Source organism: Citrus clementina, unplaced genomic scaffold, assembly GCF_000493195.1.
Source record: "Citrus clementina cultivar Clemenules unplaced genomic scaffold, Citrus_clementina_v1.0 scaffold_6, whole genome shotgun sequence".
Classification (NCBI taxonomy): Eukaryota; Viridiplantae; Streptophyta; class Magnoliopsida; order Sapindales; family Rutaceae; genus Citrus; species Citrus x clementina.
Window position 1 is genome coordinate 24,077,630 of NW_006262139.1, and position 68,170 is coordinate 24,145,799.

Here is a 68,170-nt window from a genome sequence, read left to right on the forward strand (position 1 = left end):
TTCAATGCTGCTCCTGCAATCTTTTAATAAAAAAGGCTGGTGTAATAGCAAGCCACTTGTTGGAATGCTGTGTCCCTTTGCTTGCTTGCTGTCACTTCACCTTGTTTAAATGTCAAATTTTTATGAGTTCATGAATTCTTTCTAAGCACTGCAAAGGAGATTTGGACACTTGGAGAACAAGTACGGCTCCGTTTACCAATGTCATGTCTTTAATCTTAATGAAGTAATTAATTAGATTAATCTACTGTTAACAAGATGATACTGATGATTGCGTCTATAAACTTTTGTGGGTCTAGGATTTGTGTCAATCCTGTACGGATTTTGATCCTTTGAGTTATGGGGATTCCAAGTTTCATCTGGATGATTAAAAGTGCTTTTTGGGTAATTAAACGAGATTGTAACATTTTGATGTATAATTTTCAATTTTATGATATGGGCCTGACAATTTTAGTTATTTTCATTGTGGTCCGCAAATTAAATGCATCGTCATCCTGTGGCCTCTGCAAATTATGTTTCTTTTCAGTATGACCCACCAACTTCCCAAGTCTGCTCTGCCCCCAAGCCCATTGACCACAAAATTCTTGGAGGCAATGCTAGGCAGCCGAAGCTCAACTCGGGTCCATATTACTGTAGCCCAGCACCAGTAATTGTCATTTACTCGGAACACCCTATGTATAATTTCTTCACGTCATGATCATACAGCAGTTTCTTGCGTTTGCTCATGGACAAGCAAGTAATACTTCTCTAACACCGGCCATGTTCATCTTTGGTGAGACTATGATTAACAGTGAAAACAACAACTACATAATGACCATTGCACGAGCAAACTATAAGCATCCTTATGGGATTGATTTTGGCTATCCTACTGACCGCTTCTGCAACGGTATCAGTGCTGCTGATTGTGCAGGTACTTACAAGAAATATACACATCATTTTCATTTAGCAAGGACGTTACTGCTTTATATAGTAAGAAAGTTCTTTACATTTTGCAGCTCGTTACCTTGGTTTGCCATTTATTCCACCTTGACTATGTCCGCTGTCTGAAGGTAAAAACATCATGAAGGGACTAATTACGCATCTGCTGCGACTGGGATTCCTGACGAGAACGGGCGACATTATGTCAATTCCATATTTTCAGTTCATTGTATGTTACTTGGTTTAACTATTTTATAAAGTTGCACTAGAAATACTTCTCTTCCATTTTAGCTCAGTGTTTACCACAATTTAACTCCTTACTCATGAGGCCAGCAAATTGTTCAGTACCCTTGTTGACAAAATTTTGAACGTATGTAGAAAAATAATCACATCAGTGCACAGTAAGTTTAGTATAGCATATGAAGCAAGTAAATTACGTGCAGAAAAAGACTAGGCTAGTGACTGGACACACCTTCTAATCTCAGTTCTATATACCTCTAAAGTGCAGAAAAAGACAAGGCCAATGACCCAAACACCTTATCTCAGTTTCTATAGACCTCCTAAACTAACTTGTCCCCTTCATTTCATAAATAACTGATCTCAATATTTGAAAACTATGTTACTAAAAGATTTGACTCAAAGTATTACTATTTTCTGGGAGCAAGGATAACATGTTAAGGATAGATCACTCTATTTAAGACCACAATCATGTACAACCAATTTTCCAAAAACCAACCGATCTAACCCAGTACATTGCCAAATCACTATTCCTTATTAGTATAGGCAGCAATGACTATATAAACAATTATCTCCAGCCAAGCACGTATGCCAGCAGTCAAATCTATAGCGGAGAAGGTTTTGCAGTTCTCATAATAAATAATTTCTCAGAGCAATTATCAGTATGTCCTTATCATAAGCCTTGAGGGAGTGTGTGTGTTTGTATGTAAGTTTATCTTGTATCGTATTTTGTCATATAAAATGTTTATATTATTCTAGGAAGATGGTTTGAGAAGGCAATATATCAATCATGAAATTAGGAAAGGAATGGAATGTACATCTTCCCAGAAAATGGCTTCACATCTTCCTAGAAAATGACTTCAGCTCCACCTAATCTCATACATTCTCTCAAGATAATACAATAACAACCAATATCAGGTACACTTACAGAGATATTATAGATTCCCAAAAGGACATGGATGGAGTGCAGACCAAACCATACCTGATTTGAATATAATCAGAAGTAGCTTATATAAGTAAACCAGACAAAGTGGCATAAAAGTGATGCCTGAACTACGGGACTAAGTGGTTATCATCTTGGCTCCACCGGATTAAATTCTCTCAACTGCCCAGTAGTCATCTTTGTAACACCTGTATCACAAAGAACCCGAGAATTCTGTAGACCCAACGTTTATTAACAAAGAATATATTGCGTGGTTCATGCAAATATATATCTACCTGCAAGAATTTCTCCATTATTTTGCTCTTTTCTTTTTCCGAGGTTACATGTATGCTGAAATGCCCAAAGTAGAAAGCTTTATCCGAGCAAGAATTAAAAAAACTAGGTTATGTAACCTAAAAAAACGTAGCCCGGATACATTTCACAATAAAATGTAACAAAAATACAAGTGGATTGTGACAGAACTTGTGCGTGCTAAATATTTACAAGCAGCTTAAGAAAAATCCTCCATTTCTAACTCAATGTGTAACTGCTTAGGAAAAAGCTGAATACTAACCTGAAAAATGATAATAAAATAATAACCATAAATGATATTTTCTTGTATCTCTAGAAATTGTACATCTTGGGAGTGCGGAAAACGGTGTGTGCTAGACTTGGACCACTTGGTTGCATACCCAGCAAATATCTTTGGCAAGCAGCAACAACAGCTGTAATTGAGCAGGTCAACAACTTGGTTACAATATTCAACAGCATCTCATTCAGCTCACCTTTTGTCTTCTTTCAATTCATCAATACTGAAATTTTTCAAGACTCAGCATCAGTGTTGCAAGTTCTTCAGCCTCTCTATCATTCAAATTTCTTTTAAAATTGGACCTCCAATTCCAATTATTCTGGAAACAATTGAAACGTTCCTAGAAAGGCATAATATGTACAAATGGGGGAATTTCTCACAACAAAAAAACACCCCTCTATTTATCCTCCCAAAAACGATTGTACTTCCCATTTCCCACTTCTAAGGCAACATGATTAAGAAAATTAGGGTAGTCCTTAGATATAGCTTTCCGAGGGTTTCTATTGAATATTTCAAATACTATTCAATCTAAATATAACTTTTTCACAACCAAAAAAAAAAAAAAAATCGACATCAACCCTTCTTTTAATTTTCTGACCCTTTTTGCATTTCCAAATGAAAAATTTATCTAAATAGTACAATGGCACCAATTTCCAAGGTTTCTCGTCACAAACAAAGCTTGTTGTGGAAACGTGAGATATGGAGGGCATCTTACCTGCCTTCCCCTGCAGCAACCATGGGCTAACAGAAATCAATACATCTTCTGGGATCCTTTCATCCAAAGGAAACTGCCAATGCAATTGTAGTTGATAAAAGTAACAAACACTTGCTTTTCAATAAGCATTGACCACCTGGCAGAACTATAGAGGATATAAGAGAGAAGAAAAGTCCAGTGTAACAGCCTTCATTTCTATTACTCAACAGTATGGCGGCCTTTATTTCTATTACTACTCTAGTTTTCATGTAGATGATGCAAGAGAGCAACAAAATACATGGCATTGCCATACTATCTAAAAAAGCTTCAGTAAACCAAATCTGTAGAACATTTTCATTCTTCCTTGATTAAGGTGACTGTTAGTCTTACCATGAAGCTGATGGCCCAATCAAAAGAGGACATCATTATCTCCAAAACATCTAGACTTGTTTTAAAACAAGGCTACCAAGCTAGTAGAGAAACTAAAGCAGCCAAAAAGAGTACAGATTAATTCTCTGTGAAAAGCATTTCGTAAGAATTAGAAACGATCAAACTGAATAACTCCAGCCATGATGCACCCTATCCCACAAGAGACTCTTCTTGCTGCTGGACATGAAGAAACACTCACTCTTCTTGCTGCTGGACATGAAGAAACACTCATACCGGATTACTTGAGAAAGAATTATGGTGAAAATTGCAGTTTGTCCAACAAAATTGCTGTACAAATCAACAAAGGAGTACTCTTATCCAACAATTGTGAAATCTCCACGTAACTCCATGCAAAATATGACAAAAACTCAGGGAAAAGATCGGTTGACACCCCCTACTTGGCTAGATATTCGACAGATTACAGATGGGACATGGAAAGAATGATTAAAACCCCTACGATTTCACCTGAGCATGGGAATAAAATTAAAATTTTGTGACAAATCAATTAGTGATGTACATTTGAGTACCCCTTTAACCATCATAAATAATTTCAAGTAACTTTTGAAGTTCTAACCATATTTACTTGAGAAGCAGTGATAATACAAATTACACCATGCTATCCTTGACTAAAAATCTAAAAGGGTTCGTTATATATCTTTTAGCTACTTATGTCAATTTCAGAAGAAGGGAAAAAGGACAATAGTTCTAAATTTGAGCAAAAGAAGCAGCACAAAAAAAAACCAGCTAACTTAAGCAACAAAGGCTCGAGATATATGAACAAGAGTCAACACTAGACGATTGTATAAATGAACCAACATGAATAAATAATAAGAAAGTAACAAAATTTCAATATAAGATACTTGCAAGTGCTAAACAATTTCAAAAAGTGTACAAAAACTTTAAAGGTAAAAAGAAGGAAAAATTCTTCTTACAATTGTGCCTAGGCATTAGCATACATTTAAGTACATTCTATATTTAGCCCAGCTCTATTCCAGTTATAAATTACAACAGGGCGCCCATTCCATATGCACAGAGCCCAGACCAGACGATGCCAAGGAATGCTTTCTAGAAAATTCAGTGACAAAACCTGCTTGGCTGCTTCCAAGCGTAATTACTCTATTCACCATAATGGTGTGACGTAAGCACATGCTCCACCCTTCATACTGATGCAACATGCAAAACTCAATGAATTTGGATCATAAATCAGCCAGAAAAGGTCAGAGAACTTTGGGAGGATCCGTCAGACAATCAGAAGCGGAATTAGTAAAAGAGGAGGTTAAAAGTGAAGATTATACCCTCATAAACCTCTCAATAGAAAATAAAATGTTAAGCCCCGAAGCTAAAAATTTCCAGCTCAATAGATGGAAGCATCAAATCTTGGCTCATAAAAGCAGACCTGGCTATTATACGACTGAAGAGCACATCCAGCAATCCAAGACCAAGCTTTCTTATCCACATCGTAAAGAAGGCCCTTCCCTTGGTTCCATGATGTAAAACAGATTAAATTATCCTGTCCAAAGCACTCAAATCTTTCAGCTGATAGCCTTAATAAAGCTCGAAAATACTTTGGCGGCATCCTACTCATCTCCACCCACATAATCTTTGAATGATCCAATTCCCAAATTCTCATGCTCTGGAGGGTACTATAGAGACCAATCCTTCCAACAAGAAACAGACGCTTCTGTGTACCAGCAACCAAATACCCGTCTAACAAGGAACGGGGGAACTTCGCCGGGATGTGTTCCCAGTAACCTGTGTCTAGCCTGTACATCATCAAACCCAGTGGCGAAAGAGTTTCCAAATACAACCGGGAGTCACAATACGCCATCTTTGAAGAGCAAAGATTAACTGCAGGCATTATCTGGTGGACAGCCCATCTGTCAAGTTTTGAATCATACACTTCAGTGGGCAATGACTTGTCACCATATATATCACTAGTCGCAATCACTTTGAATGAACGGTCCACCCGGTCAACAACCATTATCAACTGTCTTTGCTGATTATAATGCATGCTCGGCAATGTCCTCCATGATTGGGTAAGCGGATTGCACACGAGTGTTCTGAAAGTTAGCCCATCAAGCCCAGAAAAACAAACAAGACCACCTGAAGAACCAACCAACCAGAATGCCCACAGAGGCAAAAAATTAAATGGAATCCTATACCATGTTTTCAGCGGCAAGCTAAAAACTGAGCATTGCAGTGTCTGAGAGTTCTTCCAAAATGTAAGAAGACAAGGCCCATGAGATGGCACTTGTGAATGAAATTTAAGAAAACTACTATCCTGAAGTATAGAATTCCACCGTCTACAAACAGAACGAAGCCGAAAGATCATAAAAGGAGGAACCCTGGCTAAAATCTCATTCAACAAGTCTTCAGGCAACATCGCCCAGATGTTATCTTCCATTTGGACATCTGGATGGATTGCTTTACCAAATGTAGCTGCCGTTTCCTCATCTAAACCACGAGGTTTTGTCTTAATCACCTTTTGCCTAGAAGGGCTAGTATTTCTCGATCCGACACGACCCATAGGGCTTGTGTTTCTTGAACCACCACCCCTAATAGGTGACACTTGCTTAGGACACCTCTCTTGTGAACTAGATACTGTAGCTTCCCCGGACCTAGAATCAGAAGCTTGACCAATGCCTTCCATGTTAACAATCCCTAAAGACTCAATTAACCAAAGATAAGCTCTTATATACACCAAATGTATACTCTATTCCAAGTTTTACACACCAAAAACATCCAAACTTTCAAGCTCAAGGGCATTCAGTCACAACCCAATAAGAAATTCTGATCGGAAACACCAAATGTAAGCTCCCAATTCACTTTCCAGATAACAAAAATTCAAACTTTCAAGCTCAAATATTGATTTCAAGCCTCAAACAACAATACCCATAATCCCAAACAATCAAATAACAACTGTCCTTCAAAAGCCCTAACATTTAGCCAGATCCCCAAATGACCCACTTTCAATAAATGGTAAAATTAAATCAACAACTATATATTAAATGAGCTACAGAGCGAAGATCAACTAACAATAATTCAAAGATCGAAACTTTGAGGGTTATTTAGCAGGTGGGTTACCTTTGAATTCAAGAATCATGAAACTCACTTTTGGCTTTTAGTGGGATAAAGCTTCCTCAGAGAACTCAAAAGAAGAAAACTTGGGCATTGAAATGAGAGAAGAAAGAAGCCAACCCAAAAGACTTTTTTTTTTTTCCTAACATTGCTTCTGATTTGTTTTGTCATTTATTTGGTGTAATTAGTGAAAAAAAATTGATTTTTGGAGATACTTTATGCTGTGCCATCTGTTGATCCTGATTATGATGCTTGTCCAATCAATGCTTGCCATTTCAGCAAACTTTCAAAATTCGTTAGTCAATACGCCATGACAATGCGATTTCATTTCAATTAGTTAATATGGACAGTCAATTTATTAATGAAATTAGGTTTTTATTGATTTGTTTCTTTTTAGTTTTTGTTTTTCCTTACCTATCCAATAATAATAATAATAATAATAAAAAGCTGGAGTGTTACGTATTTTGACAAATACTTTAAAATAACCCTCTTATTAAAATGTATAAAATCAATGGAGTCTATATTAAATTATATTTTAACATATGAAAAATAAATTTATAAAATTTCCTTTAAAATGAAGACTAGAAATCCTCAAGAGTTTAAATATACATATACAGAGATAAATAAAAGTTAACAATGGAGATTATTAGAATGGACGGTGAGGATCGATGGGCAATTATGAGAAGAGAAATGTTTGTGACGGAGAATATTTTTGTTTCGTTTAAAAGAATTATAAAATACAAGTTAATCGGGTCCACTAAATGCTGTTGATCTTTCATCGTTGGGCTCCACTAACGCATCAAGCGGTTGTTGATATCTTTGATTAAAAAACAGTTGTTCGTTCAACTGACGCTCCGAGTGGGGCCTACCTGATAGCGCGCCCCTTCAATTTAAGCATGACCAAAAAATATTTAATTAAAAAATTGTGGAAAATAATTGTTGTCACAAAAAATTTGAGGCCCCTTCAATTTAAGTTTTGGAGTTGTTTTTTAAAACTTAAAAAACAAGGAATACTGAAAATTGTAAGAAAATGTGTTTGCCAAATCTTATCTAATATATATATATATATATATATATGGATATTATTCTAGCTTTTAGTTCAAAATTTGAAAACAATTTAAAATTTGTTTTTCCGTGTTTTCATTCAACAGTTTCCAAATCAAATATTATATTAAACACATTTTTAAAATACTCAAAATGGTAAGAGTTCAAATCAAGTTTTTGAATTACGGATTTAAATGAAGAAGTATTTAGTGTTAAATTTAAAATGCATTTTCAATTTTAAGAACGATGATGATTTTATTAAGGAAACAAAAAGAATAAATAATCTTATATTTAAAAGTAATTTATTTTATCATAGGCGTTGCTCGACTAAACATGAATGTTTCTTGTGTTCGCAATCATCTAAAGAGAAATTTTAAAATACATCATAGGTATCATATTAGTCGTACAATAAAAAAATCATGTTATGTATTTACTATGAAAAAATATCATGCAAGTAGTTGTTATATTAAATTTAAATACATATATCATACATGTATTAGTTAGTTGTATTATCTTGACAACAAAGAACAAAGTTATAATTCTTAAATCTAAATACACAGGGAGAGACATTTGTTGATTAGGTGATATCGAAGTTTCCTCACCTGCAAATTTTTTTTTTAAAAATTCAATAAAATGTATGGAGGCAATTGTAGTCAATTATAAATTTATAAATTCATATTCTTATTACACCAACTATAATTATCTAAGTAGAGTCTTGACAAAATTTTATTGTAAATATCATTAATCTGCATTCAAATATTTTTTAAAAAAAAAGCAGAATTAAAAATCATTTTATTTTTGGGTTATCGTCAATTAGCGATTTGAATTTTGAAGCATCATGCCACTCTGGCAATGAATCGAGGCATGGACAATTCAAGCCACAACCAGAGCCCCATAAATATTGTGTTACGTGAGGCCACCACCTTTCAAATAACACCACTACTAACCCATAATTGAATTATTATTTTTTTTTGGTTATAAGATGAACACCCCATCATTGAATTTTGAGACGATAAATCTTATCAAAGCAAGGCTTACATGAAAAGAGGGCCCAAATAGATAAAATAAAGTATACATATATATATATATATTAAGCAAAAAAATGGAGAAAATATACAATAATTAAATTAATGGGAAATTTTAATAGACAGACATTTTATGGTACATTCGACAGTGTTCTTCACTGTCTAGTTTATTACAATATAGGATGTAACCACCGCAAAAATTCATAAGATCTATGATTGAGCATGGTCTACTATATTTAAATAACACGGAGAAATGCGCAGTTTCTCTCTAATTATTTTAATTTACCGCCAAAGTTAGGAATAAGTTTTTAAAAGCTCCATTTGACAAAATTATTATTTTGTCAACGATTTAGTATTGATATCATAGTAAATTAGTTGAAATAAAATTTTATATTTTACGAAGAACATAGTGACATCAACAATTTCCTTATCGAATTAGATAAAAAATGAACCACAAGCATCTTTTGTGACAACAATGCCCTTGTGCCTTTTTTTTATTCATGATGTAACAGTGAGTATTGATAAAATTACAAAACTTAAAGAGTCTGCCACTGGATGATAATACCATCCATCTAATCGAAATCAAAGAATTATAAAGACAGTGCTACTTTTGTATGAATTAAAATCTCTTAATTTATTATGTGATCAAGACTTGTCTAATATATTCGCCACTAATTTAGTATCTTGTGTTAGATATATATATATATATGGAATGAAAAACAAGACATTTTTTTTTTTGTTTTGGGATATAGTAGATAGAAAAACACACTATAGACGATTTTTAATCGTGGATACATATGCACTTTTATTATACTAAAACAACTCTCATTTTTAGTATTAAACCAATACCAATTCATGCAAATTAAATATTTTAATCGAGAATTGGCCCAAGTAAAGATTTTTAATTTAATAACAGGGAAAAGAGAAGTAAAAAAATAATCAAAATTAAAACTGTAAAAAAAAATTCCAAAACATTAAACATTTACAACTGCTTCTTGCGTTCTAGCCGGAGGGCTCTCACTCTACTGGGCGAGCATTTCTTGCCAAATCATTCAGAGAAGTTGGTAATTGACGCAAAGCACTAACTTAATATACCTTCTTTTCGGTAGTGCGAAGTTAAATAAACTTAAAAAATATTCAAATAAGAATTCGTCCCCACGTGCAAACATTAATTTATCATCCGGATGGAACTGAAAAAATTGAACAAACTCTTATCTATATTTCAAAACCATTTGGACGTCTGCGCCTGAGCGCCATTAATTCTTCAAATAAGTTCAACCCTTCAACACCTGCGGTGACTTCAGGTGGTTCAAAAAATTGAAAAAACTTTCCTTTGCCTTCTCTATCAAAACTGTCCTGGATACCAATGAATCACCGTCCTAAAAACACTACCACCAGCAGCAAGCAAAATTTAGATTGTTAATTTAAGCTAGTAATAGTATATATAAAACAATAGAGAACGACGAGACTTATCTCAATGACGATCGATCTTACTACAAATAATATAGCTCTCAAATAGACGTTACCCGATAGCTTCCCTGAGAACAAGATTAGCTTCATCAATCAAGCGATAAGTCTATTCCAAGACAGAATCCTTGAAGTCTGGATTGGGGCCACAGGTGAATTCAAGCTTGAGTTCCTCAGAATCATTAATCCTACGCCACTTAATGTCTGTTAGATACTTGACCATGGCGATACCAAATAAAAAATTAAATAAAAATAAAAAACTTAATACTCAAGTAACTTACTTCTGGATGAAGCAAATGGTAATATCTCATTGCAATGAGCCAGAAAATTAATCCAAGTACTTTTCTCTCTGCATTGTGAGTTTATGTACATAAACAATCAAATATAATTCCACGAGGAATTTGCCACTATAATATTTTAAGGAGTTTCATAATTCCTATTTTGATATGCAAAGGGTGTCTTTGTTAGCCTTATCCTCTTCCTAGACCATTGCACCATAATTTGGGGCCCCTTGGACTTCATTAACACCGCTAATAATATCACATCCCTGCAAGAACACTACAACCAACTGTTAGTAATTAAAAAAAAAAAAAAAATCTTCTTCAAAAGCATTATCGCTTTTATATATCAAGCCTATATAGCATTCAAAAGAAAATACTTTGATTTATTAAAAAAAAAAATGATAATATCACCGCTGATAATATTTGTACGGTTAGTGTACTAATAAGATGTTTTTATCATTTGATTTGCAAGTTTCCAATTTTTGAAGTAGAATGATGTTCGTTTGTTACAATCTTAATCTTAACGTTACACCTACTGAGATTTTTTATGGTTTGACGAACTTTCTTAAAGAGTTTAGAGAAGAATTCAAAAGAAAACGGAGGAAAAAAAAGAAAGAGATAGATAAAAAAGAAAAAAATAATGACAATATGTCTGTCGGTTAATTTTAGAATTTTAACTAGTTTAAAAATGATGTGTTTAGAATTTTAATTAGTGTAGACAGTGAGTTCTTATATTTATTAAGGTAAATTAAGAATAGATCTAATCCTATTTATAAAGTTATTTAATTACTATATATTAAAATTTCTTAAAAAAATTAAATTATGAGAGGATCCAAATCCCTCGTAATAATGCCTACAGAATTGCACCTTTAAAAATTCACGATGTATGTTCAATCATACAAAGCTTGAAACATGTCACTAGATAATATAAATTGTCCGTCCAATCAAGCTCAACGAATGTCAAACCATACAAAACTACTTTTGTAAGAATGAAATCTCAGAAAGTGGAAACCCCACAAAATTTAAGAGCAAAAAATCATGCCCAAATTTGAAAAGAAAATTGATGCAATAATGTCATGTACAAATGCTATGGCCCATGAAAGCTAACAATTTGAAAAGAAAGATAAGTAGAAGATGACTATCAAGTCCTTGTATTCTTGAATGATTGATAAGTGGAGCCTTTTGTGAATTGAAATTCTTTAAATTTGTCACTAAATGTCAAAATATATTGAGACATTCATTTGCAATTATGAGACAAGTGCTTCAATTTTCTCTCCCCCCCCCCCCCCCCCTTTGTGACCCGAACCCCATCTCGCATTTTTTCTAATTTGTCCTGACCCCACCTTGTGACTATGTGACTGCAAGTGTACAACCATGTGTGATGGTTTGAATTTTATTTTAAACGTATCATTTGTGCAAAATTCAATTTGATTGAAGAATTATAGGTGTTCGTCATCAAATTTGCCTCATCTGTCTTTATAATTCTACGGATGTTTAAGTAAAAATTAGTTGGTTTGTGGTATGAATAGATATGAATATTTTGTTTATGAAAAATAAAGAATTAAAAAAGTCATTATGTATATATACACATTACAAACACAACATTTTTTACAAGTATAATCTTGAAAACAAGTTCAAAGGAACATAAAAGCGATGGCATAGATTATATTTTATTTTAAATCCATTTGAATATTTCAAATTGTTTGGCATGAAAGAGTTGAGAGGTTGGAATATATATAATTCCATTTTATATTTTTCCTTTTGGCATTTACCAGCGCGTGTGTTTGTTCTTAAAAAATAAACAAATTCTCCAATAATTCATTATTCATTCAAATGGAACCTACTTTGCTTTTTATACAAAACTTGTATCGTCTAATATCTATTGTATTTGTTATATCCTCTCTATCTCTAAATGATTTTCATTTTTTTAATTTCATAGGTTGTGTGGCTTTTTATTTCCTACATTTGACTGACAACTAAGTTTAATGCCCCTAAAAAAAAATATAAGTTAAAAATTATATCTAAGCTTTGTCCACCTCTAATTTTAAAATTGTAAAAGAAAAAAAATACAAAATGTAATAAAACCTTGTGACTAAACAAAATAACATTATTTTAGGTAGCGTTTATTTTTTATAGGTTTGAATTTTCCTAAAGTGTGAATGAGTTTGAATACAAATGTTCGAATGATTTTTTTTTCCTATTATATGAATATAAGTGGCATCTAATTTATTTTTATAATTTAAAAATATTTTAAAGCTAGTCATTTGACATTTATGTTATTGTTAATTTATATAATAATTATATTTATTAGAGATGTTTTAGAATATAATATAAACTTCATATTTAGACATTTTTCCATCCAAATGAAAGTCACAAAAATTTAAATTTTTGTTTCAGATGTAAATGTTTAAAAATTATACATAAGTTATAAAAAGTAAATAAACAAATTTTTAAAAAGGTATGAAATTAATAAAATTCCAAACTTTATATGTTTAATTAGTAAATTAGATTATTTAAAGGTAATTTTTCACTAAATACTTTCAAATTTACATTAAAAAATTATTTTGTTTTTGAGAAAATAATTTCGCAAAAAATGCATCCAGGTGAAACTCAGACGATTATGCAAAAATGTCGGCTCCCTTATCCCAAAGCAAAAGTCAAAAAAATGATGCGGAGAGGAGATTCACTTGTGCACATTAATTAATGGCTGCCCATATGATTACTTAAATTTATTTATCATTATTTGCTGGCTGTGTGATCTTATGCATATAATTTAGCAAAAGGATGCATGTTTCAATATTATTATGTATAAAAAAAAAGTTCGAAGCTTGCAAAGGCGAGGCTATTATTGATTCTATGAGTATCATTTTGATTAATTTATTGTTTTCGCGTGCAAACCCATAGATCTTATCTTAAAACAATTTAGTTTTTAGTATTAAAAAAGATAAAAATGTTACGATCTTTTTATTATTTGATTAATCAAGTGAATAATGAATAATAATTAATTCAAATGATGGCAATAAAGTGTTCATAGATATTACTAATAAATGTGATACTTAAGGATCAATATTAGTATTTTAAAAAAAGGAAAAACACAAACTTCCCAATTTAATAACGTCACATAATATGATGTAAGAATTTTAGATCAGATATGAGTTGTGTTGAAATTTTAAAGACCCAACATATGGGCAAAACAATGTTAGTTTTTGATATTGTATATTAAGATGAATTTACAAAAACAATCCAACTCAAAGTTTCTTTTTTTTTAAAAAAAAAAAACTATATAAGAGTGTTTTTGAAAGTATCAAAATGATATTATCAATTTTTTTTTAATAGTTAAACCTTACCGAATAAACCAACTGTTTTTAATCATTTATTGTGACAACAAAAACTTTAAATACAACATCATTCAAGAATCTTTAATTACAAAGTGTATGTATGTACGTATAATCCTTTTCTCACATTTTTTTTTTCATATGAACATACTATTAAATTATATAATTTAATAGAGTCATTATTTAATTAATTATAAAAATGTATGAATTAATATTATGTTGCATTAAAAAAATACACGTACTTATATATATTTGAGTGAGAGCATTGTCATTTTAATAAAATAAGAATATTATTAATAGATAAATTTTTGATATATTAATAACTAAAAAAATAATTTTTAACATATTAAAATTTATATTTTACTGAAATTATCATTTTGTTAACGTAAAGAAAAAGGACTTTCTGGAGAGCGAAAAAGGCAAGCCGTGAGTGAGTGCCTAATAAGGCCACAAAACAACTGAGCAATAAAAAACAAGAATCCTAAAATCACCGCCTGGTGACGGACCTGTCCATACACGTCTTTTTCCAGCTAGCCGTTACAAATCTCACCGTAGACTACATTAATCCGACGGCCACAAAAACAATAAATTAAAGAAAATGTCATAATAACAATAAACTCCCTGATCTTTTACATATTTATGACTAACTATGGATGACATGGCATTTTGATTCATATTGTTGTGTTTGTGTATTTTTTATTTTATTTTATTTTTTTGAAACTGAAGATAATACAAACTAAACTAATTTATTAAGGGTGGGGCTATTTGAACCCACCAATTTACTCAATAAACCTATTTACTAAATAAACCCATCTTTAAATTTAAAAATTTTAAATTTTACTCAGTAAACCCACTAAAATACCTAATATGCCCTTTCTAAACCCAGTTTTTATAATAATAGTGATTTTACTCATTAAACCCATAATATTCATTTATAAACCCATTAGATTGGAAATTGATTATTAATTGAAAACTTAATAATCAATTTTGAGTGAATGGCCCTCGTTCAAGGACAAATGAATCAAAACATTCTAAATGGAGAAAATAGTTGTCATCATGAAATTATTTTTTTGAGTTATATTATAGTGGTGAGAAAAATCTTGTATGATGGTATGAAAATCTAATATGAGGAATTTGAGAAAAAATAATTTTTTCAGAATTTGGGAAAAAACAATAATTGATTATTAATTGAAAATTTAATCATCAATATTAATTAAACAATTTTGAGTGAGGGGTCATTCCCAAACGAATCATAACAATTAAACAATTAATCCTACATAAAATCAATATCCATCAAATCAATAACAATTAATTTTGTTACTTTGAATCAACTCACATGTGCCTATTTAACAATATATATGGCTTGAGAGAAGAATCCCACCTCTTGATTGATTAGGGTTTAATGAAAATTTGATTAGGGTTCTATAAAACTATGTTGAATATAAAGATGGGTTTAAAGAGTAAAAATTTTGTTTTTTTTTTAATTATATTCTAGTGTCCATAACTGTAATTTAATTTAGGGGTATTTTAATGATTAAAAATTATTTTTAAAAGTGGGTTTATTGAGTAAATTAGTGGGTTCAAAAAGCCCCACCCATTTATTAATTGTGTAAAAAACTTAAAATACTAGTTGAACATAATTATCAGAATTATTCAAAAGTGTTTTGCTCATTTATTATATTTTCAATTTAATTTTTTTTAAATTTTTGTTGTTGTAATATCTATATTAGATACCATTATTATTCAAGGATATTTATATTATATCACACAACACTAGGAGGACATTCCATACAAATTGAAAAAGTATGTCCTTTTTCAAGAAAATAGAAAATCTGAGGGACCCGGCATAGTTACCCTAATTAAAAAATAGAAAAGGCTGGAGAAAATCCAAAATTCAGCTGGCATCTTATGACAAGAATACACACCATCCGATCTTCTATTGTTTAGTTTCTCACTCCACATCTAACCACATCCAACGACTGATGCTGCAGTCTGTAGCTTACAGATTCTGTAAGCTAGTCAAGTCCAACAAATAAATGCTTCATTTGCCCTACTTCGACACGTGTCATAGTATCACGTAACTTTACCCTTTTCAATCAAAACATCACCATCACCAGATAATTTCCCAGAGCTTTAATTATAAATGACACGTGCTTCTTTCCTATCTTTCGCCGGAATATCCTCCACTTTCCCACTGGAAAAAAAGAAATTTACACTTTTTTTCGCTTTCCCTCACTTTCTCGCCGTCCAAACACTCCGAAGCTCCTCCTAATAATCTTTTTTAGCTCATTTCTCTCCTACCCACTTCAGTTCAAAACATATTCTCCTTAGATTTGACCATGTTTTGACCAAACGACTTCGAAAAAGGATTAAAGTTTTAATTTTTGATTTTTTAAGTTTTCATAAAGGATGGGGGCGGTCACGTCGACGATGGCGGCGAAGTTCGCGTTTTTTCCGCCGAGTCCGCCAGCGTACGAGCTGGAGGAGGTGGTGAAAGGGAAGCTGGGTATGTCGGGAGTGGCGGCGAGGGAAACCGTCGACGTTTTGAGACTTGATACTAAGAGAGGGAATCAAGTGGTGGCGGTGTACATTAAGAATCCTACTGCTAAGTTGACTTTGCTTTACTCTCACGGTAACGCCGCTGATCTGGGTCACATGTACGAGTTGTTTTATGAACTCAGTGCTCATCTTCGAGTTAACTTGATGGGGTCAGTACAGATTTAATTTTTCGAATTATCTCAATTTGCATGCTTTTAAAATGAAGATAAAATTACTAGTCAAGTTTGCAAATTCAGTACAGTGGATCACGGTAGTCATATTTTAGGATATGTTTGGAATAGAAGTGAATGAGGCTCTTAATTTGCTGTTGCTGTGGAATAGAATCTGGATAGTTGTAATTGGTAAACATTAGCTATCTAAGGAAAATTGTTTATAACACGTTAGTTGTGCTTTCAAGGTTTGGACAACAATTGGTACATACCCTTGACTCCAAAGTTAGTGGTGATTAAGAGTATGCTTGTAACGGTTGTACTTCTACTTAATTTTGAAAGCAGAGATACACACATAATAGTTCTCGACTAATAATGATTTTATTCCACAGTAGCTATGAATTAAAAGCCACACACATCAAATTCCAAACATCCCTTAAATACATTGACCAAGTAAGTTATGATGTGTATGTCTGTGTGTGTGCACAGGGTGCTTTGATGTGTACACTTTATTACTGTTACGAATAAAGTCACTGAATTTGTGGAGGGTTTATGCAGGTATGATTATTCTGGGTATGGGCAGTCTACTGGGAAGGTATGGTTTTTGGATTTTCTTGTGTTTGGTTGCTGAGAAAAATGAGGAAACAAGAATTTTGAATTTCAGTTTTTTTTCTGTTAGTAATTGTTTTTTTAGTTGAGAAAATGGAGGATAAGAAAGGCAACCATATGATTTTGGAGTTTTGATCCTGTTTTATGCTCGGTTAAGTGTTCATAGTGGAAACTAAAACAGTGTTTTAGCATACCACTGTTTTTCTGCTACCAAGATTAATTGATTTTTGAATCTCTGTTTATGATTGCTGAAATATAGCTTTCATACTCTTTGACCAGCCAAGTGAGCAGAACACTTATTATGACATAGAAGCTGTATATAGATGCCTTGAAGAAAAATATGGGGTGGAGGAGGAAGATGTTATCTTGTATGGGCAATCAGTGGGGAGTGGACCCACTCTAGATTTGGCAACCCGGCTACCAAGATTGAGGGCTGTAATTCTCCACAGTCCAATCTTGTCTGGTATTCGAGTCATGTATCCGGTGAAACGAACATACTGGTTTGACATTTACAAGGTTTTTTCTCTATAGATTTTGAAATTTCAGAAACTTTGATGCATTGCCTTTTAGTAAAATAACTATATTTTATTGATTGTTTCTATTTATGGTGCAGAACATTGATAAAATACCATTGGTCGGTTGTCCAGTCCTGGTGATTCATGTACGTACTTTTCCACTTATGAGGCGTTAGTTAACGCTACTGCTCTTAGATAATGTGGTGTTTAGGTGTGTGCTATTTTCTGAACATTTGCCATCTGAGCCCTTGCTTCACATACTCCCTCCTCGGATTCTTTCTGTTTCTTTCTAAGCCCCTATAAACTTTATTCACCAGGAAACTCAACTGTCTTTCAAAATTCTTATGGGCTCATTTCCAGTTGGCCTTTTCCATATCAACTGAGAAAGACTATAAGATAATCACAAAATCTGTCAACTTTAACCATCGTATGTGAATATACCATACTCTGGAATGGCCATTGGATTTGAAGGTCTAAATGCATGCACTTTTTATTGTCAAGATTTGAAATGGTACCCCATCTTGATATAAATTTGCATAACTTGAACATATCAGCCATTATTCAATGTTTCTGTTCATGAAGTGATATCAATCTTGCACTATTTGGTTTCATGCAATGTGGAGTGGTTTTGGGGAAGCAAGCTCATGAGTGAACTTCTTGCTTTGTGGTTCCTTGTGCCTCTTGCAGGGAACTGCCGATGATGTTGTGGATTGGTCCCATGGTAAGCAGCTGTGGGAACTCTGCAAAGAGAAGTATGAACCATTATGGATCAAAGGGGGCAACCATTGTGACTTGGAGCTTTATCCCCAATACATCAAGCATCTAAAAAAGTTCATATCAGCCATTGAGAAATCACATTCGAGAAACGGATCTGCGCTGACTATGGATCAACCAGGGAATCACCGAAAGAGCACAGATTTTAGAGACACATCCACACCAATTATAGATCAGAGGGAGAAGTACAGGCTGAGTACCGACCAAGGAGATAAACCGAGACAAAGCACTGACCGAAGAGAGAAATCAAGAACCAGCGTTGATGGGAAAGAGAAATCAAGAACCAGCATTGATAGGAGAGAAAAATCAAGAAAAAGCGTGGATCACCCCGAGAAATCAATTAACGGCACAGACCCACCGGAGAAAGCGAGAAACAGCATTGACCGGTAAGTAATTTTTTAACTACATGAGAATTTTTATCCATTTAGCTTTTCTGAACCAGTTGTGCCCATATGGTGGCACAAGTTTGTACAAGTCTAGTTGAAACTGAATTGCCCGTGGCAGGTTAGGTGGCATGATGAGATCAGTCAAACTATGCAATATTGATTGTTTCAAGCCTACAGCAACAAGTATGTAGGAAGAAGAAAGGTCAGTCCGTGGATAGCAGTTGTATTTTGCTTCGCTTTTATTTATTTAATTGGTTAGTGGAGCTGTTTGGGTGATAGAAAAAATGTGTTATTGTTTATTATCCAATCTTTTGAGTTAACATAGGAAATTAATTTATCAGCAAAATTATGTATTACGGTTTATTTGTCTTTACGGGCTAATAAATCTCACTTGCGACCTCTCTATCTTTACATGTATTTGCATTCATGTTCTGGTTTATTCAGACTCTTATTGCAGATTGATTGTACTTTGGGTGTGTCGCTCCTGAAAAGTGTTCATATTGACAGGCCATTTTGCCAGCAGCAGTGTTCCAATAAAATTGAAAAAATAATGCACTTTTTTTCATGCCAGCATTTTGGGTGTACACGGATCAAATTTTATGGATTGTACATTAATTTATATTTTATTCATGATTTTACGGATTATAAATTTTTAATTCAATTCAATTTGCGGATCGATAAATTCAATTTAAATTCAATTCATATGTATGCAGATCGAATACGGATTTGATTCAATTCATATTTGATTCACTATTTTATAAAATGATTTATAGATTAATTTTTTTATTTTGTTCAATTCATAAATTAATTAAATATAAAATCTAATATAAAATAATTTTATTTAAATTGAATTTTTTTATTTTTGAAAATTTTAAAATAAATACTAAAAATACTTTAATGCTATATTGTACGATTATTAACAAAAATGAGATAATTACATTTTCATTAAAAACAGAAATATGTGCAAAATAAGTGATGTGAAATACATTTTTTATTTTTTTTAATACTGATTACATATTACACACAAATTTTTTAGTACATACCTCGCAGATATGTATAATATTTAATTGAGTGAATTTGAGTTTAAAAGGATTCCTAACTCTTATCCTTTTAATTCTACTTAACTGTGAAGGTCCCAAAGACCGGTTGGCCGCATTTTTCACTTTTTTATTTTTCATAACGAGACAAAATGAGAGTTCAAAAACCGGTGCCAAAATGCACCCTAAATAATTCAAAATTGATGATAAACCCCCATGCTTTTGTCATTTCAGTTATCAAGCCAGCAAGTGCTAAAACTCAACGGACAAAATATCGAAGAATGTAGAATTAGATAATCCAAAAGAAGGTTTAAGGAGGGTTTAAAGGCGGCTACTTCTCACTGAAACTCTCTTTTCAATTCTCTATGAATTCATTTCCTTCCACAAAATCCTTCACAGTCCTATTCCATTTCACTACACGGCCATTCCAATTCCACTTAGATTCCATCATTTCCGTTTCTCAAATTCTCCCATCATTTGATGTCCAATAACAAAACCCCAATATTCTTCTCCGCGAATAAATTCGATCACTTGCCTGTTTGTTATTATAATCATAACAATTATAATAACAATAAACCTACAATTCGTTTTCCTAGCCCAGAAAAGATTTCCTCAGTTATGTGGAGGAACGTTGCCAAACAAGCCATTTCACTACATTTGAAGAAACCCTTTTCACGTGCTTACAGTTTTTTAGGCATTTCTCAGGATTCAATTCTTCGTGAGAAGGTTAAATTTGGGTGTTTAGATATGGTTCCTAGGGGTATTCATGAAGTGGGTTCCGGTCGGATTGGTGAAATATTGAATCATGAGGATTATATGGGGAGGACAAGTTTTGGTGTTTTGAAAAATGATAATTTTTGGTGTCCTAGAGGGTATGCAACTGTAGCTGAGGCTGTGTCTTCAACTGACGTTGAAGAGGATGTGTCAATTGTTGAAGAAATTCAAGAGCTGTTGCAAGAAATGAAGAAGGAAGAACAAAGAGAGGGTGAGAATGGGGGTGGAAGAAACAGGCGAAGAGTTGCAAGGGGAATGGGATCTGGGAAGTATCGAATGTTGAAGATGAGGCAAGTGAAGATTGAGACCGAGGCATGGGAACAAGCAGCAAATGAGTATAGGGAGCTTTTAATGGATATGTGTGAACAAAAACTTGCACCGAATTTGCCTTATATGAAGTCATTGTTTCTTGGATGGTTTGAACCTTTGAGGGATGCTATTGCTAAGGAGCAAGAGAGATGTAGAATGGCAAAGCATAAGGTGGCATATGCTCCATATTTTGATCAGTTGCCGGCTGATATGATGGCAGTTATTACAATGCATAAGTTGATGGGGCTGTTGATGACGGGAGGTGAACATGGACGAGCTCGAGTTGTACAGGCTGCATGCATAATTGGTGATGCCATTGAGCAAGAGGTGGGTGAGATTGGATGTTGTTTTGGTTGTTTTTATTCGCTGTTTGATTAATCAAGTGATGTTATATTGTTCTAGTATGATTGAGCTTTTCAGTTGAAGTTTTCTTTTCTCTCTAGCTAGGCCTAGGTAATGATAAGTAATTTCAGTTTAATTTACTATAATAGTGAGAAAGTAGAACCATGGATATTTTTTAACCTTTGAGAATGAGGATCTGAGGAAACAAATTTTAAGCTTCACTTCGTCCAACCTTCCCCTTCTCTTTTCTTTTGAATTGAGCATTAATCTATTGCTATTGCTGTAATTGTTCAGGTCAGAATCCACAAGTTTTTGGAGAAAACGAAAAAGAAAAATGAAACTAAAAACAAGGAAGATGAAGAAGGAGATGAATCTAATACTGTAACTACAGAACAAGAAAAGCTGAGAAAAAAGGTCACCGATTTAATTAAGAAGCAAAAGCTGCCAGCTGTGAGGCGGATTGTGAAAGGCCAGGATGATTTCAAACCTTGGGGTCAGGATGCTAGAGCAAAGGTTTACACGATCTCTTGTCATCATTAGTAAAACTTTGCTTCCTCTTTGATTATATGCTTCATAAATTTTTTATCTCCATTCTTGTACTCTCCAGGTTGGAAGCCGTGTTATTGAATTGTTGACTCAGACTGCTTATATACAGTCACCGGCTGATCAGTTAGTTGATGCTCCACCCGACATTTTTCCTGCATTTACACACACGTTAAGAACTGTGTCAAAAGAAACTAAGTAAGTAGTCAGTCCTTGCTGTTGCTATTACAGGTTTATGTTTCCTTAGGATCATCTCTAACATGTGCTTTGGGCTTTTCTTTGAACAGAGGTGGTTCCAAAAAATATGGTGTCATTGAATGTAACCCACTGGTTCTGAAAGGACTAGAGAGAACTGTGAGTGAATCCTGTTATTGTTCCATTTCTTTATACTTAAGATATTGAAGTTCCATGTTTTCAAACTTTTTAAGTTGTGAATTTTCTTTCTTCCACTTTCCTTATATAAGGAATCATAAGAGTTGTTTCTTAAGCAGGCAAGACACATGGTGATTCCTTATATGCCAATGTTGGTGCCTCCAGTCAAGTGGACAGGGTATCTTCCGATTTCATGTCATTAGTGTTTCTGCCTTTTCTATTACTTGTGCATATGATCATTTTGACTTCAAGCCTTGGACAAAGAAGTACTTATGTTTACACAAGACAGTTTGTTGTTGGGGGACGTTCCGTGTTTTTTCTTCAAACGTTTAGCAAACCATTGTCAGCCATGTTAATGCAATTGGCACTCCTAGCTTGAGCTACTTTTACGAGTTTCTAGTGTCAGCGAGTTTCCCTTGCTGAAGGATTGGTATTCCTCTTACATAAAATCATGATGGAGAAGTTGGCAATCGAGCACCAAAAGAATTAGTACATGTGCATTTGAAGACAGAAATTCTCATAACTTAACAATCCAACATTGCTTATTAATGGGGCGACATAGATTTGTGGAAGTTCAACATGCTTTTTGTGTCAGAATAGCTTGCCAGATCATTTACTTCAGGGTGCATTGTTAATTCTTTATAAACTGTGGCAGTTATTTTTTTCTTTTTGTCCTTTGCAGTTATGACAAAGGAGCACACTTTTTCTTACCTTCCTATGTCATGCGCACGCATGGAGCTAAACAACAACGAGACACAGTTAAGAGGACTCCGAAGAAGCAACTAGAACCAGTTTTTGAGGTATGAAGGATATTTGTATTTGCTGTATTATTATTGTTGTTGTTTCTGTAATATTTGCTGTTTAATCTGACACTTGGCCATGGGATTGGATGCCAGCTGTATATGCTGGTGTTCAGATATGGTTAGTTCATCTGCCAAATTCTGCTTTAGAAAGAATGCTGTAATTATTTGCCTAAATTAACTGGGCAGGCATTGGATACACTTGGAAATACCAAATGGAGGGTAAATAATAGGGTACTTAGTGTCCTTGATAGAATATGGAGTTGTGGTGGCCGTCTTGCTGATTTGGTGGACCGTAATGATGTGAGTTACTCTCTTGATCTGTCATTATTTTTGTTTTTTGCTCTGAAGCAATCACTTTTCGCTGTTTAATATATTCTAGCTGAGATAAGTTTGATTTGGTGACAAGCTAGAAACTTCCACATTGCAGGTTCCTTTACCAGAGAAGCCAGAAACTGAAGATGAAGCACAGCTTAGGAAATGGCAGTGGAAAGTCAGAAATGTGAAAAAGGAAAACAGAGAGAGGCATTCACAGCGTTGTGACATAGAACTTAAGCTTTCTGTAAGATCACCTTCTGTCGTGTACTGCAAATAATCACATTGTATTTCCTAATAGGATTTTATGCTGGTAGGTAGCACGGAAAATGAAAGATGAAGAAGGTTTCTATTACCCACACAATGTTGACTTTCGAGGGCGTGCATACCCCATGCATCCTTACTTAAATCATCTCGGTTCAGATCTCTGTCGGGGAATCTTGGAGTTTGCTGAGGGACGCACTCTTGGGAAGTCTGGTTTACACTGGTTGAAAATACACCTGGCAAATCTGTATGCTGGTGGTGTGGACAAATTATCTCATGAAGGTCGATTGGCTTTCACTGAGAACCATTTGGATGATATATTTGATTCCGCAGATAAGCCACTTGAAGGTAGACGGTGGTGGTTAAAGGCGGAAGATCCATTCCAGTGCCTGGCTGTGTGCATTAATCTTACTGAAGCTTTGAGAAGCTCCTCTCCAGAGACATTTATATCACATATTCCTGTTCATCAGGTACCCACTTTGTTATTTCATATTATCCTGCCCATGTCGTATCTTTGTATTAAAATCATTTGCCTTGATTGAATCCTTATTATTCTCTGAGCAAAGGATAATAAGTTTAAGTTGCGGATATCTCATGGCTATGTTTTCTTTTATGGACATATTCTTTACTGCATCAAGAAAAGCTGTAATGAGAAATAGGTAGATTATGTGTTTGTGCCAAAAGCTCCCACAACTCTTTTTCTAGCATTGCTTTTGTGTGTGTTACTTTTTCTTTGGGTTGTAATAGCTAAACTTGATTGGATTTGTTTCTTATGTCTTATTTTTCGGTAGAAACAATCTAAAAGCTAAAGTTACTTGTATATGTTGACAACTGCTTAGGTACTGGAATTGTTCTTTTGGTTATAATATCATAAGACTGCTCCATATTCTGATGGGAGACTATCAAATTATAATCTCTTAAATTTCTTTTCCTATATGAAACAAGTACCTGAGCTTGTTCATATCTTTCTAACACATTCTAGTAGGTACAATGTATCTTAAGATTCTTCATTCTAGTGCTGAATGGTTTCTCTCCTCTTGTTTTTCTCTAGGATGGTTCCTGCAATGGACTACAACACTATGCTGCACTTGGAAGAGACACGGTAGGGGCCTCTTTTTCTTTGAGCAGTTGGAGATAAGCTGCTTTTCCACTTTTTTTATTTTCTCACAGAAATTTTTTTGGCAGTTGGGAGCAGCTGCTGTCAATTTGGTTGCACGAGAGAAGCCTGCAGACGTTTACTCAGGAATAGCTGCTAGGTAAGTTCATTTGTCTCTTTGTGAAATTAGGATCTTTTCAGGTCACAATTTTCGTTATTTTCGATTAAAATGGTAAGATTCAAGAATGTATTTTAATTTCTTATACTTGTTTCTGCTACTCTGTTTCCCCTAGTCATGAAGGAAGAAAAGAGGTAGTTTATTGTAGGATAAATGTGTTTATTGAGCAAAGCACCCGTTGTGATCAGTTCTATCAAACTCAAAAGTTTTATTATATTTTAGTAACATAAATAATTTTCTGTTTAAAAAAAATTTCCTGAGCTCTAACTTTTCATCTGATATGATATGAGAAAAATGAAGTTTTTGTTTTCTAGATTTATTCATGGATGTATGTATGGTAGGATGATGCATGCAAATTTCTTTACATGTGCTTGCATAAGGACACGTGCAAGTATTGTCAGACAAAGTAGTCCTGTAAAGCTTAATGGGTGGTGGGGAAAGGCTTTCAGAAACCCAATTTGACATTAGAATTTCTGTTCTTAATGAGCTGGCTTTTGTAGTTGGTGCTAAAATATTGGTTATGCAATACCTGAGAATTAGAAAGAGGCACAATTTACTGTGTGTGTTCTTTTATTTTTTGATTTTATATTCTTAAACATGAGTCATTTATATGAATATTTCTTCATGAGGTCAGTTTGAGGGAAGCAATATGGTGATAAGGGGTCATATTTTCTTTTCAGAGTTCTTGTCATCATTCGGAGAGATGCGCAGAGGGATCCTGCAGTATTTCCAGATGCTTTGCGTGCAAAGTTGTTGCTGAGTCAGGTTTTTGCCCAAATGTTTCACATTTTGATTATGGGAAATTAGAAATTAGACTAGTTATCCCATTATGTTATTCAGAAGGTATGATGAAGGCATATATAAGGGATCCTTGTGAATTCAACTGACACTTAGTTATCAGGGGAATATAGATTGTCATTAACCCTGGTGGGTTAGTGCTTGTATCTTGTAATATGATAGTTGATTCTGATATGTGGGCATCATCTAGGTGGATAGGAAACTGGTAAAGCAAACAGTAATGACATCAGTTTATGGTGTTACCTATATTGGTGCTCGTGATCAAATCAAGAGGAGGCTGAAGGAACGTGGTGCACCCATGGAGGAGGCAGAACTTTTTGGTGCGTCTTGTTATGCTGCAAAGGTAAGAAAGGATTCATTTTAAGCTATGATCGCTTAATCCAGTAATACGAGACCATATGTCTATAAAAGAATCTATTTTATTGGAAAGATGACATTTTTTTGGTTGAATAGGTAACTTTAACTGCCTTAGGAGAAATGTTTCAGGCTGCTCGTGGTATCATGAGCTGGCTTGGTGAGTGTGCAAAGGTGTGTTTCTTTTCTTTATTTCGCTTTTGGCACACTTGTTTAAACTATCTTCAATAATAATTGGATTAATTTTGACTGTAAACGCTTACAATTTACAGATCATTGCATCTGAAAATCAGCCAGTAAGATGGACAACTCCACTTGGACTTCCTGTTGTGCAACCTTATCGGAAATTAGGGAGGCATACTGTAAGTGGTGTATTCTTAATAACTTTATGGAAACTTGAATGCCTATCAAGTCAATTTCATTTGTTTTGATCGATCGAATTTCAGGTCAAAACTTCCCTTCAGATTTTAACTTTACAGCGTGAAACAGAAAAGGTACTCTGCCGTCTGTTGACCTTATTTTTTACCTCCTAACAATGGAACAAATTTGTTTTGCGATTTTTTTTTCTTCCCCATATTGCTTTTGTTGTTGAGAAGTGGGCCTTTCCCATGCCAGGCTTATTAGAAAGTGAGGTTCTGTGATCACCTTCTTTTGTTAGTACAAGGTTTGTTCTAGGATTATATCATCTTACTGCAAAGAATGGTCAATAGGTCTAATCAGTATCCATATTTTTTCATGAGATCATTGTTAAATTCATTTTTTCATAACTTTCTGGCCAAAACTTAAATGTTATGGTCTTCCTTTCTTTATAGGTCATGGTAAAAAGGCAAAGGACGGCTTTCCCACCAAATTTTGTCCACTCCCTTGACGGTTCTCATATGATGATGACAGCAGTTGCTTGCAGAAAGGCAGGTTTAACGTTTGCAGGTGCTTTGTTTTTTCTTTCTTTCTTTTTCCTTTTATTTCTACTTATTCCTTTACTTCAACTTCCTGTTACTGTATTTATTTGTGTATGATAACAGGCGTTCATGATTCATATTGGACACATGCATGTGACGTGGATGAAATGAACAGAATTCTTAGAGAAAAGTTCGTTGAACTTTATGAAATGCCAATACTTGAGAATGTAAGTAATCTTCACCCCCAAATACCTCATTTCGAATTAGATAAATAAAATACTGTTTTTGCATATCATCGTACTTGTTTCTTGTTTTGGTAACAATTCGGAATTATTGTTATAAATTGCCTCCAAACTCTGTATTTCAATTTTGTCAACTACTTGGTAAAACACTATCTTCAACTTCTTAAAGTTCATTTTTGGATCACAATTTTCAAAGCAGGTAGAGGATAGTACAAGATATGATAATTGTGTCAGTGAAGAAAATATGGAATAGAAATTTATATTAAATACCATTTTGAAATTGAAGATGAATATGCCACCTAGGAACTTCTTATCTACATTCCTGCGTAGTGTAGAGGTGTTTGTCTAAGAACATTGTTTGTTTTTTGCAGTTATTGGACAGCTTTCAAAAGTCTTTCCCTAAATTGGTATTACCCCCTCTACCTGAGAGGGGCGATTTTGATCTAAGAGAGGTGTTAGGGTCGCCATATTTCTTCAACTAATTGATGCAAGGGCCTTTCTGCCTGATACTGGGACAAATCCATGCTGCAGTAGATATCAGTTCCTATCTCTGGCAGTTTTAGCAATAATGCAGGCATTGGTATGCAAAAGTTGGCTCTATTAGCAAATTTTTTGGTGGGGCCTTGCTGCTCAATGCTTGTATATATCTGGGAAAAGCAGCAAGGTCTCTCCCACTTGGCTTTTTAAGCCTTTGTATAGTCAATGTAGATACAAGTTCTCGAGCATGTATGTAGCGCTCATAGAGAAACTTTTGAGGAGCTGATATGGTGCTATACTTCTGACTGATAGCTGAGAAGTCAAAATTCTACAGATTTAAAGCTGAGTATCTTCCATTGACATCATAGTTTCACGAGAGGGATGATGACAATAGTGGTGAGTGGGAACAAGGTGAATGTGAACAAGAGCATGATGTTCGATATGCAAAGCGATGAAAGCAGCAGACTTTATTCCTACTTGCTGATGTAATACAAATTCAGTGCCAATCCATCCATTAGATATATGGATTTGCTATGTATCATGCCATACGGAAAGTGAAAAGAGAGGAAAATAATGTGTAGAGATAATATATTACCAAATACATGAGTTTATTTGTTAAATGTTTAGAATCATGTGAATTCTCATGAGTTCATTTCTCTCAATCCTGCAGTCTAAATGCGCAGTAAAATGTGCGGAAAATGAACTTTGACAGTTAACTGAACTCTAATGTACACTGTCTGATCCCTTAAAGCACATGCCCTTCCTCTAATGGTAGACAAAATCAGAAGAAACTGTTATTAAGAACTTCCTCATCTCTATACATAATTGATAATCTTACAGAAAAACTTCAACCGGTCAATTTTGCATCTCAAATAAAGAAGTGCATTTAGCATTTTTGCTCCTATTGATGCACAATCTTTTCAAATTGATTGATGACGGCATACAGCAGCACAAGTATTATTGTGTTCCTCCAGCAAAGCACCAAGGAAGGCATCTCTGTTTTGGTAATTCAGAGTGCAACGTTTTAAGGTTACAAACCTGAAATCATGACTCAGCATCCTAATTTAATACCCAAAACGCTTGTTAAGTGCAGTTCGTCCATCGCCCGATTGTCCTACACGATGAAACATGAAAAACAATAATAAAATCATGAGGAAAGAAAAACCAAATTATAAAAAAATGCAACCAGAATAACTCGCCAAGATAACAGGTTCTAATCCAACAGACATTAGAAAAACAGAAGGGAATTACCTTCAGGAGGTACCCATGATTCATAATCTGTATCAATATTGAGAAATGCAGGCTTCTCAGGGCCAAGCACTCTTCTCGGCCTTTTTGTATCATTTCTTGATTGGTTAGTACCAACTGATTCTTGACTTTCAGACTTTACTTCGTCATCATCTGCATGATACCCTCTTTTATGCTTCAATAATAGAGCCACAGCATCCTCGGCCTTGAATTGGATTCTTGCAGAGGAGGATGTTGACTGATCAAGAGTATTATCATCAGGTTTGTCAACCTGGTTCTTTTTCCTTATAATCAGACCAGAGGCATCTTCAATCATAGAGTCCACCTTAAGAAAAGCATCATCAGTATTCTTCAGCATTTTCTGTCTTTCTTTGTAGCCTACAAATTGCTCAGACTCTTCCACATGTAAACCCTCATCTTCCCGTTGGATCGCCTTCATCTCTCTATCCTCTACAGCTCCAAGCCATTGGGGCTTAGGAATAGCATATGCAGAAGTTTTCTCCTCATTTGCATCATTGACAATCTTGTCAGCTTCTGGCTTCTTATTTATTTCCACAGCAGTAACTGGAGTTGTTTCTTTCTGGACAGAGACATTCACAGGTTTTCCTGAACCACTGCTTTTCTTTGGCTCTGTGGGAGCTTTCTTCTTGATGTCAGTAGTTGACTTTTCAGATTTCTGAAAATTTTCTACCTGTACTTTCGAATCTCTCCTTTTAGTGGCTTCTCCTGTTGGATCAGCAAATTTCAACAAGTACAAGATCCTATCCAACTCAGATTGGAGAGTTGACAATTCCTTCTGATGTTGCATGGTTTTATCAAGCACTAAGAACAAACACAGATAATGACAAAATAGTTAGGTAAGATAATTCAATCATAATTCCAAAAGAGTAATAAATAAAATATGAAAAAATGAAAATGTTGTAGTTTGAAAAGATGTGCAGCATGTTGTAGAAGTAAGAGATGAGAAAATAGTACAGAATTAGTTGGTAAATATATAAGTAATATATATAATGGTTATTTGTAGAAGAAAAAGGGCACTTATCATAATACCCCTACTGCTTTGCCAACTTATCCTAGAGCAATTGCATAAGAACAATAACAGACAGTCCTATGCAACAAGAAGGCAGGGCAAATACTTTCAGATAAAAAAAAAATAATTAAAAAAAAAGAGAAAATCAAAGCCACTATGCATCGAGAGGTTTTCTTCATAAGCAAAAATTCCCCACCTAACTGAGATGAAAGCCCAGACATGTAAGCATCGAGTGCATCCCCCGATTCAGTTTCTACATCAGTTTCTGATGCCATTTTGTCTTTCTCTTTCTCAAACAACTCTTTCTTGTCTTCCATTTCTTTCATGATCACATCTCTCTTGTCAAGAAGAGTATCAGCAGTTTCGATTGATTGGCTCTCATTAGCTTTCTGGATTGAAGGCTTCTTCTTTGTCCGGTCATAGAATTCATCGTCATCACTGAACAATAAAAAATATTGCTGACATTAACTGTTATTCTAGTTTATGTTATTATGATCTTTTTTAATAAGGAAATGCACAATAGAATATATTTTGGAAGTTATTTGGAATATTAGTGAAACCAAATAAAGAATCATGTCAATGATTTTGCATTAAGGTCCCAAATTTTGGCAAGGAAATGGAATCATTTATTCATTTCCATTTACCCATTTTAAAATCATCAAAAAGTTCCCATTTCAAAAGCAACTTTGAGATAACCAATTACCTCAAGAAGTCTTCTTCATCTTCTCCCATTCCTTTTTTCTTGCCACGATATGTATTTCCAGAGCGTGCACCAAAACTTTCTCTGATACTTTCATTTAATGTCTCTTCCAAATTTTCCAGTTCTTCCATGATCTATACAAACTACAATGTCAAAACGGAAAGAAAAAGTGGAAAGAGAGACGAGAAGAATTAAGCTGGTCCTATAAGCAACCAGACTACATATATGAAAGCGAAGCAAGAGCAGATTTACATTCCATCAGCATTGCTACCTACCTGTGCTATTCTTTGTTCATTCCGAGCAATCTGAGTTTGTTGCCCTTGTGTCAACCCACCTTGACTAATGTCTTTAGCACGAATAAGATCTATTTCTCTCTTCATATGAGCAATCTGTAGCCAGAAAAGCATAGATATTGTGGCAATCAAACAATTGGAATTTGGAAAAGAAGTCATCTTATAAGTGGCTGGATAAAAGATCTTGTTATAATAGAAATTTCTATGCTGTTAAATAAGTTATAAAGATGGGACCACTTGCCTTTTGAGTCCTTTTTATTACTTTCTCACGGGTTTTTTCCTGCTTCTCTGTAAGCTGTCCTTTGTAAGTTTGCCAAGTCACTGCATCATCTTCATCCTAAAAATCCAAAAGGACATATAAGTACGGAACAGAAACAAGTAAATTATTTTCTTTCGCATAAAAAAAAAACATTTGAATTTGTACACAATGCAATTGGAGTAAGAATTCCTAATATTCAGACTAGAATTCATAAATTAAATTTTTGATTAAAAAAATGAAAATAATTATTGAGAAAGAGAAGAAAAAATTACAACGTAAATCAGGAATCTACAAACCACCCCCAAAAAAAAAAAAAGCCTTATATGAAGGCACTTCGAAGGACTGTGGAAATCTAATGAGAACCAAAGTTCTTGAAGGCAATTAAAAAAATTAATTTTTCTCAATCAGATTGCTGGCAAAGAGACGGGTATAAGGATATAAGTATACATTGGATTATTCTACTCATGCACAATAATTTGAATATCTCCTTATCAAAGTATCAAATAAGTACGTAATAATGGAAGAAAAAAAGAAAAAAGAATCCCTGCATTTTCAAACCTAGGGGAAAAAAATGAATGAGAAGAAGCCCGTAAAACAACAAAAAAGCATACATGCAGCCTTCCAAATATGTTGCGCAAACCCCTTGAAAACTAAAATGTATATTCTACAAAAAACTGTGTACCAACATTTCCATCCAACGTCAATTAAAATTTCAAAGCCACACAAACCTCAGCTTCTTCAATAGCATCTTCTCCCATGCCCCATGAGATACCATCAGCACAAGAAGCGTCTAGTCTTGCTCGTCGAAGTGAATCCTCTCGATCTAATATCTCTTGTTGAATCTTAGATTCTCTAATGAGGTTCAAGTCTTTTTCCTGTGAAAAAAAAAAACACTATAGCAATCCAAACAAATATGCAAACTACGCATGATACATTGATTATGGCAATAAACTTGTTACATCAGAAAAATAACTATATTTATGCTATAAATGCTTTAATTCACCCCCTCCCACTCCTGCTCCCACCAAAAATTTAAAAATTTAGGTTATTAAAAAGGGAACAGCGCTAATAAACAGAGATACGAAATTTCCCTGTATCTATCTTAATCTATTAAAAATGGAAAGGAAAGATGGAATAAAAAAGCAGCATCCTAGAAAATAAAGAAAACAGAAACAATTCCAAAAAAACTACTTTCTAACTTAATCTAATAAAAATGGGAATATCATATCTCATATTGAACTGATCAATATATATCAAACAAAAATTACTATATTTGTATAAGACTTACCGGTGGCATCAAGTCAGGTGGTCCTTGGAAAATGTACAGTCGAGATGATCTGTGAAGGAATAACAGAAACATATAGAGAAATTAATCAGATAAGTTAAGAACCACAAAGTCCCAGTAATAGTCTCATATAATCAAAAAAAAAAAAAAGGAACCACAAAGTCAAATGTAGTAAAGATAAAGAATCAATAAAAGTGACACCATGACCCAAACTAAACTAGGAATATAGATGAGCTTGTAAGCAAAAATTGACACATGAAATAACATGACATTGTCAATAGAATCACATATTATTTCACTTACTGGCCAAAACGAATGACATCACCAACGTGTAAGTCCACATAAACCCTTTTCTCTACCTGTTGAATTGGAAAACAATTAAAGGAGGTCAGGAACATGATACTACAAATTGACCAATAATCATATAGAATCAAGAAAGGAAAAAGGGAGAGTGAGAGTTTTACGGAAAAGATTATCAGAAAGAATAAGTTAGTATCAAACAAGAAACTTTTATTTGGTCATATAAGAAAGCTAACAAATTCTAATTTCTAAATGCCATAAACACTGAATTTGATGATTTCAATCAAAAAAAGGCTACAAGTTTTTCTCATATAGTCACCATGATTTTGAAAATGCAAATCACTAACCATAACAAAATGACAAAGTAAAACTTGAAAATTTTTTATAATGTATAGCAGGTCTTTCATTGACAGTCTAAATGGAACTAACACAGCAACCCAATGAAAAATCAAATCTGAAACTTCCAGCAAGAAGTTCAAAGAGGAATCTCCGTTTAAGAACCTGATACTAATGAAAAATGCAGTGCACTTTGATATATTTAAAAATACATTAACTAAAGAGCGGTTTGAACTTTGATACCTGGTTCTTGTTAACAAAAGTACCATGAGTACTGCCCACATCATAAAGATATGCATCTCCACTTCTTTTAAATTGAATCACTGGCAATGAGAAACATTAGTATAAGTTACAACAACGTGACTAGCATCATCAACGCACATGAAAAAAGAAAGAAAATTTCTAGTAAATCTGTGCCAATGAAACTCTACTTATAGGTGGGTGGATGATTGGTAAACATAAGCTGCCAAGTGAAATTAAGTGTTTGCTAAAATCGTTGGCTTTTAAACTCTTTAAATCAAGCAGAGGTACAACAGTTAGAAATACAATCTCAAAGGTCGAAAAAATCAACTTAACAGCAAGAAGAGCAGGTCAAAAGCAGTGAAGAGAGCAAGAATTAAATTGCATACCAGCATGAAACCGAGAAATTGTAGAGTGCTCGAGTACAAAATCGCAGAGGTCAACTCGTCCAAACATATACGCGCCCTTATTGCACCTGCACAACAACCATGGCATTTCACATTAACAATCAAAAGATTACATATTTGGCTCAATGGAAGATATTATAGTTGAAAGGAAGTAACGTAACTTACACGTCATATTGATCAACAATGGATCCATCTTTCAGCACTTCAAGGTAGAATTTATGGCAGGGTGACCCACTCCATTCAGGAATCTTGTAAGGCACGGAGCTCGGCTGTTTCTGCACTGGAGCTGCAAATGAATTAGGTTGCTCTTCTTGATGTGGTGTATCGTTTGAGGAATTTTCGGTGTTAGGGTTTGGGTTTTTGGGAGGAGGTGGACCCATTCGGGCTACTGTCGTTGTCGCTGTTGAACAGGAGGCTGGGGCCTCTTCTGCTGGTGCTGGGAGTTTTGGCGGCGGAGGTGGCACGTCGGTGACGGTGGAGGCGTCGGGGTCGGCGTCGGTGGTTGTCATGTTGTCTGAAGGAACAAGTTTTGCTCAAGGAACGGTTTTCACCGTTTTAGCGGATCGAGAGGAAGAGGCGGCGGTCTAGCGGGTCGGGTCTAATATTTATCTTATTTCTTAAATGGCTTTTCTCGTCAGGTGGATGTTTTACAATTTTGAAGTGCTTCTTTCCTCAGTAATTTATGGTTCTTTTTGTATATTTTCTGATAAATGATATATTAAAAATGTATTTTGTATGTCTTATAAATGATTTAGAAGATTGATATCAAATCTCAATGTTTTTATTTTAATATTATATTACAAATTTACTGATATTATATAGTTAATAAAAGTTCCAACTCAAAACCATTGGATACTACTGAAATACTCTCTTTGAATTAGTGAGTTTGTAATAATACACCATAACTAAAAACATCAAATCATAATTATAAGTTATAACAATCTCATTATAATATCATTGTTTTAATAAAAACATGCATCAAAATACACACAATTTATTATTATTATTATTTTTTTGAGGCTAACCCATCTGCAACCTTATTACAGGTTCGTGATATACTACCGTCGAGACTCACTGCATCACTTGCTATACATCAGCAATAAGCCAATAAAGCTCAGCATGGACTTCTACATTTACTCAACACCAATTGAGTCACATGAAAGGAATCCAATTCGACGACCAATGGCGATAAACCAACATCCCTAACACGCGGGTACCCGAACTGGAGATCCTCAACTTCAGCAAAGTCAAAGTTATACACCAAACTAGCTTGATTAACACCTGCAACCATAACCCATCTCCATGACAGTTTCGCACCCCAGCCCCAAAGCCAACCAAGCCTCTATCGCTATCAACAGCCGCATCCACATTTAGTTTAAACCAGCCATCCGGTGGTGGTTCCCAACACCCCACCAAAAAACTGAGCCACAACTCTGCCTCCCAAAGCTTATCATACTGTAATTTTCGAAAAGAGTCTAAAATACTCAGCTGCACAATCAAATACATGCTGAGGACGCAGCTCAGTATCCCTCATATAAATATTAGACACAACAGAATGCAATACGTGAAAGTAATTTCAGCAAAGCAATATATGGAAAAGCTTTATCTATTCAAGAAGTTGGATGATGTTGATACAGAGACTGCATTTTAGATTCCAAAACGGCAACGTATTTATCGAGCATTGAAATTACAGCTTCAAATTGCGTCACTTGCTGCTCAATCGAATCAATCTGCTGCACATACTCATCAAAGCTCCCGCTTTTCTTCTTCAACTGCTCCACAAAAACCCTGAGCCCCGCCGCCACATCACCAAAGCCTTTGTACTCCTCCGCCACTCTCAGATTCATCTTCTCCAAGAGCTCCAGCGTATTATTCGTCCCCTAATTTTTAATTTCTCTTTTTATTTGGTCTCGGGAAAAAAAAAAGTCCAGAAAGTTAAAATTAATTTCGTAAGTTAGTGATCTGACCTGGAGCTCGGATTTTACCATAGCGGAGACGCTGGTAAAGAGATCGTTGAGTGACTCAGCGAGTTCATCGCGCGCCTCTGTCTTAGGTTCTTCCTCTTTCCCTGCCATGCCTCTGCAATAGCGATTGCTTCGACTGAGGCCCGAAAGCAATGATCAGAACTCAAAAAGAATTGGAAGTTATTGTTAAAACGACAACATTTTGTTGTCGTTCGGAATTAATAACTTTTGGGCCCGTTTCGTATGGCCCATTTTCTAATGAAAGGATTGTAAAGTGTATCAGACCAATAATCTATCTCCTTTAAGGAAAAAAACGTTAATAATCTATAAAAATAATTTATTAAACCGAATTTTTTAAAATGAGAAAATTTGTCAAAAATTATTTTATTAACGTCACTACAAATTCTTTTTGAAGAAAAATGGATGATTGATGACAGCTGTCATGTTGAATTTAGCTAAGTACACATGTAATAATAAAAGTGGACAAGGAATTATTATTTTACTAAATTGAAATTGGCATGATTCGTGATTGCTTTTAAGAATAATGAAAATAGTCCAAACTATTTTATTGACTAATTTATCCGAAAATAATCAACTGATAAAAAATCTTTTTACTTTTTGAATATTTTTTCGTAGAATAATAACATTTTTATGTGTGTATACATTGTACAATTGTACTGATTAAAATAAGTCGATGTAAACATATAAAAATAATTATGGAAATTAATTAATTGATTGTGCTTATTTTCCAGGCTATCGAATATCGATCTGTTTAGTAAAGCTAAGAGAAAAAGAAACGAATAGACCGGTAGCGTCGGGTGTGTTAAATCCTCGGAAATGGCACAAAACTCAACGGCGATTTCGCCACGTTCCTAATTTCAGGTTTTTTTAAAAAAAATCATTGCATTAATTTTCCTACCGAAAAAATCCTAAACTTCTAGATTTTTAGATTTTTGCTAGTAAATTTCTCACCTTGTTTTTTGTTTTTTCAAATGGACTAAAGTGTGGAGTGTGGAAGTGAAATTAAGCAAATGAAGGCAGGAAGTGCTGCGAAATTGATTGTAGATGCGCTGCTCCAGCGGTTTCTCCCGCTTGCACGACGCCGTATTGAAACGGCGCAGGCTCAGGTTACATTTTGTTTATTTAGGCCATGCATGTTCGCTTTTCTAAAATAACTCATTGCTGCTTTATTAGTTTAAAGCTGAATGTAGCTTATTTAAATGCAGATTATATAAGGTTAATTAGGGAATGTAAATTATATGATTTGTTGGTTCTCAGGTGGTGGGTTTTTTAGTTTCTGCAGGAGAACCTTTGAGATACTGATATTTTTTTTTTTAATTTTTTCCTATCTGAATGGGGTTAGTGCTGCTAGAATAAATTCTACGTAGGTCTGGGAGTTGGGAGTTTCTTCACTCAATAAAAAAAAAAAAGTAATCTTTCATCATGGCAATTTGAGGCTTTAATCAATAAAGGGTAGAAGTTTCAAAGGATGATTCTTGGTTTTCCTTTCTGGCTCTTCTTGTAAGAGAGTGAAAATTGAGCATTTTAAAGGGATTTGGGTCACATTGGTGGTTGAGAAGTTAGATTATGTGGTGAGTTACGATTATTTCTTATGTTAGGTAATTGAGAAGTTTCTTATCATGTGCTCTTGTTGGTTGATAGGACTTTTCTGGACTTCTTATGACTAACCATACTCACTCGAGCCTTTGATAGTTTCATGAAATTTTGATTCTTGTCTTTATGATTTGTTGATTACATGGTCAAGAAAATCCTGTTCTTCATAGCTACAGATTCATGTGTAAATCGTTCCAGCTTACTATCACCAGCACATCTCTTGGAACATTTTACATGCACAATTGGTTGTTTGCTAACTATTATGTGGTCATAGTTTAATTTAGGTTGATGCTCATCCCATGTTTTTTAATCTTCTTTATATGGTTAATTTGCAGGATGGACAGTACCTTCGACCATCAGACCCTGCTTATGAGCAAGTATTAGATTCCCTTGCCATGGTTGCACGACATACACCCGTCCCTCTTTTGGAAGCTCTTCTTAGATGGAGAGAAAGGTGGGCGATTCCCCACCTGGCCTGCTGAATTTGTTCTCCTATTTTTGTCGTCATTTAGATTGATATACTTTTACGAAATCAAACCCCTTCCTACCTGTATCACTTGTGTATGCATGTTGATTTGGTGAATGCTTTTTGTTGGATACCCTTAATATGGACTGAAAATAGTAAACTTCCAGATAATGTGCTACGCTATATTGCTTTTTGATCACTGTTGAGATATATAAATATATTGTGGATTTGTTCTTTTGAATCAATCAATATGCAACTTCAATGCATGTCCAGTGGTTTGCGGTCGCAGTTGTACTACACCTTCTGTACGTGTTATGAATGTAGTAGATAAAGATAATGACTAACTAATATCAAAGCACTGCTCTTTTTTTTTGGGGGGTTATTGTTGGTTATAGTTTCTATAACCTTTTTCTTTTTGTGATGTTTTTAGCAGTGAATCTCCAAAAGGCGCAAATGATGCATCTACATTCCAAAGAAAGGTTCACTTTATGATTTCTTCTTTTTCTTTTCTTTTTTTCTTTTTTCCCAGAGTGCAGTATGGCTGCTTTTGGTTGCTTTGTGGGTTCTGTTCCACTATGTAATTCTTATATTCTCTGGAAACTTATTTTTCTTTATCAGGACTACTCTGCCTATGTTTGGTTGAATGAAATGGTAGGAGAGGAGAGGAATGGAAAGGAAAGAGAGGGAGAAAAAATGAGTAAAAAGGGTGGGGGGTCAATCTTATTTTCATTGTTTGGTTGGACACGAAATTCATCTTTCTCCATCTTGTTTCTTTCCCCTCTCCTCATTGCCTCTCCTCTCCTCTCCTTTTATTTCTTTAAACCTAACATGCCAAATAGAAAAATATCGCACTTGTAAACCATTTTTTTTTTTTAATGCAAAAAGTTATAGTCTTGTCAGAGAAATGCCTAACCAATTGTGTCTTTAATAATATGTTTATATGGGCTTCAGCTTGCTGTGGAGTGCATATTTTGCTCTGCATGTATTCGCTTTGTGGAATGCTGTCCTCAGGAGGGGCTTACAGGTTTCTTTATTACATGTTATGCAGCATTTTGTCTGAATCTGTGGTTATTGCAGTAAAATGAAATGGCTTGTTGTCATTGCAGAGAAGCTTTGGTCTGGGCTTGAAAGTTTTGTTTTTGATTGGCTGATCAATGCCGACCGGTAAGACCGCAATATTATGACATTCAAATGCTTTTTTTTTAAACTCTGGTTTTGTGCTATTCTTGACCTTAGTTTTTTATATATGAAATAAGCAAAACTTGTGTGGTACTATATTTCTGATTTAACTTACTACTGTCAATTTTTGTAGTTTCAATTGATTGTTAAGAACAGTCCTCTTTTTCCCCTTGAGGTTATGAAATTTAGCTTGCAAATTCTGGCCTTCGTATTTCTGGGCCTCTGTTTGTTTGAACCTCAGCATAACATTCAACATGGGAGACTGATGATTTTCTTGGGATAAATGTTGGGATGAATTTAATATATTTTTGATGCAGGGTTGTCAGCCAGGTTGAATATCCGTCATTGGTTGATTTGCGGGGCCTCCTCTTGGACTTAGTTGCTCAGCTATTAGGTGCCTTATCTCGAATCAGGTACTTGAAAAGTATCTTTCCTTATGAAATTATACATTTTTGTGATTTGTGTTGGTGTCTCAAATTTCTACTTTTCTGACTAGGGTTTGTGATTTGTGTTGGTGTCTTAGATTTCTACTTTTCTGACTAGGGTTCGATATCTTGTCTCAGTTTGTTGTATTTTTTAGTAGAATATGTGTTGCTATTTCAACAGTCAAATTCAGCTTATAAATAATGCAGTTTACTGGTTAGAGAAAGTATTTTCTGTAATTGTGATCTCTTTTATGCATTTAACTGGATAATGGTTCTAAGTTATGGCTAGAAATAAATACAGGAATTGGAATTTATTTTTTGTGCTGTGATTCTAGAACAAACTATTTAATGTTTTGCACTTTCCCTTTTCTTCTGCAGGTTTAGTTCTGTAACTGAGCGCTTTTTTATGGAACTCAATACTCGTCGGATTGATACTAGTGTTGCCCGAAGTGAAACTCTTAGTATCATTAATGGCATGCGCTACCTGAAACTCGGGGTAAGCATTTAATTATGTCCTTCCGGAAAATATTAGTGAAAATACGAGAATATAACGATATATTAATTACCAGGTTAAGACTGAGGGTGGACTGAATGCATCAGCCTCCTTTGTGGCAAAAGCAAACCCTCTTAACCGTACTGCACATAAACGCAAAAGTGAGCTTCACCATGCACTATGCAATATGCTGTCAAACATCCTAGCGCCACTTGCTGACGGTGGTAAAAGCCAGTGGCCTCCTGTAGGTGTAGAGCCTGCACTTACTCTATGGTATGAAGCTGTTGGCCGAATAAGAGTGCAGCTCATGCATTGGATGGACAAACAGAGCAAACATATAGCAGTAAGTGGATCTCTGATGATCTCTTTCTTTTTCTTCCGTGATCAATTTCCTGGTTGTTCTGTTTTCTGAGAAATAAAGTTTCTTTTATTCTAATATTCAAATTATGCAAATGGTATTTTTATGCTTTATCTTGAATTTTTTGCAAGCAGAGATTTCTGTTTATTTGTAACCTTTTCCTCATTACCTTGTATTTCCATTGTGTGGCTCTTAATTTGGATCCCTAAACTTCCTACTGAACCTGTATAACTTAGATCTTAAGGTGTTGATGTTGGGACTTTTCACTGAATTTTTAGTTGGGAACAACTCTTCTGGTGCAACTTGTGGCCAAATCATATCATAAACGTAATAGTTTAATTAATCATTTTCACATCTTAGGATTAATATTTTTCTTTTTAATTAATAGGAAACTTACTCATCTTAGGAGTACTAATACTTCTGAACTTTATGATTGTTCTGAGAAGTGTGTGGTCATACATTGTGTGTTTTTTGTATCTTGTGTAGATGCACTAATTCACTGAGGAAACATCTCTTCATGCTTAAGCATGATCTCTAAAATGATTGGACTTGAACTTTTCCTTGTCAATAATTAATAATTGTTTTTAAGTTTACACGCTTCGTTTATAGTTTTTATTTTTGCTAGATAAGAATGAATTGGACATTATTCATTGGATATTTACCCATCGCTTGGTCTGTGTAGCCACAACCTAGCCTTTGCGTATGTTTTTATTTATCCTCTCATTGTCAGTTTTTTGTGCTAGGTTGGCTACCCGTTGGTCACTCTTCTTCTATGTCTTGGTGATCCTCAAGTATTCCACAACAACTTAAGTCCTCACATGGAGCAACTCTACAAGCTTTTAAGAGTGAGTTTCATTTTATTTAATGCTTAGACTTGGCAGTGGGAAAGCACATTGTTCATTGAGGGGACAGAGACATATCTAGGTGCTATTTTCCAAGTGGTTTATGACTGCATCTGGTTTGTTGTGCAGGAAAAAAACCATCGTTTTATGGCCCTCGACTGCCTTCATCGAGTTTTGAGGTTTTACTTGAGTGTTCATGCAGCAAATCAGGCTCCAAATCGTATATGGGACTACCTAGACAGTGTGACCTCTCAACTTTTAACAGTTTTGAGAAAAGGAATGCTTACTCAGGATGTGCAACACGATAAACTAGTTGAATTCTGTGTGACTATAGCAGAACATAACCTTGATTTTGCCATGAACCATATGATACTAGAATTGCTGAAGCAAGATAGTTCAAGTGAAGCGAAGGTTATTGGTCTCCGTGCTTTACTTGCTATTGTTATGTCACCTACAAGCCAGCATGTTGGTTTGGAAATATTTACAGGTAACTGTCAGTGGTCATATAGTCTGAATTGTTGATATGTGGTTATCTTTTTATAACCATACATCATTGATTTTGATGCTTAAGCAGGTCATGATATCGGCCACTACATACCGAAAGTTAAGGCTGCAATTGAGTCAATTTTAAGATCTTGTCACAGGACCTATAGTCAGGCTCTTTTAACATCTTCAAGGACCACCATAGGTAATTTCCTCTTTAAAAGTTTGTGAATTGTTGAATTAGTATATGAAAGAAGCTTAATATTTGGTATTTTTATTTTCTTTTTCAAAATTTCCAAGTAATAACCCTGGTAGCTGGGTACGCGAAGTCACAAAAAATAAAGCAAGCCTTGTTTTCTCCAATTTATTGTCAAATTCTCTTGTTATTTGATTGAAGACAATGTTTTAATGGATAAGTAAAAACATGAATGTGAATGTTTATAACTGTTTTCCATAACTGTATGAAGTAATCCATTTATCTGGTGACTTATCATAATTTATTTGTTTCATTGGTTATGTGTGTATAACTCAAAATTGAACCAATGACAGTTGTCGATGAACCAAACTTGAACCTTAACAGAAGTAGGTTAGCTTTTTAGCTTTAGCAAGCAAAAACATGCTGGTAACTAATAAATTAATGATTACATTAGATAACACTTTTCTGTTAGTGAAGTTATATTTACCGTAGTATTTGGAGTCCCATTTTAATATATTGCAGTGTCAAAAACTTGAATATTAAGTAAGTAAAGGAATCTAATTACAGAGTTGAAAATTTATTCAGGAAGTCTTAATTTCTGTATTAATTGGATTGTCTTTGCTAAAATTGCATGAAATTTACGCTTTTGTTCTGTACCATTATATACCATATTGTTTAAATTCATTTATTGATTTTTTCTTCTTTAGATGCTGTAACCAAGGAAAAGTCTCAAGGATATCTCTTCCGGTCCGTGCTGAAATGCATACCCTACCTGATAGAAGAAGTTGGCCGAAGTGATAAAATTACTGAAATAATACCCCAACATGGCATAAGTATTGATCCTGGTGTTCGTGAGGAAGCAGTGCAGGTACTGAACCGGATTGTAAGATACCTTCCCCATCGTCGCTTTGCAGTTATGAGGGGGATGGCCAGCTTCATCCTACGGCTTCCTGATGAATATCCTCTTCTCATTCAAACATCATTGGGACGCTTGTTGGAACTCATGCGTTTTTGGAGAGCTTGTCTAATTGATGATAAGCTAGAAACTAATGCTGCAGATGATAAGCGTGCTGGGCAGAAAAATGAGGGATTTAAGAAGCCTTCTTTCCATCCAGAACAAGTAATTGAATTCCGCGCTTCAGAGATTGATGCAGTTGGTCTCATATTCCTTAGCTCTGTGGACAGTCAGATTCGGCATACAGCATTGGAGCTTCTGCGCTGTGTACGAGCCTTGAGGAATGATATACAAGACCTTACAATTCGTGACCAGTCTGATCACAATATAAGAACTGAAGCTGAACCTATATATATAATCGATGTTCTAGAAGAGCATGGGGTGGGATATATTAACTGTATAATTTAGGACTTATTTTCCTTCTTGTGTTATTTTATCTTTTAAGCAATCTCATGATTCTTGATTTGCTGCCATGTGTCCTTAAATCTTTAAAATTTTCAGGATGACATTGTTCAAAGCTGCTACTGGGATTCTGGACGCCTATTTGATTTGAGACGAGAAACCGATGCTATTCCTCCTGAAGTGACTCTTCAGTCTATAATATTTGAGAGTCCTGATAAGAATAGGTGGGCTCGATGCCTTAGCGATCTTGTCAAATATGCTGCTGAACTGTGCCCAAGATCTGTACAGGAAGCAAAGTAAGTAATTTTTTTCCCTTTATTCTATGATTTTATTGTCTTCCTGGTTTTTGTGCTCAAATATTATTGCGGGTTCTTCTGTAAGACAATTAAGTAATGTAGCTTGCTAGATATTGGACTGGTTGCTTCTTATTCATCTTTTTTTTTAAAATTTAAAGCTAACAAGTTCACTAACAATTTAGCATGTAACAGATCTATTTTAGAAATCACCAGTTGATAAATTACCACGAACTTATTATTGTTCTGCCTCTAGCAATATTTTTGAAGTTTATGATTAAATTTTCATTATAATAAATTTCATAAACGATTAAGTTCCTAGATCTCAATTTGATTGAAGATTAATTGCAGGTTAGAGGTTGTGCATCGACTTGCTCATATCACACCTGTTGAGTTAGGTGGAAAGGCTCCTACTTCTCAAGATGCAGACAACAAACTGGACCAGTGGCTCTTGTATGCAATGTTTGTGTGTTCATGTCCTCCGGATACTAGAGATGCTGGAAGCATAGCAGCAACCAAAGATCTTTACCATTTTATTTTCCCCTCTCTTAAATCTGGTTCTGAAGCACATATTGTAAGTACATGTTAAAATTAGTCTTTCTGGTTCATTAAATTAAATAATTGTTAATTCAACTTCGTAATATAACATGACAATCTCTTATGTCTATTCATTTTTGTATATACTTCCACATGTAATCCTGATTGGAAGCACTATTGGAATGTATATAGTCATCCATGATTTCATATGGTTGTAGGATGTTGGTATCAATCTGAGTTGAAAATCGTCTTTCTAATTCGAGTCTATTTCTGTTCATGCTACTGTATTGCTTCTCCTCGAAGATGTAAAATATTTTCCCATTAATTGCTTATCTATTTGAATTAATGTGTTGGTTGGGCAAACTGTGGTAACCCCATTTTAATCTATTTTCTTCATCATTTCTTTGTCAGTGGTGTTAAATAGGTATATAGATGACAAAGTTGAGTTTTACTGCAATTTCAGCTGCTTCAAAATCATTGCGATCTTAACTTTTTCTGTGACCCATCTAGATCTGTTGTAGTGCATTAATTGCTCTTCCCCCTGTGATTTAGCATGCAGCCACTATGGCTCTTGGCCACTCACATCTTGAAGCGTGCGAAATAATGTTTAGTGAGCTGACATCTTTCATTGATGAGGTTTCTTCAGAGACTGAGTTCAAACCAAAGTGGAAGGTACGGTGTATAATCATTTGGTTGATCTCTTCTGTTTTTATTATTTTCATTTGCAGTTTCAGGAAGCTTAAAGTAATTAAACTAGAGGTGCACTAGTAATTTCAAAGACAATTTTTTTGATGAAATACAAAAAATACAGCCAGGTGAATCGCAGTCTACCATAAAGACATGAAACCTCGCAGGTGTAACAGGTCAAAAAAAGCTATAAGAAAATAGCATCCTATTTTCTTTTCATGTCTTTATAACCGTAGCCCATAAAGAAGTTAATAAATTTCCTCTTGTGACGGCTGAAAGAATGGACTTCATGCTGCTGACCCAAAATAATTGCTGGTAAACACTGCTAAAATAGTACAAAACAAATGTTCCTGTAAATTACTCATGGTGACGCATTGGAATATTAAGCAATAAAGTGCTAAAGGGCATCGGATGTTATATGTAAACAATATAGTGGACTGTCAATCACTTGCATGGTTGAGTGACATTCTATGGATCACAGCTGACAATTTTTGGTCAATTAGGGGATTTCTTATGCACGGTTGTGTAATGCCCCACGTCACACATATTTTATCCACATTATGTGTCTGAACTTCTCATAACCATCTATAGGCAACCCTTATTTCTTTCCCAAGTGCTGGTTCAGTCTCATTTCTTTCGCGACTGGTGTTCATTTAATTAGCTCATTCACATACAATCTTAATTATTGCTTGGTCTCATAGTGGGTGGAAGCTTCTGACTTTTTATGACACCAACAATTTTCCGGATTATGTAATATGTTAAAACTAGTTCTCCTGCTAACCAAACATCTAAGCTTACGTTGAAAGTAATTTAATAAAAGACTAAATTGTTCTGTTCTTTCTTTTTTCTCCCATAGATTCTTACTTTATATCTCACTCCTGTAGATGCAGAGTCAAAAACTTCGTCGTGAGGAACTTCGTGTGCACATTGCAAATATTTATCGCACTGTTGCTGAAAATATATGGCCTGGCTTGTTGAGCCGTAAACCGGTATTCCGTCTCCATTATCTGAAGTTCATTGATGATACAACCAGACATATCTTGACAGCATCTGCTGAGAGCTTCCATGAAACACAGCCTCTTCGCTATGCACTTGCTTCTGTTTTAAGATCTCTAGCTCCTGAATTTGTTGATTCCAAATCAGAGAAATTTGACATCAGAACTAGAAAGAAATTGTTTGATCTTCTTCTTTCCTGGAGTGATGATACAGGCAGCACATGGGGACAGGATGGTGTTAATGATTATCGACGTGAAGTTGAACGTTATAAGGCTTCACAGCACACCCGATCTAAAGATTCTGTAGACAAAATTTCATTTGACAAAGAATTGAGTGAGCAAGTTGAGGCAATCCAGTGGGCTTCGATGAATGCTATGGCTTCTCTTTTATATGGACCTTGCTTTGATGACAATGCGAGAAAAATGAGTGGCCGGGTAATATCTTGGATAAATAGTTTGTTCATTGAGCCTGCACCTAGGGCTCCATTTGGTTACTCGCCAGCCGATCCAAGAACTCCATCTTATTCCAAACATGCAGGAGAAGGTGGACGTGGAGCTGCTAGTCGAGATAGGCATAGGGGTGGCCATCATCGTGTTGCTCTAGCAAAGTTGGCTTTGAAGAATCTTCTTCTTACAAACTTGGACCTGTTTCCTGCTTGCATTGATCAGGTAATATTAATATCCAGTGGTATGCACCAAAACCCACGAGGTAAAAATATAAGAGAGTGATGGCATATGAAGTTGATGAGTGATGAATGGATATATCATATTCCCATGATCTTGAATTAAAACAATAATCATCGAAGCCTCCCGTTGGAGGTTATAAATAATTGTATAAGTACATAAAGCTCTTTGCAACACCTCAAACAAAATGAGTGCTACCTTTTGATGCTTAAATGCATTTTCTGTTTATGCTAGTCTGCTTCTCTGACAAATTAAAACCTCTCTGAGATTGACTCAAATTGATCACCGCTCTCGTAACTGCCTCTTGTTTCATGATTTTCAGTGCTGCCTTCTCTCCTTGTTCTTTTGTGAATTAAGTTTATATAGATCATAATTCCAAGATGATCACCGCTCCCCTAACCGCCTTTGGTTTCATGATTTTAGTGCTGCCTTCTTTCCTTTTTATAATTGTTGCCTTCTTTCCTTTTTATAATTAATGATATCATCCATAAGTGGGACTAATTAACAGTTTTTATCAGTGCTACTACTCTGATGCCGCCATAGCTGATGGTTACTTCAGTGTGCTGGCTGAAGTCTACATGCGCCAAGAGATACCAAAATGTGAAATCCAAAGGCTCCTTAGCCTGATTCTCTACAAAGTGGTTGACCCATCTAGACAAATACGAGATGATGCCCTTCAGATGCTTGAGACACTTTCTGTCCGTGAGTGGGCTGAGGATGGCATTGAGGGCCCAGGAAGTTATCGAGCTGCAGTTGTTGGCAATCTCCCTGATTCTTACCAACAATTCCAATACAAGCTCTCATGCAAACTTGCTAAAGATCATCCTGAATTGAGCCAGCTTCTATGTGAGGAGATCATGCAGAGGCAACTAGATGCTGTTGACATAATTGCTCAGCATCAGGTCTTGACCTGCATGGCTCCATGGATTGAGAACCTCAATTTTTGGAAACTCAAGGACTCGGGTTGGAGTGAAAGATTATTGAAAAGCCTTTACTATGTGACATGGCGTCATGGAGATCAGTTCCCTGATGAAATAGAGAAACTTTGGAGCACAATTGCTAGCAAGCCCAGGAATATTAGCCCGGTTGTTGATTTTTTGATAACAAAAGGGATAGAAGATTGTGATTCAAATGCATCTGCCGAAATAAGTGGTGCATTTGCTACATATTTCTCAGTTGCAAAGCGGGTGAGTTTATATCTAGCTCGGATTTGTCCACAGCGCACAATTGATCATCTGGTTTACCAACTGGCTCAGCGGATGCTAGAAGATAGTGTTGAACCACTCAGGCCGACTGCAACCAAGGCAGATGCCAATGGAAATTTTGTGTTGGAATTCTCTCAGGGACCTGCAGCGGCTCAAATTGCATCAGTTGTGGACAGCCAGCCTCATATGTCTCCATTACTTGTCAGGGGTTCCCTTGATGGTCCACTTAGGAATACTAGTGGAAGTCTGAGCTGGCGAACAGCAGGTGTGACAGGACGAAGTGTCTCAGGTCCACTTAGCCCAATGCCTCCTGAGTTGAATGTTGTCCCAGTAACTGCAGGCAGGTCAGGCCAACTGCTTCCAGCATTAGTAAACATGTCAGGGCCTTTAATGGGGGTCAGAAGTTCAACAGGAAGCTTGCGTAGCCGTCACGTTTCTCGGGACAGTGGAGACTATCTAATTGACACTCCAAATTCTGGTGAAGAGGGGCTGCATTCTGGGGTTGGTATGCATGGAATTAATGCTAAAGAGCTTCAGTCAGCCTTGCAGGGGCATCAGCAGCATTCCCTCACTCATGCAGACATAGCATTGATTCTACTTGCCGAGATTGCATATGAGAATGATGAAGATTTCCGTGAGCATTTGCCTCTACTCTTTCATGTAACTTTTGTTTCAATGGATAGTTCAGAAGATATCGTGCTAGAGCACTGCCAGCATTTGCTTGTTAATCTGTTGTACTCACTCGCTGGACGGCACTTGGAGCTATATGAGGTGGAAAATAGTGATGGTGAAAATAAGCAGCAGGTTGTCAGCCTGATCAAATATGTCCAATCAAAGCGAGGAAGCATGATGTGGGAGAATGAGGATCCGACTGTTGTGAGAACTGAGCTTCCCAGTGCAGCACTCCTGTCAGCTCTCGTCCAGAGTATGGTGGATGCTATCTTTTTCCAAGGAGATCTTCGTGAGACTTGGGGAGCTGAGGCACTCAAATGGGCTATGGAATGTACGTCTAGACATCTTGCCTGTCGTTCGCACCAGATATATCGTGCATTGAGGCCTAGTGTCACAAGTGACACGTGTGTTTTGCTCCTCCGTTGCCTTCATAGATGCCTTGGAAATCCAATACCTCCAGTTTTGGGGTTCATTATGGAAATATTGATGACATTGCAAGTAATGGTAGAGAATATGGAGCCAGAAAAGGTGATACTCTATCCCCAACTTTTTTGGGGATGCGTTGCCATGATGCATACAGATTTCGTTCATGTCTACTGCCAGGTCCTTGAGCTCTTCTCACGTGTGATTGACCGTTTATCATTCCGGGACAGGACCACAGAAAATGTGCTGCTTTCAAGCATGCCTCGAGATGAGCTTGATACAGATGGTGATACTGGTGACTTTCAGCGGACTGAATCTAGGGGCTATGAATTGCCACCAACCAGTGGTACTCTTCCTAAATTTGAAGGAGTGCAGCCTCTTGTGCTTAAAGGACTAATGTCAACTGTTAGTCATGGTGTGTCTATTGAGGTCCTCTCACAGATTACAGTGCACTCATGTGACTCTATTTTTGGGGATGCAGAGACCAGACTCCTTATGCACATCACAGGCTTACTTCCCTGGCTTTGCTTGCAGCTGGGCAAGGATGCTGTAGTAGGGCCTGCTTCACCTCTCCAACAGCAGTATCAAAAAGCTTGCTCTGTGGCATCGAACATTGCATTATGGTGTCGAGCAAAATCATTGGATGAATTAGGTACCGTATTTGTAGCTTATTCTCGAGGTGAGATCAAAAGCATTGATAATCTGCTTGCTTGTGTCTCACCACTCTTATGCAATGAATGGTTCCCGAAGCATTCTGCTCTGGCTTTTGGGCACTTGCTACGGCTTCTGGAGAAAGGACCAGTGGAGTATCAACGCGTGATTTTGCTCATGCTTAAGGCATTGCTGCAGCATACCCCCATGGATGCTTCCCAAAGTCCACACATGTACGCAATTGTGTCGCAGCTGGTGGAGAGCACATTGTGCTGGGAGGCACTGAGTGTCTTGGAAGCCCTTCTACAGAGCTGTAGTTCATTGACAGGTTCACACCCACATGAGCAAGGGTTTGAGAACGGAACCGATGAGAAGATACTGGCTCCTCAAACCTCATTTAAGGCTCGAAGTGGGCCATTGCAGTATGCAATGGGATCTGGGTTTGGAGCAGTTTCAACCCCAACGGTTCAAGGGAACTTAACTGAATCAGGGTTGTCGCCCAGGGATGTGGCTTTGCAGAACACAAGACTGATGCTTGGGCGGGTACTTGACAACTGTGCTTTAGGAAAGAGAAGGGATTATAGAAGGTTGGTGCCTTTTGTAAGCACCATTGGTCACCTATAAGTTGCAGGCAGTCATTGAAATCACATGTAATTTGACTGAAGACCCGAGTAGTTAAGGGGGCTGATTTTGTAAATAGGATCTTGGAAATAGTCCTAAAATAGTGTATCATGTAGTTTCAGCATTTTTTACCCTCAATCAAGTAAATCTTTGTTGTTTCACATTTTGTAAATTAGCTTTAATTCTGTTTACTTACAATTTTAATTAAAATTATTCTCAATGTGATTCTGTTTCCGTTGGCAGTTGCAGATAAAATCGGGCTCACTGAGTAGTCACTCTCAATATAAATTGTGTAACAATGCGCGTTCTTGTTTCATAATGTGAATTTTGTGTCCCAAGTTCAATTCAACCAAGATTAAAAAGACAATCCACGAACCAACAGGTGGATACAAAACTTAATCTGACGTGGGCAATGTAGTATTTGTCAATTAACGCTTATGTTACAACAAAAAGCTACACATGATTTGTGAAGGTGATGCTCAACTCATATAACGCTTATTAAAACACACTAAATATTTGATTAATTAAGTGAAAACTAGTGCTTCCAGTTCAATGCAAGCTTATATCGCTAGAAAGCATATAATCTCATGTCAAAAGGCTAAATGTCAAATAAAACTAAAGAAAGGGTATTGTACATTTGTATTTCTACAACTTCATTCCAATCAGACTACAAGATCGAAAATCAAGCATCAAGCAATACAACAGTTCAGAATCGGAGGATACACAGACCTCCATATACACTCTTTCAACAAACTTTATACATCAAGCAAAGTTCTTATTTAATTCAATTGAATAGACCTCCATAGAAAACCCGAATTTTCTAATTGGGTTCTAGATGATTCTACCAATGTCGACTTCCCTTGGAAAATATGACCATACCTCTTGGTCAATTTTGTGAATGAGGATTCACATGGTAGATCATTCACTTGGAGAAGCATTCTTTTTGAACAACGCAAAAGCATCACTATATATGGCCACAACATTTGAGAACACAGCAAGCACGATCATGAAAATACACAAGATCTTGTCTTTCTTTGTTGCTATGCTGTGACGATCCCTGAAATGCCATGGAAGAAAAACAGACAAGTTCAGTATACAGCGTTTAATGAAGATTTCAAGTGAGTTAAAAAGATGGCTCAGCTCAAAAGCCAAATGAAGCTTCATGCTGTATAAAAATTCCCCAAATTTCACAAGGGCATAAGAAACTTCTCCAACATAGGTAAGAGGATTTCAGCTGCCAAAACTAATGCAAAACTCACAATATAAATAGAGGTTCTATACAAGAAACACAGCTACAAAACATAATCATGCAGGTTCCAAGGTATTTAGTAGCAAACAGCACCAGATGAGTTTTGATGCTTTATTACAAAAAGGATTGTTCTCCACAAAGGCAAAATCAGAAGAGTGCCTCTACAATTAGTCACAACATCACCAACTGGCATGGAAGAACATTTTTGTCCCTTAAAAGGATAGTCAAATTTTCCACATTTTATAATTTAGAACAATTTCTTTCCTTTACCACAGTAATCATTGTAATTTATAATAATTAACCACAAAAATATGCTAAATCCAGATCTAGTATGCAAGGTTTGATGTTAATTTTCAATCATTCATGTAAAAACATTCTAAACTTTGGAGTCAAAAACTCACCGAAGAGTGATAGCTGCAGGAAAAATGAAACCAAGGCAAACCGCAGCGGTTGCTCCAGTGAATTGGAAAGCATCCCATATGCTAGGGATGAAATTTGCACCCAAGAAGATAATAATGAGAAGCCCAGAGCTGATAAACGCAAACCTAGTATTAGATGAACCCAGAGGCCTTGCTGAGGGAAAGAGGAGACCATCCAAGTTGAGCCTCAGTGGGTAGAAGATAACGGGAAATACAAGCATGAGGTGAGCAGCATAGCTAACACGAACCACGTCACTAAGCACAGAGCCAAAAGGAATGCCAAGGTCAGCGTCAAAGTTGGCTAGAACGTCATCAAGAGTAGCATCACCGAAGAGGAGGAACCCAAAAATGCTTGTCATTATGTACACAGTTGAGCACAAAGCAAGTGAGGTTCGCACAACCCCTTTAATGTGTGTGGAGTCCTCAAGTTCATTATCTATGCTGTGAACTGCAAAAGAAGTGCTCAAAATGTCAATGCTAGTAACGCAGCAAATACCGTATAAGACAAAAAATAAAAAATAAAATAAATCACCGCAAGGTTGAGAGTCAAATCACTGACAGAAGTTTAGTCTAAAGCCACAACATTGAAGATTAAGCCCCAGGAAAATGTCTCAACTCTATTTCAACCATAAAAAACTTGAAAGGATTCGGCTTGCTTACCATTATAGTGGCAGATGAATGCTGTGACCAGAACAGGGACTACAGTGAAGAGGTTAATGAGAGATGTAAAATCAGTTACGTCGGGCAATATTCTTGGCATTCCTAATCCTCCACTTATTAACTTCACAATTGAAATCCCGACAGTGATCACAACAAATGCAACTGCCAGGGCAACTGATAAGGCAGATGTGAAACTTAAAGAATCTGCAACCATAAAAAGGCAAAAATGTCACCACTTGAAATGTCCAAGCACCACGAAGCTAAAGAACAATACAAGTATAACCCAACATGACTTTTTAATAATAGATAAAAGGTCCCCATTCAAAGTAAACAATGGAAAAGGAAAAACCATGCTCACTCCTAAAGGTACATCCATGCTTTCTAAAATGGATTAAAATGTTAACAATGTTTCACACAATACTAAAGAATATTTACAAGGAAGAATCCTAGATTGAGGTTGGTAGGCTCTTTTTCAATATTGCTAGAAAGCTATAGCAGCAGACCAATTTAAGGACAATAAACTACAAGTTAGTATCCAAGATTGCAAGGATTCTACTGATGCTTACAAGAGTTGATATATTAAGTAAAAGTGTAATCTTATGCGTGTAAGACGATAATATACCAACTAATATGTTAATCCTCTACAGTCCAGGAGTTTACCAATTCGCTTAAAGCATGCCAATGGAGAGAAAATTCCAAGTGTTGTGACAAGAAGAACAAAAGTACGGCCATTCCACCAATGGTCTCCAAACCACCCTTCAAGGACGCCGGCATGGTGAACTCCACTTGATGATGTTCCAGAAAGCACATCACCTTCAATAGAGAATCAATAATTACACATATTTGGAGACTTCCATGTAAGTAGAAAAGAAACATTTTAGATCCAAGTCAACAACGATAGGAAAAAAAGAAAAAAATGAATATCAAACAACAAATAATAAAATGAAGTCATACCAATAATAATCATATATACAATGAGTACACCAACATTGTTGATTAAAACACTAAGTTGCAGCAAAACCTTCCCCCACTTTCCAAATGCTTCTCCCATTAGACCTCCATAAGAAACCGATTTGCCTGCCCTACTGAACCTCAGCAACAACTCGATAGAAGCATCAGTCAAGAAAGCCATGAAAATGATCAAAGCAATGCCAAGAACGAGACCAAGCACTTTCATAGTGGCAGGCAAGGCCATGATTCCAGCTCCAACAATTGTAGTTGATAAATTAAAGACTGCCCCAGTAAAGGAAGCTCCATTAACCTCACCACCATAACCAGCATCTCCCTCTCGCCTAGTAGGCAGCAAAGGAGAATTCTCATCAACAACTTTTTTGCCCCTCCTTGAATGCTTATCCTTCGGGGTGATGCTTCCAATTGTCATCCTTCAGGTACTAAGATTCTCCAAATAAGCAATTGAAGTTCAAGCAAGATCTATAAAGCGGCTCTAACTTCTAGTTTATAATCTCAGAGTATCTGTGTGAAAAAAAAAAAAAACCCACAAAATTAGACTCCAAATAATGAACTTTTTTAGCTTTAAAGATGAAATTGAAGTTGTGCAATTTTAATGGTCCTTACCTGTGGTATTTGCAAGTCTTGGAATTGAAACAAAATACAATGACTCCACAAACTGGTTTGAGGGGATTAAACGAAGATAATTCACAAACTCACTGCCACAAAAGCTGAGAACTTGAGGGATCCAATTCTTTATATGACCATAAAATAAATCAAATACAACAATTTTGGATAAAAACTAAGAGAACCCACAAAGAATCTTGATACCCAGGTATAAAGTTTCAAAATTTATCTAATACAGACAATTGATAACGCGTATCTACAATTGAAAGATGAGATTTTTATATAAAAACGGAAGAAAATAATCAAACCCGAGTCCCCAAATCCAGAAACTCAAAGAACACAGATGAAATTTTCGCTCAATTTGACCAAAAACGGGGGCCAAATACCAAATCAATCAATCAACAGAGAGCCAAATAAAAAGTTTTTGGGGAAAAAAAAAGAGATGAATAACAAGTTTTCCACTTCCGGCTTTCAGCTCTAATTTATACAGAGAAGAATCAGTAGAAGAGAAAGAGAGAAAGAGAGAAAGAGCTACACGCAACAAACTTTCGTACGGTGATGATAATACAAACATTTGATGAATATAATAATAATGACATGGGCAAGCTGGTTCGTGAATCATGGCGCCTTTTGTATTTTTATTTTTTATAATTTTAACGTTCAAGAAAAGACAACAAGTAAATGTAAGACATCAAAATGTGATTTGTCTATTTGCAATCAGTGACTGATGAGAAAATTAGGTAAAAAAATAAAAATAAAATGAAGTTGTGCAAATGCCTTTTTGATTTGAAATTAATTATGGCAAAAGATTGAAGATGGGTTAAATTAAAACGGCAAGCGAGGGATGAAATGGTAACAGCATATTTGAACAAAGTAAGTAAAATTACAGGGTGCTATTATTGTAGTAGATTAATCAACTACTAGTAATTGGTGTTACAAATATGACGTTTTAGCCCCCCTAGTGTTTTCTTTCATTCTCTGATTTGATCATATGGTGTACATTTTTCTCATCCACTTTTAGAATTGCAATGAAATTTCAAACATTTTTAAAATTTAAGGGTGTTTGACGTGAATTTCCAAACTATTTAAATTTAGAAATATCTATTAGGGGCAGACATGTTTGAATTAATAGAGCAATTAATATATTAAGCAAATTCAGGATAATATTTGACCATTAACATTCACGGGGTATTTTGTTGAAGGAAAATTGGTTAATCCTTGGACGGTGTTCAAAGAGAAAATCAATCAACTGAAAAGTATTTGGATTTTTATATGAATCGATAAAGCAAGACCAATCGTATAATTTATTAATTAATTTGTTATTTTTTATTTTTCGAAGAAACACGTCAATCCTGAGATGATTGAGATAAAGACATAAAGTTATAAAAAGTAAGGTCGTGTCGTGTGTGTGGTGGTGGGCTACGTGACTTTGGAAAAAAAAAATTCACCAAATTAAACGGGTGACGTGGCATCTCCATCCATTTATTTCTATCCGCGTGGCAGCTTTTAACAATTGAAGTGCTTCTTTGGATTTTTTTTTTTTCTTTCTTTCTTTCTTTCTTTGTTTATTAATTTTTATTTTGAGATTATTCTATTGGTCTTGGATGTCTCAAGTAGGTGCCGGCCAACTGGACGGAAGTGCTTAATCTTGTTGATTTTTTTAACATAAAAATAATTTTTTTTAAAATATCTCAATTTAGAAACGGCTGTTTTTCAAAATTATATTTAGAAATGGCTATTTGCAATATTGAAATATATTTAATTTGATTATTTAACTTTAATTTTGAAAACAAATTTCTTACTATATTCACTAGCTAGCGTTCTTTATTTTATTGTACACATTAAAAATCACCAACACCAACACCAATCGTGTAAATAACTCTAAACCCCAAGAGATAACAAAGTAAACTTCTAAGAAATTTCACATATCATAACAAGGGATATAAATCGTTTTAAATTAAATCTTTGCTTTTGAAAATTTACTATTCTATAATCCATATAAAAACTCTTTTTTTTGAAGTAACTCGATAACGAAATTATACACCTAAACGTTTGGAGAGCCAAACAGTGTGGCATAACATTTTGTTAAATTTTCCGGCATGATGTTGTCAGCGTGGAAATTGACAACTCTGACAACGACTATAATGATGATTAGTCATTATTACACAACATATGTGGTAACGGACCTGTCTATGGTACAGATTCTGTAACAAACATCTCCCGTCATCCCACCATCCGATTTTCTATTGTTTAGTTTCCCACTCCACATCCAACCACATCCAACGGCTGATGCTGCAGTCTGTACCTTACAGATTCTGTAAGCTAGTCGAGTCCTGTGGTAACCCAACTACAAACTTGAATTAAATCGAGGAGACATCTAATGTGAGGCTAATGTTGATTGCTGAATCTTAATCATAATAATTAGGCATCAATTGTTGTGGACAATAATGCAAGATTGAGCATTATTATATATTAAACATGAGGCTAATGTGGCACCGAATGTAAAGCCGATGATGAGGTAATGACACAATAGACAAGGAACCCAATAAGGTAATACCATTGTGACCAAGTTGTCAGTTGTCACTATAATTTTCTTTGAACACCTAGCCATGCCGTGTGACAAATGAGAAGCTCCAAGATTAATCATAGTCTAATACGAATGCTAAATTACAAGAATGAGACCGTTTTAATAAAATTGGTGACTTTGGTGAAAATTAATGGGCCCAACCTTGAACTGCTGTTGAACAACATGAGAGTTGCCTCGGAAGATCCAAAACGGAAGGGCCAAGGAGCCATAGAGCCCATGAGAAGTCGCTTGTGTGTAATGGGGCAATGGTCTCTTCATTTCAGTCATGGTTCTTCTCAATGGGACGCGGGGAAAAGAAAGTACAACGATTAAAAAAAAAAAAAAAAGTTTTGATAAATAAAATCTTTCAAATAAAATAGGAATTAAGTTTGCAAAGTCAAGAACTGGGTCCTAATTTGTATATATAAGTCATTGTTTTGGCCGATATAATATGCGATGTAACGCGGAATTAAAATTATGAGAGCATGTAAAAGGAATTTATAAACTCATATTCACAACATGAAATTTATCTTGATCAGTCCCGAATGTAAATAAATAAATTTTGATTTTTTTTTTCTTTTACAGAGCATCATGAATTCAATATGTAGCAAAATTCTTGAATAAATACTGAGTAGAATAATTAAATAATAGTTTTATTTTGACTATATGCATGTTCCAATACAATTTTATGCTAATATTTTTTAATTGCTTGTTTGCTTCTATTGCACATTAATATTAAGACTTACACTTTAAAAGTTATAGATTTATACAGTAACCAACTTCAATCATATTAAAATATCCAATAATTTAACAATATAATAATAAATTAAATCAACAGCAAAAGAAACAAATCAAAAGTTCAAAGTTTTAACACTAAACCAAATCAATCTAAGTTCCAAAGTTTAAGCAAAAATTGAAAATTAACCAAAAAAAACTTCGAAAATTTGACTTCAATAGAATAATTTAAAATTTAAAATAATTTTGAAATTAAAATATTAATAAGATATCTAGGACGAGACGAGATTTTGTTGTTGATCCTCCTTTCATCACATAAATAAAAATATGACTTTTTTTTTTGTCCTTATCTCATCTCACTTTAATTTAAGATGTAAAATATATTTCAATCCTATCTCAAACGAGACAGAATTCCGTAGAATCTCATCTCAACAAAAAAAAATTCTTATCCTAATGGAAAAAATTACCACATTTGCCTCCAATATCTTATAGATAATTAAAATATATATATAGTTTCATTATATATACATACGTGTGTGTGTGTGTAAAAAATAAATGAAACTTTGAATACAAACAATCACAATGATACAAAGACATTATGCCGAAAAGTATCATTATAATTTATCATTCATTAGTTATCATGAAGTATTTATTTTCACTGTGAAAATGTGAATTAACCTGAACCCAGCTTAAACAATATTCACTGTGAATTAACCCCAAACTTGGAAGGAATCAAGTTGACACGTGTTTGAGCTCCCAGCACCTTGACATGACCACGTGTCGCCTAAATCTCTAATTAATTAAAAAAAATATTAACTGATCTAATTCATCGAATTAACCTCCATTTTTAGGGGGAAAAAATTACTTTCTTTAATTCTCTTCGCTGTCACCGTTCTGTTTATTCTGCTCACGAACTCTGTCAAACCCAAGGTAAAAGATTTTCGTTCTTGTTTTCTTTTGACCTTATTATTTGTTTTCCCCAAGATTTTCTTGAGAAAACAGGAAATGATGCGGGCTGGTATAGTTTTATTCTTAATATTTATTTGGATATCTTTCGGTTTAATGAGATTGGTATTTTCGATTTTTGATTTAATGAGGATGGTGACTCGATGTATATGATTCTTGTGTATTTTTGAGTGTTTTCAATTGGCTTATGTATTGGTATTTGTGGATTAATTACTCATGTTTGTTAGCTCAAATGATAGCATGAAGTGTGTGTTAGTCTCGTGCTGCAGAGTTAGCTGTTGGGCTGTGGTATTACTTTCCAGATGTACCGAGAGGCAGTTTTTAGCTTTTCCTCTTGCAGTGTTAAGTTTGGTTTACTATTTATTAGGAATGAAAGTAAAGAATAATTGGAGAAGTTGAAAAAGACCTTCTGTTGTCCGAATAATAATGTGCTTGCTTTGCCTTTCATTGTTAATTTTCAGGTTCTGAGGCCAGTAGGGCTACTGAAATGGATACTGATGCTGATCAGGAAACTAGCGCTTCTGTTGTTGTTAATGTTGGTGATTCAGAGTCAGAATCGAATAAAGTTTACTCGCTTGAAGGCATTTCGGCTAATGGGGATGTGATCGAAGAGCTAAGAAGTGCCGGCGAGGTTTTCAGTCAATTGGAATTACACATAGCATGTTCTTCAGAGAAGTTAGTTAACTTAAATATTCTTACGATGCATGTAGCAACCAGGGAAAGTGAATTTGAAGCCTCTGCTAAAAAGAGAGAGCATATCTTGGATGATGATTCTGTAGAGACAGCTCTGGCATTTGATCTCTTGTCTGGATTATTGGATTCAGAGTTGAGAGAACTGGAAAATTTCATAACTACTCTTGAAGCTGATTTTGTTAAAGCTCATGAGCTGATATCTTCATATACAGAGTTGGGGAAAGCATCCATAGAAATGGAAGAAAAGTTACTAGATTCTGAAGATTCATTGCAGCAGTCACGGGATCAAATCTCAGAAATTAAAAAGCAATCTGCTAAGTTCCAGAGGACCTTGTCAGCTCTAGATAGAGAAGGAAATTGTAAGCTACATACTGAACTAAGTATGCTTTGTTCTATTCTTATTTATTGAGCATAAATTGTTGCTTGAGAAACTTATAAAATAACATGCATCCTCTGAAACCTCAGACCACTAAAATCATTATGAACTTTGATTAGATATATATTTTTTTTCCCACGTTCCATCTGGTCATTCTACTTCTGATTCAAAACAATAGTTCAGCCTTGGGCATTGGCTGTAAAAGGAAAATAAATCAGGGGTTATAGTTACTGGCTTACAGTTACAACACATATTTATACTTGACTGGTTAAATTCTACCACTTCTTGATAAAGACATCTGAGAAATAAAGAAATAATTTTTTTGTACTTGTTGGAAGAAAAAAGAAGAAACAATGTTTTATGGTTGTTTCCTCTTTGATATTAGGAAAAGATGTCCAGTGCTTAAGCTAGTGAAGTTGTTATCTTTTTCTCGCTTTTTAACAAATACATGACAGGGATCAGTGACAAGGATACAGGCAGTTTGGAAGATGACCAATTTTTGAATGAGAATGCAAAAATAAAATTGCAAACGGCTGAACAGCAAAGACATTTTCTGAGGATGCTAGAAAAATCTTTGGCGAGAGAGATGGATCTTGAAAAGAAGTTAACTGAATCAAGACAAGTTGAAGAAGCGCTGAAATTCAGACTAGGCTCGTTTGAACAAGAATTACTCTACACGGAGGAAGAAGCTACGGATGCTTGTGAAAGGCTTTTTGAGGCAGAGAATTCTGCCGAGGTCCTGAAGGGAATTTCTAAAGAATTACTTGGTCGACTTCAGATTGTTCTGTTCAATATGAATGGTTCAGTTCAGCGAGAAGCGGGGCTGAGATCAAAGCTTGATAGTCTCGTGAAACAAGTGGAAGTCAAAGAAAGTGTTATTGCGAGTTTGAGAGAAAATTTATCTGAAGCCCAAGCTAGGGCAGATGGTGCGGAAGTCAGGTGCAAGTCATTAGCTGAGACGAATATAGAACTTAATGAGGATCTTAAAGGTAGCAGAGCTACCTCTGAGAAGGTGGAATCCCTTGAGAGGCAGCTGAGGGAAAGTGATATTCAGCTACAGCATGCTGTTGCATATTCAGAAGCTAGCCTGGAGAAGCAAAATATGTTGTATTCTACGGTCAAAGATATGGAAAATTTAATTCAGGATCTCAAGTTGAAAGTTTCAAAAGCTGATAGTCGGGCGGATAGTGCAGAGGAGAAGTTAATCATATTATCCGAAGCAAATGCAGGACTAACCGAGGAAATAAGCTTTTTGAGGGACAGACTTGAATGCTTGGAGGCATCTTTGCATCAAGCTGAGGAAACAAAATTGGCAACTGCAAAGGACATTGGTATTCGAACAAAAGTAATAACAAATCTGGTAATGCAGATGGCTGTTGAGAGAGAGCGTCTTCGTCAGCAGGTGTGGACTTTCTCCCTAACATATTTTCTTTTCACCCTAAAAGTTGTTTTAGCACTAGCATATCCTTTTAATAGTCTTTTCCCCAACTCAGTGCCTGGGAGGATTTTATTATGCAAAACAGGTCAGCAAAGAATTATGCCAACAATGGATAACCTGACATGAACCTGCAGATCATAACCTCACCTCACATCATCTTAATATAGCATACAAATGCCTCATATTCTTCTGATTGAAAGTTGCTTTAAATCTTATGTGCAGATATCTTCTTTAGCAATGGAGAATAAAGTTATGGTAGTCAAATTGCAGCAAACTAAGAAAGATCCCTCTATTGTTAGGCATGATTCGACTACTGCTTCTTTTGAAAGAGAAAGTAAAGAAGTAACTGAGTTGTCGGCTGCTGTTTCTGAGGTAACTGTTTGCTTTTTTTTGGGGGGGGGGGGGGGGGGGGGGTTTGCTTAACATGTTGATCTGCACATTCAATGATTAGATAGGGAGGAGCGGCTTTTCTTTTCCCTTAATAAAATGGGAATTGAATACCCATGAAATGGAATTTTAACGAAGAGGGAAAACTGTTCAATTAAATGAGAGGGTTTAAAATAGTAATATTGTTTATACTCTCATCCCTATTTCGACAAAATGAATAATGTAAAATTATAAGGTTAATATGATTACAAATTAGAAGTGTTAGAACTTTGTTTTAAAGGACCAAAAGGCTCCAAAATTTCTTGTTTTCATTTCCTTTCCTTTCACCTTTGTGTGAGTGATATGCTTTACCGAAAGCATTATAGAGAGGAACTGTGATATTTTTTATGTTTCCAGGAGGACAAGAGACAGAAAAATGTATCTGCTGGTGAGACTGAGGTGGCATCTGTAGATTTGAAATCTGAGGTTGGAACTCTGAGGAGAATAGATGCAGGGCTGCTTACCTCCAAGCACTTTTTCATTGCAGTGCTTATTGTACTGATTTCTGCTGCAGCTTACTATTTTCAGAAACAGAATTACCCATTTTGATGCCGGGGCTGGAGTTTCTCATTACCTGATTGAACGAAATTCTGTCTTTCGTTCTTGGGAACTTGCATGCAGCGTCTGAATGTACAATTTTGAGGTTGATACATGACGAGTTGGAAAATTTTATTTTTTGAACAAAATGAAAGAAAAACAGGTTTGTTTGTGGTACAAGTTTCTTCATAGAACTCTTGAAGCTACTTTGTTCAGAAGCACAGGAATTACCAGGAAATTTTGGTTTCTATCTTTTGTGCATACACTAGAAATTTTGATGGGAGGTTTGTAGTATATGCGAGGTAGGATGGTCAGATACTAAAAGCAGTTCGGTAAATCTAAGTAACTGTAACCATCGCACGGTTCAGGGGAGGCAACTTCGCTAATTTGGTTTACTATTGAGGTGCCGACAAGACAGAGTCTGCTTTCGCAGTATTATGTTTTGAATGGGGAGTCTTGCTTTTGTATTTTCTTCCCACAAATTTACCAAGTTTACCCTTGGAGATATTCTACAGTGTATAGGAGGATTCACATAAAAAAAATTTAAAGTGCATTGGAGGATCCACATAAAAATTTTGATGGAAAACTATATGCTAATAGGATTATGCCATGTGGTCTCGTTAATTTAAACCCTAAAATTTAAATGTTATTTTCAATTTTTCTGACCCTTAGGGTTTATGCGGTTGTGTTCTCTGTTTAACGTTCTAACTTAGTTCTAAACTCTCTTCAACACATATTCTCATCATTGTTCTAGCTGAACCAATATAATCTCTTTCGTCTACCGTCGTCATCACAATGCTGCCATCCACCCATCTTAAATTATTTGGCATGTTAGGTGATTTTTAATTTCTTTGCTAAGATATTAACTGTTAATACAAATCAAACCCAATAAAAGAAAAATAAAAAGGTAGTAGACTAATATAGCATAAAATTTTATAGAAATTAGATCTCTTTTCAAAGATGCCCAATTTGTCGGGCATCATTGGATGTAATCACAAGAACATTAAACAAACTAGTGGTGCACATTGTCAATAGTAGGAGAAATGTTATAAGATTCTAAGCATCATAAGCATAATCTGACGTCAAATATAAAATAGAGATCATTTGGCAGCCATCCTAATATACTGAGAGAGAAAGGGAAGAGAAAGGAGAGAAGAGAAATTGGCTTTCAAGATTTGGGGAAAGAGGGAAGTTTTGAAAACTTGAAAAAAGTAATTGAATTTTAGGGTTTAAATTAATGAGGCCAAGTGGCATAATCTTATTAGTCAATGATTCCATATCAGATTTTTGATGTGAAACTTCCGATGCATTCTAGAATTCCTCCATCATTTGAGCTATGAAATGTAGTGTTTATTTGATATGGTTTGCGGTTATAAGTGCTTATTTCATTCCATAAACTCTTTTTATATTTTTTTGTTGTTGTTTAGTTATTTTTCATTAGAATTTTTGAAGATTAAATAAATTATTTTATCTCTATTAGTAAAAATTTAAATTTTGTACTTTTGAGAGTAGATGTTGAAGAGATTTCTAGATTGTTAAAGTATCTAAATTTTTTTTTCTTATTTGACAGTGTTATTTCATTCATTTCATAACATAATTTTTAAATAAACTCATGTGTTAAGATAGTTTTATAATTTTTAATAAAAGTTTTCATTTGCAACTAAACAACTAACTTTTTTTTTTATAAAAATTATATTTGTAAAAATTTTACTAATTTTTTTTTTTAAATGACCTCATTTGAAAAGTTATATTAAATGGAACCGTAAGTTTATTGGAAAAGCCTCGTCTTCTATCTGTTTATACTGGGATCTTGTTACTCACCCTTGTTATTTGCTGGCATTTTGTGATGGCAAAGAATTGCTCACTTTTTGTTTCACAATTTTATGTTTTCTTTGCCCATAACTTCTTCTCTAGCTTCAATATGGCTGTACTTGTAACAATTGTATTAGGGCGTTAATTTGATTTTCTTTCAGACAAAGCTAAAGCAACGCTTAAGCTACTTATGCTGTATAGTGTACGGTATCATAATGCATTTGATGGTCAAAGCCGATGTGTTTACATTTCCAACTTTCTGGTAAATCTTGGCTGTACCTGTACCCAGTTGAATCCTAAGACTCAAAAGTGAAAAAATTAAACAGAGATTTACAGCTGCTCCGCCAATTTCTTATGAAAACAATCTAGAGTTTCAGATTCTAAACTATTGGCTCATTTACGGTCTCTGCACTTATTTGCAGCGTAAATTTTGCAGTTTTCCTCACGAAAGTTGTCACAGAAAATCTCCAAATGTTCCATGCAATTAATCCAATACTGATTCAGCCATCACATTCCTTCATGCTTCAGTATTTCTTCTTATCCAATTGTCTGCCCACGAGATCCATGGCTCCTGTGGTAGGTTGTCATACTTGACTAGCCTTTTTCTCAGGGAGGAGCTGATATGCAACAAATATTTCCAAAATCATCCACAACAAGGGGGTTGTAGAACTAGGGATTGCATATGCAGCTGCTGGAACCGTCTTGTGATTCATGTTCTTCTACTTTCTCATAATTTACATCAGATGCACATCCACGCCACTTCATTTCACCAATTAGCAAACCAAGTTTCTCATAAATCTCTTCACATTTTGGATGATCCTTATCCCGAACGAGAAATGTATGTACCTTATCATTTACCCCAATCCAGCTGCAACCTGGCTCTTTTCTCACCTTATTCTGCCTCATCAACCTCCTCGTATACGAAAGCTTGTCCCACATTCCCGCATCAGCATAAATATTTGATAAAAGAATATAAGTGGAAGAGTCTTGTGGGTCCAGTTGCAAAAGAGAACTGGCTGCTTCTTCTGCAACCTCAACATTCCCATGGATTTTGCAAATGCTAAGCAGAGTTCTCCAAATAACATCATCAGCTTCAAAAGGCATCTCTTGGATAAGCTTCAAAGCCTTGTCAAGTTGGCCCGACCTTCCTAATATATCCACCATACATGAATAATGCTCCAACTGAGGGTGTAAACTATAATCACTAAGCATTACATTGAAGTAATGCAACCCTTTTTCAACAAGCCCGATGTGCGCACAAGCTCGGAGCACTGAGATAAAAGTTGCATGATTAGGCTTCACATTCTCAAGTTCCATGTTCTCAAAAACTTTTAGGGCCTCTTCTCCGAGACCATGATGGGCATAGCCGCAAATCATGGCGTTCCATGTAACAAAATCCCTCTTTGGTGATTTCTCAAACATTATCCGGGAATCTTGCACGTTTCCACACTTTGAGTACATGTCAACAAGAGTACTGGAGATATATACATCTGATTGCATTTCTTGCTTAATTATTTGTGCATGTAATTGCATTCCAAGTCCGACAGTAGCCAGGTTACCACAAGTATCGAGAAGTGTTGCATAAGTGAAGTCATCTGGTTTTACACCCATTTTCAACATATAAGAAAAAAATTTCTGTGCATCCTCACTTCTTTTTGCGCCCGAGAACCCAGAAATAATTGCATTCCATGACACTACATCTCGTTCTTCTGTTCTGTTAAGAATCTTCTTCGCCTCCTCCACCATTCCACACTTGCAGTACATATCAATAAGAGCACTTCCAACAAACAAGTTCGATCCCATTCCAGATTTAATAATTCTGCTATGGATCTGCATGCCATAATTCAAAGCTTGCTGACCTGCACATGCTTTTAAGACACTGCCATAAGTAAACTCATCAGGCTCCATTATCGCATGGAGCATTGAGATAAAATAGAATAATGTTTCTTCTTCATTCCCATTCTGCGCTTGAACAGCAATAATTGCATTCCAAGACACAGCATCTCTTCTTTCCATTTCATCAAAGACGTGACAGGCTTCAATCACATCTTGGCATTTACCATACATGTCGAGAATGGAGTTTGCTACACAAATATTTGACCAAAGATTACTCTTAATTGCTAACCCATGCACCTGAAGCCCCTCCAAATACCCCGCAATCACTGCACATGCACTAAAAGCCCCAGATAAAGTTATTTCATTGAAACCAAGACCAGATTTCTGCAAGAGCCGAAATAACTGCAAAGCTTCAACACCCTGACCATTTTGTGCATAACCAACGATAATTGCATTATAAGATTGCAAGCCACGATTAGGCAATGAGTTAAATACCTTTTGAGCATCTGACATATTGTTACATTTTGCATACATATCCAATGTGGCAGTTCCAACAATGACATCCATTTCAAAGTCAGTCTTTAAAGCATGTGCATGCAACTGAGTACCTAACTTTAAATTAGATAATGCCGCACAAGATCTGAGGATGCTAGCATAAGTAGATTGACTAACACCAACTCCTATCTTTTGCATTATCTTGAACAATTTAAGAGCCTCGATAAATTTATAATTTTGAACACAACCAGCAATCACAGTGTTCCAAGAAACCCAATTCCTTTCAGACATTCTATTAAAAAGTGAAACTGAATCATCCAATTTTTTGCACTTGGCATACATGTCTACCAAAGCACTCCCAGTGACGACATCCTTATCAAAACCCATTTTCATAGCAAAGCAATGAAGCTGAACCCCAAAATCACCGTCCTCCAAAATTGAACACACTTTCAAGGCAACTGCAAAACTCCTATTATCAACCATCCCACTCAATCTCCCCATCTCCACAAAAACATCAATTGCCTTTGCACAATCCCCTACGAGCAGATACCCTGATAGCAATGAATTCCACGAGATCACATCTCTTTCAGGCATGGCCTCAAACAAAGTCCTCGCAATACCCATCTCTCCACGAGCTGCGTACCCGAAAATCAAAGCATTCCAAGAAACAACATCCCTTTGAGGCATTTTGTCAAACACCTTAAGCGCTGACTTCAAATTGGAGCATTTAATGTACAATTGGATCAAGCAATTGGAGACAAAAATTGTTGGCTTGAACCCAGATACTATCAAGCGAGCATGGGCTTGTTTCCCCGGGTTTTGCGCCTGGTGATGCGTCAATTCTTGGAAAATGCGAGAGAAAGTAATAGTTTTTGGCTTCGTTGTGATTGCTGGTGCTGTTGTTTTTCCTTCTTTTAGCGTAGTGAATGTAGAGAATGAAGCAATGAGAAATGTTTTGCATTGAGGATTCGATAGGAATCTGATCAGCCATAGGTAATAGGCCATCAAATTTCAGACTCATGCTTTGGCGGGATTCTGAGTTTTTGACCGTTGCTACGCTCGCCAGTTTATTTATTTATTTGTCTTTTATATTTGAATCACCGCTTCGATTATAAAATCCATTCATTCGACCCAAAAGTTGGACGGTCCAAGCTGCGTAAGAGGACAAGAAGGTTCAACTTGGACCTTTAAAATGTCTTGTACTATTGGCACCCCTCAAAAAATCTTTATAAACCCCCATTGATTTAGCTACAGTGCGGCCTAATCCGTACTCAAAATTATAAAAAAGGACAATAAAAACAGAAGATTAAATAAAAGGAAAATCACTTTATTTGTCACATGAACTCTCAAGTTCGGCGGATTATCATCCCCTTTTTAGGGTCGCCATCGTTCGCACTAGATTCCCCAAGGTGTTGCATCTCCGGAAGGAAAATTCTGAAGCCAACAAAGTTTTCACCAATTTGGAAATTCTAGAAATATCAGAATGTTGTAAGTTGCAGAAATTAATTAATACCGTCCACGCGGTATTTCAAGAAACTGAGGACTCTGGAAGTATCCAAGTGTGACGGGTTGAAACATTTGGCGACAGCCTCTACATCACAGAGTCTGGTGAATCTTGCAAGAATGAATGTGACTGATTGCAAAATGATAGAAGAAGTCATACAATTACAGGTTGGAGAAGAAGCTGTGAACGATTGTATCATTTTCAGGCAACTGGAGTACTTGGGGCTCGATTGTTTGCCAAGCCTGACAGGCTTTTATTCGGGTAATTGCACTCTTGAATTCCCGTCCTTGGAACAAGTACTTGTGAGGCAGTGCCCAAAGACGATGATTTTTTCTCCAGGAGTCTTAGGCACACTGAAGCTAAACAAAGTGCAACTCACTGAAGCAGATGATCAAGGATGCTGGGAAGGCAACCTCAATGACACCGTACAGAAATTGTTCAGTGAAATGGCGGGTATTAATTAAATATTCTCGGCTTCGTGGAGTTTTGTTTTATTTATTGACTCTCAAATTTGTTATGCTGCGCATGCTCTCACGCAAGTAATTACAAATGGTGCAGGGTTTCTAAGGACGAAGATAGAGACCTTCGTTCGTGAGTCATGTACAACGAAGATGTTGTCTGGAATCAGACTAGTCTTCTATACGTGATGATCCACACAGCTCATTTTCCTTACAATCTGGAATCAGGGCTGTCGGCTATGCATGATTCAACTCGGCTGATTTTCTTTCAATTGAATAATTTGTCCTGGATTCATTTGATGCATTCTCTGCTCAAGGACTGCATATGCTGATGCAAAATACAATCTATACGTACATTACCATCTACAAGTAGA

The 68,170-nt window shown here is 35.5% G+C and overlaps 10 protein-coding genes and 1 pseudogene across 22 annotated transcripts in view; 6 read left to right on the plus strand and 5 right to left on the minus strand.

The window, feature by feature from the left end:
• The first annotated feature begins 690 nt into the window (after positions 1–690).
• On the plus strand, positions 691–3,781 carry LOC18038938 (annotated as a pseudogene).
• An 882-nt stretch (positions 3,782–4,663) lies between these two features.
• On the minus strand, positions 4,664–6,996 carry LOC18038939 (F-box/kelch-repeat protein At5g15710). The gene has a single exon (XM_006430920.2). The coding sequence runs from the start codon at positions 6,434–6,436 to the stop codon at positions 5,141–5,143; it is 1,296 nt and encodes a 431-aa protein (XP_006430983.1). The 5' UTR covers positions 6,437–6,996; the 3' UTR covers positions 4,664–5,140.
• A 9,179-nt stretch (positions 6,997–16,175) lies between these two features.
• On the plus strand, positions 16,176–20,354 carry LOC18039691 (protein ABHD17C). 6 transcript variants are annotated; one of them, XM_024181877.1, is made up of 7 exons: positions 16,176–16,724; positions 17,283–17,319; positions 17,613–17,849; positions 17,947–17,994; positions 18,536–19,008; positions 19,127–19,210; positions 20,280–20,354. In XM_024181877.1, the coding sequence occupies exons 1-6, from the start codon at positions 16,426–16,428 to the stop codon at positions 19,197–19,199; spliced, it is 1,167 nt and encodes a 388-aa protein (XP_024037645.1). In that variant the 5' UTR covers positions 16,176–16,425; the 3' UTR covers positions 19,200–19,210; positions 20,280–20,354. The 6 variants fall into 6 exon arrangements, with proteins under 6 accessions (XP_024037645.1, XP_024037647.1, XP_024037646.1 ...); XM_024181879.1 differs by having other exon boundaries at positions 19,132–19,210; XM_024181878.1 differs by lacking the exon at positions 20,280–20,354 and adding an exon at positions 19,516–19,528.
• LOC18039692 (DNA-directed RNA polymerase 2, chloroplastic/mitochondrial) lies at positions 20,305–28,589 on the plus strand. 3 transcript variants are annotated; one of them, XM_006430925.2, is made up of 19 exons: positions 20,305–21,455; positions 21,765–21,983; positions 22,078–22,211; positions 22,301–22,367; positions 22,505–22,563; positions 23,068–23,185; positions 23,375–23,488; positions 23,616–23,747; positions 23,818–24,234; positions 24,816–24,866; positions 24,950–25,020; positions 25,719–25,803; positions 26,027–26,179; positions 26,290–26,364; positions 26,463–26,552; positions 26,637–26,684; positions 27,003–27,117; positions 27,213–27,316; positions 27,703–28,589. In XM_006430925.2, the coding sequence occupies exons 1-19, from the start codon at positions 20,526–20,528 to the stop codon at positions 27,811–27,813; spliced, it is 3,093 nt and encodes a 1,030-aa protein (XP_006430988.1). In that variant the 5' UTR covers positions 20,305–20,525; the 3' UTR covers positions 27,814–28,589. The 3 variants fall into 3 exon arrangements, with proteins under 3 accessions (XP_006430988.1, XP_024037642.1, XP_024037643.1); XM_024181874.1 differs by lacking the exon at positions 26,637–26,684; XM_024181875.1 differs by lacking the exons at positions 27,213–27,316; positions 27,703–28,589 and adding an exon at positions 26,784–26,854 and having other exon boundaries at positions 20,514–21,455; positions 27,003–27,095.
• Positions 28,502–34,573, minus strand: LOC18038995 (kanadaptin). 2 transcript variants are annotated; one of them, XM_006430923.2, is made up of 12 exons: positions 34,072–34,573; positions 33,889–33,974; positions 33,503–33,582; positions 32,927–32,982; positions 32,627–32,675; positions 32,067–32,213; positions 31,321–31,416; positions 31,062–31,175; positions 30,790–30,920; positions 30,283–30,524; positions 29,060–29,878; positions 28,502–28,922 (listed from the first exon to the last, which is right to left on the minus strand). In XM_006430923.2, the coding sequence occupies exons 1-12, from the start codon at positions 34,413–34,415 to the stop codon at positions 28,873–28,875; spliced, it is 2,214 nt and encodes a 737-aa protein (XP_006430986.1). In that variant the 5' UTR covers positions 34,416–34,573; the 3' UTR covers positions 28,502–28,872. The 2 variants fall into 2 exon arrangements, with proteins under 2 accessions (XP_006430986.1, XP_024037644.1); XM_024181876.1 differs by lacking the exon at positions 33,503–33,582 and having other exon boundaries at positions 34,072–34,198.
• Positions 34,574–34,849: 276 nt separating this feature from the next.
• Positions 34,850–36,014, minus strand: LOC112097239 (biogenesis of lysosome-related organelles complex 1 subunit 2). Its single transcript, XM_024182102.1, has 2 exons — positions 35,874–36,014; positions 34,850–35,786 (listed from the first exon to the last, which is right to left on the minus strand). Exons 1-2 carry the CDS (start codon positions 35,979–35,981, stop codon positions 35,517–35,519), a joined length of 378 nt encoding a protein of 125 aa, XP_024037870.1. The 5' UTR covers positions 35,982–36,014; the 3' UTR covers positions 34,850–35,516.
• A 522-nt stretch (positions 36,015–36,536) lies between these two features.
• On the plus strand, positions 36,537–50,212 carry LOC18040035 (cell polarity protein mor2). Of its 4 annotated transcripts, none has more exons than XM_024182753.1 (18): positions 36,537–36,752; positions 36,874–36,997; positions 37,820–37,938; positions 38,381–38,429; positions 38,902–38,974; positions 39,057–39,114; positions 39,447–39,542; positions 39,933–40,050; positions 40,124–40,390; positions 41,149–41,250; positions 41,377–41,734; positions 41,822–41,935; positions 42,634–43,262; positions 43,383–43,579; positions 43,928–44,150; positions 44,666–44,785; positions 45,685–46,464; positions 46,998–50,212. In XM_024182753.1, the coding sequence occupies exons 2-18, from the start codon at positions 36,902–36,904 to the stop codon at positions 50,052–50,054; spliced, it is 6,456 nt and encodes a 2,151-aa protein (XP_024038521.1). In that variant the 5' UTR covers positions 36,537–36,752; positions 36,874–36,901; the 3' UTR covers positions 50,055–50,212. The 4 variants fall into 4 exon arrangements, with proteins under 4 accessions (XP_024038521.1, XP_006430990.1, XP_024038522.1 ...); XM_006430927.2 differs by having other exon boundaries at positions 38,384–38,429; XM_024182754.1 differs by lacking the exons at positions 36,537–36,752; positions 36,874–36,997; positions 38,902–38,974; positions 39,057–39,114 and having other exon boundaries at positions 37,851–37,938.
• A 422-nt stretch (positions 50,213–50,634) lies between these two features.
• LOC18039280 (amino acid transporter AVT6A) lies at positions 50,635–54,550 on the minus strand. Its single transcript, XM_006430928.2, has 6 exons — positions 53,955–54,550; positions 53,334–53,852; positions 53,040–53,192; positions 52,380–52,583; positions 51,702–52,167; positions 50,635–51,108 (listed from the first exon to the last, which is right to left on the minus strand). The coding sequence occupies exons 2-6, from the start codon at positions 53,758–53,760 to the stop codon at positions 50,970–50,972; spliced, it is 1,389 nt and encodes a 462-aa protein (XP_006430991.1). The 5' UTR covers positions 53,761–53,852; positions 53,955–54,550; the 3' UTR covers positions 50,635–50,969.
• Positions 54,551–58,117: 3,567 nt separating this feature from the next.
• Positions 58,118–61,871, plus strand: LOC18039018 (WPP domain-interacting tail-anchored protein 1). 2 transcript variants are annotated; one of them, XM_006430929.2, is made up of 5 exons: positions 58,118–58,185; positions 58,683–59,273; positions 59,746–60,692; positions 60,951–61,100; positions 61,512–61,871. In XM_006430929.2, exons 2-5 carry the CDS (start codon positions 58,709–58,711, stop codon positions 61,701–61,703), a joined length of 1,854 nt encoding a protein of 617 aa, XP_006430992.1. In that variant the 5' UTR covers positions 58,118–58,185; positions 58,683–58,708; the 3' UTR covers positions 61,704–61,871. The 2 variants fall into 2 exon arrangements, with proteins under 2 accessions (XP_006430992.1, XP_024038035.1); XM_024182267.1 differs by lacking the exon at positions 58,118–58,185 and adding an exon at positions 58,244–58,273.
• Positions 61,872–63,715: 1,844 nt separating this feature from the next.
• LOC18038720 (pentatricopeptide repeat-containing protein At3g02330, mitochondrial) lies at positions 63,716–66,892 on the minus strand. Its single transcript, XM_006430930.2, has one exon. It carries the CDS (start codon positions 66,837–66,839, stop codon positions 64,173–64,175), a length of 2,667 nt encoding a protein of 888 aa, XP_006430993.1. The 5' UTR covers positions 66,840–66,892; the 3' UTR covers positions 63,716–64,172.
• Positions 66,893–67,168: 276 nt separating this feature from the next.
• Positions 67,169–68,170, plus strand: part of LOC112097276 — a 1,045-nt gene continuing 43 nt past the window's right edge. The window contains exons 1-2 of the mRNA XM_024182420.1: positions 67,169–67,791; positions 67,897–68,170. The exon at positions 67,897–68,170 is cut by the window's right edge and continues 43 nt beyond it. Of these exons, the coding sequence (XP_024038188.1) occupies positions 67,458–67,791; positions 67,897–67,985 (423 nt within the window). The 5' untranslated portion in view covers positions 67,169–67,457 and the 3' untranslated portion in view covers positions 67,986–68,170. The remainder of the gene's footprint in view (positions 67,792–67,896) is intronic.

Coding starts and splice junctions, on each gene's coding strand:
- LOC112097239 (XM_024182102.1), bottom strand. CDS start 35,981: ATGGCAGGGAAAGAGGAAGAACCTAAGACAGAGGCGCGCGATGAACTC. Junction 35,787..35,873: donor TGGTAAAATCCGAGCTCCAG/GTCAGATCACTA, acceptor ATTAAAAATTAG/GGGACGAATAATACGCTGGA.
- LOC18039018 (XM_024182267.1), top strand. Junction 59,274..59,745: donor TCTAGATAGAGAAGGAAATT/GTAAGCTACATA, acceptor AATACATGACAG/GGATCAGTGACAAGGATACA. Junction 61,101..61,511: donor TGTCGGCTGCTGTTTCTGAG/GTAACTGTTTGC, acceptor TTATGTTTCCAG/GAGGACAAGAGACAGAAAAA.
- LOC18039280 (XM_006430928.2), bottom strand. CDS start 53,760: ATGACAATTGGAAGCATCACCCCGAAGGATAAGCATTCAAGGAGGGGC. Junction 53,193..53,333: donor TGTATATATGATTATTATTG/GTATGACTTCAT, acceptor TCTCTATTGAAG/GTGATGTGCTTTCTGGAACA. Junction 52,168..52,379: donor ATTCATCTGCCACTATAATG/GTAAGCAAGCCG, acceptor CTTCTTTTGCAG/TTCACAGCATAGATAATGAA.
- LOC18039691 (XM_024181877.1), top strand. CDS start 16,426: ATGGGGGCGGTCACGTCGACGATGGCGGCGAAGTTCGCGTTTTTTCCG. Junction 16,725..17,282: donor CTTCGAGTTAACTTGATGGG/GTCAGTACAGAT, acceptor GGGTTTATGCAG/GTATGATTATTCTGGGTATG. Junction 17,320..17,612: donor ATGGGCAGTCTACTGGGAAG/GTATGGTTTTTG, acceptor CTCTTTGACCAG/CCAAGTGAGCAGAACACTTA.
- LOC18040035 (XM_024182753.1), top strand. CDS start 36,902: ATGAAGGCAGGAAGTGCTGCGAAATTGATTGTAGATGCGCTGCTCCAG. Junction 40,051..40,123: donor TGCGCTACCTGAAACTCGGG/GTAAGCATTTAA, acceptor ATTAATTACCAG/GTTAAGACTGAGGGTGGACT. Junction 44,151..44,665: donor CTGGTTCTGAAGCACATATT/GTAAGTACATGT, acceptor CCTGTGATTTAG/CATGCAGCCACTATGGCTCT.
- LOC18038995 (XM_006430923.2), bottom strand. CDS start 34,415: ATGACAACCACCGACGCCGACCCCGACGCCTCCACCGTCACCGACGTG. Junction 31,176..31,320: donor TAATAAAAAGGACTCAAAAG/GCAAGTGGTCCC, acceptor TTCTGGCTACAG/ATTGCTCATATGAAGAGAGA. Junction 28,923..29,059: donor ATCATGGGTACCTCCTGAAG/GTAATTCCCTTC, acceptor TTCATCGTGTAG/GACAATCGGGCGATGGACGA.
- LOC18038939 (XM_006430920.2), bottom strand. CDS start 6,436: ATGGAAGGCATTGGTCAAGCTTCTGATTCTAGGTCCGGGGAAGCTACA.
- LOC18039692 (XM_006430925.2), top strand. CDS start 20,526: ATGTCCAATAACAAAACCCCAATATTCTTCTCCGCGAATAAATTCGAT. Junction 26,365..26,462: donor GGCTTGGTGAGTGTGCAAAG/GTGTGTTTCTTT, acceptor TACAATTTACAG/ATCATTGCATCTGAAAATCA. Junction 26,685..27,002: donor TACAGCGTGAAACAGAAAAG/GTACTCTGCCGT, acceptor CTTTCTTTATAG/GTCATGGTAAAAAGGCAAAG.
- LOC18038720 (XM_006430930.2), bottom strand. CDS start 66,839: ATGGCCTATTACCTATGGCTGATCAGATTCCTATCGAATCCTCAATGC.